This window comes from Girardinichthys multiradiatus, chromosome 18, assembly GCF_021462225.1.
Source record: "Girardinichthys multiradiatus isolate DD_20200921_A chromosome 18, DD_fGirMul_XY1, whole genome shotgun sequence".
NCBI lineage: Eukaryota > Metazoa > Chordata > Actinopteri > Cyprinodontiformes > Goodeidae > Girardinichthys > Girardinichthys multiradiatus.
In genome coordinates this window covers 19,798,883-19,870,971 of record NC_061810.1, presented here as the reverse complement: position 1 = coordinate 19,870,971, position 72,089 = coordinate 19,798,883, and the positions used below count along the sequence as shown (strand labels likewise).

The following is a 72,089-nucleotide window of genomic DNA, read 5'->3' as shown; positions in this document are numbered from 1 at the left end:
GAGGCTCCAAAGACAAGACAGAGCTGCAGGGCAGATATGGGAGGGGGTGGGAGACAGAGAAAAAGCGTCCTCCTCCACCGAGAGCAGAAAGAAAGAAGGCAGCTAATTAAACACCATTGAGAATTGGTCATACAGAAGGTTTGTTCTATTCAGCAAATCATTCTTTAAAATATTATTCTACTAAAATAACATTTTATCTAATCTTGAATTGTGAATGGTTGTCTAAAGGTATAGCAATTATTGCCTAAGTTAGTTCCAAGACTAACTTGACTTCATTTCCAGATTCTTCAAGATAATCCTTGTTTCTCAAACATAAACATTGCATGGTAATGTTGCATCACTCTTTCGGTCATGGTTTTCAACTATCTTTGATCAACTTGTTTATATTGTACATAGCCCATTAGTCTTCATTATTCTTTCATTCTGCTTGGTAGTTTAGTTGGATTGTTTTAGCATGGTAAAGAGTTTGTTGATTGAAATATGTTTGACTTTCAGTTGACTTATTTTTGTAAATAAATTCTTGTATTTTAAGAAATTGTGTGAATTCATTGCATGTATGTGCAGAGTTTTGCTGTTCAATAATGTCAGAGCTAGGCTAATCCGTTTCTATTTTGTCTTAATACCACCACCTTATTGGGCTGGTATTCACAGGACAACCCTTAACAGACCAAAATATTATTTAATAAAATATTAAAGTATTAAATGTTAAATAATATATTTGTCACCTTCTGAGTTTGGGTCGGACCAAAGCACAGACAAGAGCTTGGCAGCAGCATGTTGAATAAGTCTTCAGCTTCATAAAAAAATGTTTTCAAAAACGAAGCAAAGCATTGCAGGTACAAAACATAGACGAAATCCAAAACTTACACAAGTTGACTCTGCAGGCACATGGTAAGCATAGGACTAAGACGAAGGTAGTGAACGAAAGGAACCAGCAAAGCACAATGAAACAAAACTAACTAATATACAGAGGGAGACAAAGGCAGGTAATCAAAGGAACTAAGAACAGGTGTGACAAGGAGGGAGGGAGACACAAGGAACAGGTGAAACAAATACAAAAACTGAGCATGGGCGAAGTGACTAATAAACAATAAAGAGAAACACAGACCAAGCAAACCCACTCGGACTCTATGTCTCCAACATCCCCCGGGATCTGGTCGAAGCTCTCCCGGAGGTGGGAGTTGAATACATCCCTGGCCGAGGGCTCTGCCAGGCATTCCCAGCAGACCCTCACTATGCGCTTGGGCCTGCCAAGTCTGTCCGACTTTCTCCTCCTCCAGCGGATCCAACTCACCACCAGGTGATGATCAGTGGACAGCTCAGCCCCTCTCTTCACCCGAGTGTCCAAAACATGCGGCCGAAGGTCTGATGATACGACAACAAAGTCGATCATCGACCTCCTGCCTAGGGTGTCCTGGTGCCAAGTCCACTGATGGACACCCTTATGTTTGAACATGGTGTTCATTATGGACAATCCGTGACTAGCACAGAAGTCCAATAACAAAACACCACTTGGATTCAGATCGGGGAGGCCATTCCAGGTGTCACTGTCATTCCCCACGTGGGCGTTGAAGTCCCCCAGCAGAATAATGGAGTCCCCGGGAGGGGCACTATCCAGCACCCCCGACAGGGACGCCAAGAAGGCCGGGTACACTGCACTGCCACTCGGTCCGTAGGCTGAAATGATAGTCAGAGACCTCTCCCCAACCCGAAGGTGCAGGGATACGACCCTCTCATCCACTGGGGTAAACCCCAACACGAGACGGCTGAGCTGGGGGGAAACAAGCAAACCCACACCAGCCCGCCGCCTCTCCCCGTGGGCCACTCCAGAGTAGAACAGAGTCCAACCCCTCTCAAGGAGATGGGTTCCAGAGCCCACGCTGTGCGTGGAGGCGAGCCCGACTATTTCTAGTTGATATCTCTCGACCTCCCGCACAAGCTCAGGCTCCTTCCCCCCCAGCGAGGTGACATTCCACGTCCCTAGAGCCAGCCTAAGCATCCGGGGATCAGGCCGCTGAGGTCTCCACCTTCGTCCGCCACCCAATCCTCTTTGCACCGGTCCCTCACGGTTCCCCCTGCAGGTGGTGGGCCCACTGGGGGATGGCCTCGCGTCTCTCATTCGGGCTTGGCCCGGCCGGGTCCCGCGAGGAGCAACCCGGCCACCAGGCGCTCTCCGACGAGTCCCGACCCCAGGCCTGGCTCCAGGTTGGGACCCCGACTCCGCCGTACCGGGCGACGTCACGTGCCTCGATATTTTATTCTTCATGAGGGATTCTTGAACCACTCTTTGTCTGACCCATCACCTAGAGCCTGTTTGCCATGGGAAACCCTACCAGGGGCATTTAGGCCCCAGACAACATAGCCTCTAGGATCATTTGAGCACTCAAACCCCTCCACCACGTTAAGGTGGTGGTTCAAGGTGGTTTTATTTAGTACTTTAGTTAAATGCTACTAGCCTAGTTAAAGAGTTTTTTGACTGAAGTATTTTAACTAGAATGTTAAGTATTTTGTTAGCAAATTCTTGTGTTTTGGAGAAAAGTTGTTGTGTTTTGCCTGTGTATGTAGGGCTTGCCGTGAATGCCAGTGCACAAATTCACACCTCACCAGGCAGGTATTAATGAAAAAAATAACTGTTCTAGCTGTTTGGCTATTATTTCCTGATAACTTTGTAAATTGCCTTGAGATGACATGTGTTGTGAATTGGTGATATATAAATTAAACTGAATTGAAAACTGAATTGAATAATCAGGTGGTGACCCGACTTAGTAACTTCATTAAAATGTTTAACTTTGTTAACAACTGTCGGTGCGGTGCTGGTGGTTTAGAGGTTAACCATGTTAAACCATGTGCAGAGGCTTTAGTCCTCAGTGCGGCTGTCCTCGGTTTGAGTCCTGGACCCGGCGAGCATTGCCGAATATCTCCCGCTGTTTCCTGTCTACCTACTATTGAAAAAAGAAAAATAAAGGCCTCTAGTGCTGTTAAAAAAAAAACTTTGTTAACAACTGTCTTTGACACTAGTTGTTCATAGCCAAACCAAACCTATTGTTGCACAACAGTGGGGAAAAAAAGCCATTAGAATTCCTATTTGCCATAATCCATCCAGAGGAAAGAAAAAAATAAATAAAAAGCTGTTTGTGGACATAAACTAACATTGCATTTTACTAACATCACCCTGGACACACTTTACACATGGAGAAACATGGTGGTAGAATATCATGCTGTAGAGATACATTTTTTCCAGCTAAGACAGAGCAAAGATGGTCAGAGATAATTGGATGATGGATGTAGCTAAATAAAGAAACATCCTGAAACAATATTTGTTAGAGGCTACAAAACAAGGGGTTGGAGGTTCATATTCTAGCAGGAAAGGAAAATAACAGATCAAAGTATATCCCTTTTATCCAATTTTATCAAATTAACCCCAAGATCAAAATCCGTCTGAGCAAGACTGAGCAAGAAAACTGCTGTCCAGAGACACTCTCTGTCTAATCTGACTGAGCTGGAGCAGTTTTGCAAAGAAGAATGTGGAAAAAAATTTGTAAGGATCTCTAACTCCTTGCTCTAGCACACCTGAAGAAAATGACTGAATTTCCTACTCAGCATGTTAATAAGTTCTGCAAAGACCTAATGAGCCATTCATTTAATTAAGGTGTGGTGAAGCAGGGATGCATCTAAACATGACAGGATGGTGGTTCCCAAAGACTGGAGTTGGAGAACCTTGAGTCACAGGCTTGCAGCTACTGTATAATCCAGGAAAAGGTGGTTCTAGATACTGAAAAAAATGTCTCCCTTTTCTTCCACTTCACAATTATAAACTACTAACAAAATCCAAATAAAGTATACTGACGTATGCAACAAAATGTAAAAAATATCTGGGAGTCTGTATAGCTTTGCAAGGCACTGTAATTAAAGGTCACGTTTCTGGATGAACAAACAACCCACAGGGATTTTGGAACAAGAATGATCTCATATTTAATGACATGTTTGCTGGGATTGAACAAAAAGTTTGTTTTAGAGAAAAAAAATCAATTGTTCTCATTGCTCAGATGGCTAGAATTTTATTTTACGCAAAGGGATTATGTTTATACTCTATTCACAGAATCCGGCATGATTGCTATGCTAGATCAGCATGTGTCAAATAAAAGTCAAACCCACAGCACAAATGCTCTAATACAGCATTACAATTTATGATCACCTTTGCACCCCTGTCATCTAAATGAAAAGATTTTGTTAAAGTATTTATAACTCTTTTAAGAGCCACTATAATTTGCTGCCTACTCATGATGCTACTTGCATTTGTCTTTTTTTTTGCAAACACATTTTGTCTAGTATATATCATTAAATCATTTCCACAACACACCATCAAATATCAACTTCTCCCAGCCTACTCTGTTTTTTAAACTGACGTGTTAGGATTAGCCAGTATTCTATTAGGGCAAAGAAAAGAGGAAACAGATTTGAGATCCATACTGGCTCCAATTTAACTGAAAATTGCTCGAAAAAATCTTTTCATTTATTTATTTAAAGGGAGAAAACCTAAAACAAGTTGGCTTGCGTTTGCTATGATGTTTTCATTTTCTGAATCCTGTGCCCTTCGTCACCCACAGTGCTTTAACTTGAAATGTCAACTTGTATTTAAGATGAGGTAGTAATTTAACAAGACTTTTAAAAGAGCTTTAGGTCAATAATGTGGTCAGACACAACAGAAAGCTTGCCAGGTTTTTGCTAGACCTACAGGTAGGGTTATTAATCATCATGTTATTGGGAAAATTGAGTTTTGAACTTCTATTCAAATTGCTTATTGTGTGTAACAGAAATGTCACACTTACTGAGAAGGCTCTTAGTCCAGTTTTACCACTGGCATCAAAAGTTTGCTATTTCAGTTCTGCTTTTTGGTGATAAATCCTATTTTTTATGTGGTGAGAATTTTCTTTTTAGTTATCCTTTCTTATTGCCACTCTACAATTGTTAAAGTGCTGGGAAAACAGAAACAGGGAATATACAGTAAAGACACTTGTTGATTATTTCCCAGTAAAAATAGCCAGTCACATATATGGAGGACCGATCCTGACAAAATTAAAAATAAAAGCAGAAATATATATATTTTGTTTTTCCTTTTCCTTACACATGCCTTTGTTCTTTTTACATTTCCTCGTCTCTCTTTTTCCTTTACCGTATGCATTTCTGCTTCATTATGCAAATGAGGAGGGCTGCCTTCTTCTCTCCAGCTCCTCTCCTATTGGTCAATATACAGGAAGGAGGAGGATCCATGTGCAGGCCGAGGGTGTGTCCCAAAAACAAAAACAAAGTTCCGGCGGGCAACCAGGAGGTCGTCCCCAGCAGGCACAGAGTTCCAGCGGGCGACCAGGAGGTCATCCCCAGCAGGCACAGAGTTCCGGCGGGCGACCAGGAGGTCGTCCCTAGCAGGCACAGAGTTCCAGCGGGCGACCAGGAGGTCGTCCCCAGCAGGCACAGAGTTCCGGCGGGTGACCAGGAGGTCGTCCCCAGCAGGCACAGAGTTCAGGCGGGCGACCAAGCAGAGTAGAGTACCCCCCAGAAACTCTATGGAACTCCGGAGGCGTGGAGCCTGGCAAACCCTCAGAGGCTGAAGCAGAGCCAGGCGAACACTCAGAGGCTGAAGCAGCCAGGCGAACCCTCGGAGGCTGAAGCAGAGCCAGGCGAACCCTCGGAGGCTGAAGCAGAGCCTGGTGAATTCTCGTCTCTGGGTTCAAAGGCCAGAACGAGGACAAACTGTTCCTTGAACCCTTCAGGAACAGGGTCCGGCGGTGCTTCCTCCTCGAACCCCTCATCGCAGGGTTCAAAAGCCAGAACGAGGACCAGTTCCTCACTGAACCCCTGCAGACTAGGAACGGGAGCTAGGCGTCGGCGGGACCCTCAGTGACGTGAGCAGGAGCTGAGGCGTCGCCGAGACACTCAGTGGCGTGCGCAGAGGCGTCAGCCGGACCCTCAATGGCGTGCGCATAGGCGTCAGCCGGACCCTCAGTGGCGTGCGAAGAGGCGTCAGCCGGACCCTCAGTGGCGTGCGCAGAGGCATCAGCCGAGACCCTCAGTGGCGTGAGGAGAGGCTGAGGTGTCGCCTAGACCCTCATTGGCGTGCACAGGAGCTGAGGCATCAACGAAACCCTCAGTGGCATGGGCAGGGGCTGAGGCGTTGCCGAGACCCTCAGTGGCGTGAGCCGAGGCTGAGGCGTCACCCGGACCCTGAGTGGCGTGGGCAGAGGAGTTGCCAGGGCCCCCGATGACTTGAGCCGGGGCGTTCTTCTTACGACGTCCTCTGCGCCGTGTGGAGGGTCTTGAGGCTGATTTAGGGTCAGGCGTCATCCCAGGCTGTGGTGTGTCAGGGTGTGGTGTGTCAGGCTGTGGTGTGTCAGGCTGTGGTGTGTCTGGCCTGGAGTCAGGCTGTAGACCTGGCTGTGGACCTGACGTGGGCTGCTCTGCAGCAGCAGCAGCTCCCTGGAGTCCTGGCGTGGGCTGCTCTGCAGCAGCAGCACCACCGTTCTGGAGACATGACGTGGACTGAGCTACAGCATTGTCCTGCAGACATGGCGTGGGCAAAGGTCGGCGGCAGTAAAACTGCCTTACTGCAGTCTCATAATCCCTCTCCATCTGCCTGATTCTGTCCATCAGCTCAGGAGAGGAATACATGAGGCTGGTCTTCCTGAAGCTCTTTATCTGGCGTGCGTAGAACCTTAGCTCCTCCAATTCATCAGGCGAAGACAGTGCTATGGGCTGGAGCGATCGAAGACGGCATGGCATGGGCGGAGCTGCAGCGAGCCTGGAAGACTGTGCTGTAGCAGACAAAGATGCGGGCTTAATTGCCACAGCCCTCACGTCGGCTGGTAGGGAAACCACCTCCTCGCCAGCCAAACCACAGGAAGGTGCTCCGCGCCGACGTTTCTTGCGGCGGGAGGAGGGCGAGGGCTTCACTACCGGACCAGAGTGCGCAGACAGGAGAGCAGGCAGAGAACGGCGCTGAACCCCCTCACGCTCCAACTGCTCCAGCAGTAGTGGACAGGGCAGAACCTCCAGGTCAGTTGGCAGATTCCTCATTGCCTCCTCCTTCTGACGCTGAACCCAGCGATCCAAGGCGTCTGCCTTCTGCTTGTCCACAGGGTTTGTGGTTGGCAGAAACATTCTGTTACGGCTTGCGAGATATAGGACCCCAGAATGCAGACGAGGTAAGTGGTAAGTGAAAAAGGTTTAATAACAAAAACTCACTCTCAGCAGGAGGCAGGAACAAAACAACAAACGGGCAGGCGAGACAGGCATGGTATGATCAAAAAACAAGACATGATCTGAGAAATGTTTCTGTGATAATTGACAGAACAGGTGTGTATTTATGGAGTGTGAACAGGTAAAACAAGAAGACAGATTAATAGGTGCAGTTGATCCGAATTAACAGGACAAAACGTGGCTGGAGCAAAATAGAGACTCTTGAACACAAACTAACAGAAACTAGAAAAAACATGAAGCAAAAGCATAACCAGATCCGAAAACCAAACTTGACAAAACATGAATAAGAGGACAAAACTAAAGCATGACCAGGAAAATAAACAGAAACATGATTCAAAACTTGAACTGTGAAAAACATATAAGGAAAAAACCCGAAACCAAAAAGCAAACAACCCCAAATCATAACACTATTATGGAATGCACGACTATTAGCTGTCCGATCAAGATTCTCCCTCCTGAATTGTGGATCTCTCTAGATCTGTCAAAGTTACCACAGCTACTTTGATGATTAATATCTAGCCTAAAAGCTTAGTTGGATAGCAATGGCTTAATATGTTTGCAGTTCAGTGACAGCCAGCTCAATGACTCAACTGGCAAATAGAACACTGAGAATAAGTCTACCGGCATGCCCAAAAAAGTCAAGGTAGACGACTCACTGGAAGATCTCAGCAATTAAATAAATTAGAATGGCCAGAATTACAGAGAAATGCCCCCGTTTGCCCTGGGAAAAGGAGACTTCAACAGCGAGCTGCTGTCACAACAACTTATAGGAGTGAGCCAGCTGGAAATAATTGAAATTCCTCTCCAAAACAGATTTGCCACACTACAGAATGAAAACCAGGAAAATGATCCATCTTCAGAGAACAATAAAATGATTTGAGAACAATCTTCATTCTAAACAGTCTTCTCCTAAATTGCCAGAGAAAGAGCGCCCCACCAGACCAAGAACCCTAATAGTGGGCAACACAGCTTTAAATGGGATCAAAAACTTCTGCAACAAGAAAAACACAGAAGGTATTATTGGTACCAGTAATGTGGTGTCCAATAGAGAATATTCTGGCAATCACAGAAAAGCGCCCGACTCTAGAAAACCTTATCATACACTGTGGAGCCATGGATGACGTGGCTAAGAAAAAATCAGGATTGAAGGAGTATTTCACTCGTCTGCTGAATAAAGTTGATGGTCTCAATATCAAGGTGTTTCTCAGTGGACCCTTTACGCCGATTTTCTGTGGAGATAAGATTTTTTAGAGACTTCTGATGATTAATAAATGGTTGAAAAAAGCATGTGCTACTACATCTGTGAACTTCATCGACAACTTCAATATTTTCTGGGGAAAAAGACATCTCTTCAAGCAAGATGGTTTCTGTTTGAACAAGCCAGGACCCAGACGTCTCACATCTATTCTCTTCTATTTAGTAGATAATCCGCTAGCAGCTTCGACCTTCAGCAAAGAACATGGAGTGTCAACAACAATGATAACGCTGCCAGCTCCAGCAGAGACCACTGGGCAGTTGGCTGAGAGAGAGAGGTCATCACAAAAGGTCTCCCCGCTGTATTCCACAGGAGACGTGGACACCCTCGTTATACCATCCTCCCCACAGACCCCAACCCAGACCGCACAGAACTCTCCCATCTCCCCACTGATCCCCGTTTTTGCTTTACTGGATTCTGATAACATGAAAGGAGCTCTTAAGATCGGGACCCAAATGGCTCTGATATCTTCTGCATTCAACACCCCCCAAATGCCGAGGCCCTGCTACTAAAACATCTTCCAGAAGCCGCAGAGCCTCACCACCTCCTAATCTATCTCCTAATCAGGACTTTCAAATCACTTGTCTGTGATACAGTGTGGGCCCTAGTGGTAACTCAGAAATGAACATGTCCACGAAAAACTCGGGCCCCTGTTGGACCATGTTTTGCTTAATATTGGAACATTTGTAAGTTGCTGGACACCAGTATGCCTTCCGGCATCATCGGCCATTTTGTATCGCAGGACAGTCCGCTACTACAAATCCCAGCGGCCACCGCGGCTGATAGGATGGGGGCGTCACAGCTCTGATGCCACAGTCAACTATATAACATGAGACGGCCCACCATTGCTTTTCAGCTTGGAACTGAGACCCGGTTACTGGCATCTGAAGCGCATCATTCTGGAGAAGGAGATGCCACATGGACTTTCATTCATTCTCCCTGTTGGCCAACGAGAAAACTAAGTGATTTAAGCTTACAGGAATAAGAAGGCTTGTAAGTTTTCAACTTTACCAATCGAAGACGTGGGTTTAACACGTAAACAAAAAACCACAGAGGTTTCAAGGAGACACAATTTTTCCTCCTTGTTTTTTTTTGTTCCAGTCGACTAGTGACGGTCCGTCATATTTTTCACATTTCTGCCAAGGAGGCCACAAAGGACGAAAACGGACTGCTTCTCTGAGTTATCCACGGACACGTGTGAAACTCTTCAACCCCTTTCTCTCTCTCCCTCTACTCAGAGGAGACAACATCAAGTAAAATCCATCTTTTTATTTTTTATTTCTTTATTAGAAATAGCGTGGGCACGATAGAGTAGGATTTTAGTGCGATTTAGAGTCGCCATTTATAGTCTAATGTGTTCTGAATTGTATGTGCATGCCATTGTTTATTGAAACTTTTACTGCTGTTGGATATCTGAAAGCCGCTGTGCTTCCCAGCTGTGTGTGTTTTGCTGTGTTGTTTTAACGCCTGAGAGCAAGCTCAGGTGCGCTGTGGAACTGAACTGCTATAATAACCTTATGGTGAAAATCAACTATTTTCTTTGTCTTCAACTTCGTGCTTTACTAGCTTGCTGCCAAAAGTTTATTATTTTTTGTCCTCTGGGTTTACAACTTTGCTTGGGGGAAGTTTATGACTGCCTGTGTCCCACTGAGCTACACTTTGGGGAGTGGCCTCCCCAAGCTTCATTCAACCATAGTCCTTTTGTATTTTGCCATAACTGCTAGTTTGACTTCATACACACGCAATGCTGTTTTATTTTGTTTAGTTAGATATTTTACCCTATTGTGTAGAACTTTGCATGTCTGATTAGGTGAAAGTTATTGAATCGGAAAAGCGAGTTGCATCAGGACTGTTGATTTAATAAATATTCACATAGATAAACAGAAGGCATTTGTGTTTATTTTGTGCCAGAGTGATTTGTCAGTCAAAATAAGGTTGAAATTCCTCACGTTTCAGCAGAAACGGTTGATTAAACAGTGACATCTAATAATAGTTATCAACTATTACTGAGAATTTAATAATTGTAATTATCAAGGGCTTTGAGCCACAATTACAACACCAGAGGACATTTCTGGTTTCAATTCATAAATGAGGATTTTTGGTTAGGAAATTAATTTTCTCAAATTATAATTCCTGATAAATATTAATCAATAATCATAATCCCAACACCCCTAATAGGAGATAGTTGTAAAATCTCGGTGGTTATACATGACAGAAAGAACAAAGCTAAAAGGATAAGAGACAGTAATAAACAATCAAACTTAAAAGCCATAAACTGTCAGGTACAACCAGACACAGAGTTAATTTCAGCCACTAAGGTGTATAAATTGGCTTTATTGAACATTAGATCTCTGTCAGGATAATCATTTTTAATCAACGACTTAATTACTGTCCACAATCTTGATGTTATGTTTTTAACAGAAACATGGTTACATGAATTTAATGAAGCACCCATTCTGATAGAGCCAATGCCTCCAAACTACAATTTTCTTTGTGAGAGCAGACAACAAAGAAAAGGTGGAGGGGTAGCCACTTTGTTTAAAGATTCACTAAGGCGTAAAAAGGTATTTCTGTTATGATTCTGGCACGTCTGCTCTACCCTGTCTCCCTGGCTGCAATCAGCAGATTAGATGCACCTGGTGGCTGCTGCAGTGCAGTGCAATCTGTGGAATGCCAAGCACCTGTGTCTTCCCTGATATATACTGACTCTGACAAGCAGATGGTGCCAGATTTTTGAAAGCCATTGTGTGAGTAGATATCCAGCGTTCCTTCCTGTTTGATCATTGTTCTTGACCTTGTCATGCCTTTTGGATTTATGCCTCTGCCTGCTCCCTGTCGGACTATTTGGATTCTGGTTGTCGACCTTGTTTCCTGCATCTGGTTTACGCCTCTGCTTGCCCCTTGCCTGACGCCTCTTGTTCCGATCGTTGACCCTGTTTCTGTCCTTAGATTATTGAGCCAGCCTAGCCCTTGGATTATTCAGCCTGGAGTCACTTCTTACCTGTGCTGTGGAGATCACCGCCTGCTGCCCACTGAGGTTTCCCCTCTGGGTTTCAAGTTCCACTCAAGACAAAAGCAGTGATTCCTGGAAGCTGTGAGGAGTGTTACCTGTGTGACGTTTTCCTGTGGCTGAATAAACCTTTTAAACTTTCAGTACTGTGTCTGGCTGAATCTTGGGTCCGCCTTTTTCTGATTCATAGCAATTTCTGGGCAAATTTGACTCTTTTGAATATATGGCTTTCCAGGTAAAGAGACTGGTCTGAACCATGTTATTGAATATTTACAGGCCTCTTAAGTCCAAAACAAACATTTTCTGTGATTTTAATGAGCTTTTATCTGTAATATGTGTTGATTATGATTTTTTAATTATTGTGGGAGACATCAACATTCACATGGAGAATCCTGAAGACTGAAGTGCAATAGAACTATGTGACACTCAAAGTTTTGGTTTGACTCAACATGACTCAACAACAAATGCACAAACAGGGACATATTTTGGACACGATCATCACTAAGGGTCTAAACATTTCCAAGGTGTCTGTAACTCATGTTGCCCTATCGACCACTTTTCTGTCAGTTTTGAAAGCAACATCTCCAATGACTCAGTTAGCCAAAGAGACATTATAAGAAAACGCATCTTTAAGGATGGTGCTGCTGAAACCTTTAAACAGATTTACTCTTCTACCTCCATTTTGCCCTGTAACACTGTAGATGAGCTGGTAGATAACTTTCATTTTAAAATCTCGGACATCATTGATTCAATTGGTCCAATTAAAGTGAAAGTCATTTCTGGGAAGAAAATGTCTCTGTGGAGAGAAGTGCTCCACCAGTCAGAAGTGAAAAAAGGGAGTGTCGAAAGCTGAAACCAGGTGGTGAAAGACTGGACTCCAGGTTCACTATATTATCTATAAAGAGAGACTATACAGATATAACCTAGAACTGAAAAATGCAGGGGAATCTTTCTTTTTTGAGATCATATGCAAAAACATAAACAATGCTCGTGCATTATTTGTACACGGTTGAAAAGCTAACAAACCCTCTGTCGGAGTCTGGGAGTTTTTCATGTGTTGTTTTTTACTTGCTGCTAACATTTACACACCACTAGATGCCGCCAAGATCCCCTTGTGTGGAGGGTAACAGGTGTGCCGCATTTCCATCAACCTGGAGGAGTATAAGAAGGTGGAGCTGTCAGCACTCCAGTGCCTGACTGTTAACCTCTGTGGTAACTCCTATGGCCAAGCCTTGTATTCTCAGTCCAGAGTTTAAGTTCAAAGTCTCTTACCTTTTTTGTGCTCCTTCCTCAAGAATCCTCAAGTCCTGGTTTCACGTTCTTGTGACCATCAGCTCTGGCTCAAAGTCCTCAGTTTTGGATCCTACCTCAGCCTCAAGTACTCTAAGTACCCTAAATACTTAACCTGGGTCGAATATGCTCACAATTCCCACATCTCTACTTCCACTGGATTTTCACCTTTTGAAATCTCTCTAGGTTACAAGCCCCCCTTATTTCCTGCCGACGAAAAGGACATTGCAGTCACCTCAGTTAATTATCACATCCGCCGTTGTAAACAGGTCTGGCAATCAACCATCAGAGCTCTCCACCGCACCGTCCATCAAAACAAGGTATATGCAGATAGAAAACGTTCACCCTCCCCTCAGTATTTACCTGGACAGATGGTTTGGCTTTCCTCCAAGGACATACCCTTGAAATCCATGTCCTCAAAATTATCACCCAGATACATAGGCCCTTATCAGATTAAGTGCATAGTCAGTCCCATTTAAGTCCACCTCCGTATTCCTGCCAGCCTCCGCATTCATCCTACTTTTCATGTCTCCCAATTAACACCTGTCTTCTCCAGCAGTTTGTTTTTTTCTGAGATCATCAGCAAAAACATTAATAATGCTCATGCCTTATTTGCCACGGTCAACAGGTTAATAAACCCTCTATCGGAGTCTGGGAGTTTTTCATGTGTTGTTTTTTACCTGCTGCTAACACTTACTCACCACTAGATGCCGCCAAGATCCCCTTGAGTGGAGGATAACAGGTGTGCTGCATTTCCATCAACCTGGAGGAGTATAAGAAGGCGGAGCTGTCAGCACTCCAGTGCCTGAGTGGTAACCTCTGTGGTAACTCCTATGGCCAAGCCTTGCATTCTCAGTCCAGAGCTTAAGTTCAAAGTCTCTTATGTTTTTTGTGCTCCTTTCACGTTCTTGCGATCATCAGCTCTGGCTCAAAGTCCTCAGTTTTGGATCCTGCCTCAGCCTAAGTACTCAAACCTCAGAAAAAACCTAGTTTTGTTCAATCTTCAGCTGACAGCTCAATACCAACTCCGCCAGACAAGCGAACCCTGCGAACCCTCCACCAATTGTTCACCATAGACTCACCAGGTAAATTCATCTCAAGTTTTATTGATATGGATATCCAACTGTCTATACTCATCAAAGCCTCCGCAGAAGTACTCACCATCATTCTGGACAATTCACCTGTTCCGCAGCAGCATCTGCTTAGTCCTCCCTGGCTCCGCATCATTCCTCCACGCCAACCTCTGTTCAACAAAACAGTAAGATCTTGCTCCATTTTCCAGTACCCCATTTGTCTCCAGAGAACGTACCTGTCCTCCTTTCCAGTACAGTGCTGTGCCTCCAGTCCTGGTTGCAGTTCAACTTCCATTACCTGTGAAATAAACTTTTCTCCTGCCTCCTGATTGTCATTCTGCATGTGGGTCTAATCTGTGAAGAAAACTATGACACCCTCCTGTAACTGTAGCATCTGAACTCCACTCTACCAGGGCCTGCAATGAATTTTCTAACTACTTCACTGAAAAAATCTAAAAGACCAGAGGGGCAGTCAGCACATCCACATCAACTGCAGTACCACAGTTGTCTCCAACTAGAACTGCTTTTGACAAAATTTCCCAATTTCACCATTTTACACCAAATTATACACCAACTAAGCTCTTCTTCCTGCTGTCTCGATGTTTTACCCACAGTTTTCCTTTACCTCTTAAGCCCCATCCCCCCGGAAACGGGGGAAGCTCCAGGTTGTTTTTGTTTTTGTTTATTGCTCAAACTTCCCTTACTTAAACATAGACATGTGTGGTATCCTCTGAAACATCAGACACTTGGCTAAAAGCTGATATAAACAATTTCTATGAACACCAAACAATTAAAACTACAAGCAGTTGAATCAGAAAAATGCAGGAAGTAAACGCATTCTACAAAAAGGATTCCTTCCTTCCTGATTGGTAGGATTGATGTAAAAGAGGTGCAGATAACTTTATTCTACTGGCTCTAAGGATGAAAAGGAGGGGTCATTTGTGCAATTCTGCTAATCCAAACTCGAGTTATTGGCATGCGTAATGTAGGCGTCATCCCAGGCTGTGGTTTGTCTGGCCTGGAGTCAGGCTGTGGTGTGTCAGGCCGAAGACCTGGCTGTGGACCTGGCGTGGGCTGCTCTGCAGCAGCAGCAGCTCCCTGGAGTCCTGGCGCGGGCTGCTCTGCAGCAGCAGCTCCCTGGAGTCCAGGCGTGGAAGGAGGTGGACGGCAGTAAAACTGCCTTACTGCAGCCTCATAATCCCTCTCCATCTGCCTGATTCTGTCCATCAGCTCAGGAGAGGAATACATGAGGCTGGTCTTTCTGAAGCTCTTTATTTGACATGCGTAGAACCTCGCTGCTCCAGCTCATCAGGTGTTGCATCAGAACACCGGGCTGGAGCGAGCGCAGACGGCATGAGCGGAGGTGCAGCGAGCCTGGCAGACAGTGCTGTGGCAGACGAAGATGCGGGACTACTAGCTGCAGCCCTCACGTCAGTTGGCAGAGAAACCACCTCCTCGGCAGCCGAACCACAGGAAGGCACTCCGCGCCGACGTCTCTTGTGGCGGGAGGAGGGCGAGGACTTCACTGCCGGACCAGAGTGCGCAGCCAGGGGAGCAGGCGGAAAACGGCGCTGAACCGCCTCACGCTCCATCTGCTCCAGCAGCAGTGGAGAGGGTAGAACCTCTAGGTTGGTAGGCAGATTCCTCATCGCCTCCTCCTTCTGCCGTTCCACCCAGCGATCCAAAGCGTCTGCCTTCTGTTTCTCCGCGGTGTCCATGGTTGGCGGAAACTTTCTGTTATGGTTTGTGAGATATAGGACCCCAGAATGCAGACCAGAGGCAGCATGACGGTAAGTGCAAAAGATTTAATAACAGAAAACTCACTCACTCACTAGGAGGCAGAAACCAAAACAATAAACGCACAGGCAAAACTGACATGGGCAGGCTGGCAAGACAGGCTTGACATGAACAGGAGGACATGAGCTTGAATTGAAAACAAGACTTGAGCATGAAAAAAGTTTCCGCGAAGAACTGAACAGGAGTGTATTTATGGAAAGTAAACCAGGTGTAGCTAGGGGACAGATTAGTTTGAAACAGGTGAACCAGATAAAGATAATTAACAGAGAGAATAGATTTTCTGTTTACACTAGTGCTTTGTGATGTCCTGTAATAAATGGATTTATAAGCCACACAGTGGAAGATAGTACTGAAAGGTTTGGTCCTGTAATTAGCCCTGACACACCCACCCCAACCTGCCCAGTACACAAAGGTGTTGTGAATACAAACATTCATTACTAGTTGTCAATAAATTGATGTTATTTTATTTTTAGCGATGCTGTTACGTATTTTATTGTGAAGATGGACTTGTTATCAGTGTATCAACCACCCAGACCTCTCAGGTCTTCTGGCTCAAATCTACTCTGCTGTTGGGGCCATCCATTTGGTCGCAAATTTTGACGCACGCAGCTCAACAGACGTCGCAGCTCTGACGTCACTGGAAGTATAAACGGGCTGAGATGCATAGTCTCGGGGCCATTTCCGCCTGTCGCAGGACAGCATATAGGAGGCGCATTTCTGGAGAGACAAGAGCTCGCAGGCGAACTTTTGCTCCACAAGGCCATTCCCGGAAGAGCTTGAAAGCTGGAAATCTGTCTGATATGAGAAGATCAGAGGATTTATTTGCCGATCGAAGACCGTGCCACAACCGGCGCAGGTAAAAAACCTACAGAGGTTCTATTTCCAAGGAGATGAGTTTCCTCCTTGTGTATGCAGTCGACTAAATGTTCTTCATCTTTTCCCCTCCTGGACGGATGAGAAGTTACCGTTTTTCTTTAATTCGATCACGGACGCGTGATCCCCCCCTTTCTCTCTTTTTCTTCAGACCTGATCCCATCCTCAACTGGTGGAGAAAAGAAATCAACTTCAAAGTAATTTCGTTCTTTTCATAGTAAACCGGATAGGTGCATTTAGAGGTCTGGGCAGGATGAGGCAGTTAAGGTGATGTAGGATCACCAGTAGTTAATCTAAGGTATTAACTTGTTGCATGCAATACTGATTGAATTATGTTATGCTGAGCTGTGTTTTGATTTGCTACGGAATCGTGGTTAATGTTTGTCCGGCTGATCCCAAATCAGCCAGGAGTTAGAAGTTGGACTTTTAAAAGTTTTTCATTCAAGGCAGCTGGGCCTTGAACTCTTTTTTCCAGTTTTATTGCTGGAAATGTTCCACTGGGTTCCCGCCTCAAGAGTTTATGACCCTTTGTCAAGATTTGAGGCGTTCAGCTGATAGTGGCTAAAGCGGCGTGGCCCCACCGTTTCATCAGCTGATCGCTGCGATCGAGACATCAACACGACAGGAGGACTTCTTCCCATTTAACCCAAATTACACATTTTGTCCATAAACTGCTGGTTTGATCTTCATAGACACTAAATGCATATATATATATATATTTATTTTATTATTATTGTTAGGTAGTCATTGTTATTCCCTTTGTGTAGAACGGTGCTTGTTAGTTAGGTGAAGGTTTTTGGACAAGAATAATGGTATATCAGGATTATTTGGTTTCAATAAATCTTCATATATATAATTAAGCGAAGCGTTTGTGTTTATTTCGTGCAAGAGAGATTTATCTGTTAAAACAAGGTCGAAGTTCCCCCACCTTCGGTGAAGCAGTTGAATAAAAAATGACAGTTATGTCGTTTTGGTTAATAATTTGTAATTATTAAAGAGCTTTGAGCCCATAATCACCACACCAGAGGATATCTCTGATTTCTATTCATAAGTGATGACCTTTGGTTAAGAAATTAATGTTTTTCAAATTATTATTTAAATAATGATTCTTGATGAATATTAATTAATCAATAATCATATATTCCTTACACTGCATACCCAGAACCAGAACCAAAGATGCAGAAGCAGCTTATAGTTCTTATGTTCCACGAACCTGGAATAAACTACCAGAAAACTGTTAAAGAGCTGAAACCCTAAGTTGCTTCAAATCAATATTAAAAACCTATTTGTTTAGAATGGCCTTTGACTGTGCCATCTAAACATTATTAGTTAAATTTTCAGTCCAACTTTCCTTTCATTTTCTTATCCATCTTTCTATTCTCTTAATTGTTTTATTACCTTTTCGTCAATGTAATGTACTTTGCCTATTATGTTTTTTATTTTTCACTTTGAATTGTCTTGCTACTGAAATGTGGTATATAAATAAACTTGCCTTGGCTTGCCTTGCCTTTTTTTCCATGCAGGATTAAACTGTTTAAAAGGTGAGGTATGAGATATGTGCAAGGTATGTGGAAAATTACTTGGTATCAGTAAAAGGTTATGTTACCCTTATGGAGCCATGCTAGTTGAAATCTATTTTCTTTTCTTTTTCTGCCAAATTTCCAAAATCTTTTGTCCTTAATGAATCACTAGAAAATCTCTCCTAACCAAAGACAACTTAAGATAAATACCAGGCATTGACAGATATTTTATGGGAAAATCATGGGACTGTTTTTGCAGCTGACATCTGATTCTTGCATTTTGCTCAGCCATGAGAGTTTGTGGACTGTCTTCTTTTATCCATCCTCATCCTCTCTCTTTTCAGTACCCAACTTTAATAATAAGCATTGAAACACAAGAGAATTTAAGTACACCCTTTCATCAAACTTTTTGACAGGTGGGTGGGACTTCCGGTGAGGGCGGGATTTCCGGTGGGGGGCATATGGGCGCCATGTGGTTGCCACGTGGGCAGGAGGTCACGTGGTCAAGCAGGTGGTGTGTCCAAGGGGGGCGTAACAGTGGATGCTGATTGGTTGTCGTCATTAGGGGCAATACCTTAAATGAGTCAATTAAAACACAGGGGTGTGTTTGTTATAAATAGAACAAGACAAATATGGTATTATCGGAAACTGTTTGGCATCAGCACCAATTAAAAATAGAGGGGGTGTGTTTGTAAGCATCGTTAAACCTTGAATAACCCAATGAAAACAATAGGGCGTGCCTTAGTGTTTACTTTAAATACAGAGATAAAACTCTGCACTTTACATGCAGCATTCGTTGGAAAAAAAAGGACACCCGTTCAACAATGGCTAGAGTTAAGAGAGTTTATCGTCAAGCGGAGGAGAAACGCAACGCGTGCCAAGATGATGATGATGAACAAGCAACTGCATCATATACTTCCTCAACGGAGATACCTATCGGAATTCCCGTCGTGACATACTCTACCGATGATGAGGATCCAAAATCAACTTCAACAACCATGGTTGAAAATCAGACCTCGGTTCGGCCAAGAGGTATGTCAGTTCTGTGCGAAACCCCAGTGACCGTCTACCAGTATTCATCCCGTGAATTGAATGCTCCTAAGAAATCAACATACTACATCTGCAGGGTACAAAGACCCCCGTTCAAGACTCTGCAGGAAGAATGGTCTTTGGAGCCATATGGCCTGGTTGGCAGCTGGGGTTATATTTTCATGTATGAAATAGGAGAGCTTTGCCTGTATCAATTGGATCAAGACGAGGTATTTAATGGATCACTGGCTCTGTGTACACTCACCCACAGCGACTGGGCTGTGTTAAAGCTTGCAATCCCGCACCTTAATGATAGCCCTGAAACAGTCTCAAGGCAGGAGAGGGAGAAAGAAGAAGAAGAAGAAGAAGAAAATGAACTGTCTCCTCGACCTGTAAAACGGGCGAGAATGTTTCATATACCATCCGATGTTGAAATAGCTGAGAGAGAACCTCTCTTTAGCGCAGTGTGGGGGTCAAAAACCACAGCAAATGGCCGCTGGTCTTTTCGGGCAAGCAGACGCAGGAACAACCGGACGAGTCCCTCAGATCTGTTTGTGTTGGAGGCTTTCAATCAGGACTGCGGCGTATTCAAGACAATGCTGGCTCTGCCGTTTGAAGCTTGGGCAGAGAAGATGAGTGAAATTGGACATCGTCTTTCCGACCTTTTCCAAAAGTCACGAAGTTGGATCGATGTCATGTCAGTGAAAAAAACGCTGACGTTTCCTGTTTTACGTTTAGAACGAACCCTCTTCTGAGGACACGCCCCTTCCTATGATATATATACGGGGGGATAACTGCAAGCTCACAGACACTGAGAATCGTATCATGAGAATGAGTGGACCGACACCATACAGGGATCTCTACAACCACCGAGCAGAGATCCACTTCTCTCCTGAGCACGATGAAAGCTTCAACATTGGACCATATCATCCGCCTTCCCCTGACCTCTTCTCACCATCCACCTCAACATCCTCATTCTCAGAAAACCACTACAGTCCTGCATCACCTACAGGATACAACATGAAATATCTACCGCTTTCTCCAGACCTCTGCTCACCATCACCGCTATTCATGGCTGAGTCTGTAGACGCGAATGTCCTGCCTGAAGACATGAAGGTGGTCGTGGAGGAGGAGGTAGCCACCTGCTACTCACCCTCTACCGAAGCCCCTACACAAACCCTGGAACCGATGGAGGACCCTCAGCCTTCAGCAGAGGATGAGAGTAACCAGGAGGACGAAATTGACGGTTGGTTCTCAACCACCCTCATCAATACGGTGAAAACAGCGATACTTCATTTATTCAACATAACCTCTTTGAACTATCTCAGAGAAACCTGCTATGGATGTATAACGAACCACCCAAGCCAGCGTCAACACCATTGCCTGGAGGTACTGGGGGAGGATTATTACCAAGTCAACTTTCAACGCATCGTACGACGACTCGTAACCCCCAAACTCATTCCTGCTATTCAGAATCTTCTGGTACTTCGAAGCATACAAGCGGATGACTTCAGAGTTAAGACGATTGCCAAGACGGTTTTACATGAACTGAAATCGGTACAAGGCATCCACAGTGCAATAGCGCACGTTTATGATCGCATGGTCGATGAGAAACATCTCAAACAACTTAACTCTGTTTCAGAGTGCTATGGACTGACAAACTGATCTCACATGTTTGATGACTTGTTGTTGTATCATTTTTTTTTTTTTTAGTATTCCAGTACTTTAGTTAATCTGCATTATATGATTTTTCTTCTTTTTTCTTTTTTACTATTAAATACAATTAAAGTAGGAACATAGTAACCTTTCCCAAAAAGTGTTGTTTAAAAAAGCTAGTAGTGTTTGAATTCATCTGCATTTTATCTGATTTTGTTTTCTGGTTGTTTTTTGTTTATATTAAATAAAAAAAAAAAAAAAAAAAAAAATAAGGATAAATCTACCCTCCTGTGTGTTTTTTCTCATTATTTAACAAGTAATCGGCAGAGATGGCAGGAAGACGGCTGATGAAGAAAGTATATTATAGCCCTTCAAATCCGGGAAGTTTTGGGGGTGTAGATAGGCTGAGGAGGGTTATGCAAGATGAAACGGGAAAGAAGGTTGCGGTTGAAAAAGTTAAAGATTTTTTATCAGGAGAAGATACCTATACTCTACATAAACCTGCAAGAATAAAGTTCCCGAGAAACAGAGTTTTTGTCACCAGACCATTGAGGCAGTTCCAGGCTGATCTCTGTGACATGCAAGCTCTGGCCATGGAAAATGATGGTTATAATTATTTATTAACAGTCATTGACATCTTTTCAAAAAGGGCGTATGTACGAGTTTTGAAGAGGAAAACAGCCGCTGAGGTGGTAAAGGCATTTGAATCAGTTTTTACAGAAAGCCAGATTCCCAAAAAACTTCAGACTGATGCCGGTAAAGAATTTTTTAACAAGAAATTTAAAGTTTTAATGGAGAAACACGGTATTGAACATTTTGCCACAGCGAGTGAAGCAAAAGCTTCAGTGGTCGAGAGATTTAACCGCACATTAAAAACAAGGATGTGGAGATATTTTACAGCTAACAATACCCGGCGGTACGTCGATGTACTGCAAAACCTAGCTAGAAGCTACAACCATTCCTACCACTCCAGCATTAAAATGAGCCCTATGGAAGTGACCCCAGAAAATGCCTTTCAAGTGTTTCAGAATCTGTATGATGTCAAGTCCAACAGATATTGCAAGGACTCAGTGACAACGTTTAAACAAGGGGATCTTGTCAGAATATCCAAGGTCCGTGGAGTGTTTGACAAAAAATACGAACAGAGTTTTACGGATGAAGTGTTTACAGTCTATGACCGGATACCCCGTTCTCCTCCTGTATACAAACTCAAAGATTTGGATGGAGAACCTATCGAGGGTTCCTTTTACGCTGAGGAACTTCAAAAAGTAAAAATATTTAACGACAAGATGTATCAAGTGGAAAAAATATTAAAACGACGTACGGTCAAGGGAGTCAAACAGGTTTTTGTAAGCTGGAAAAACTGGCCTGAGAAATTCAACAGTTGGATCAAGTTTGATGAACTTCGAAACGTATAAAAAAGGTTTGCACTAAACCTCACAGTTGACACAGCATCATGAACCGTCAGGTAGAGGATGATGGCTTTTACGTTACTCTTCCATCTAATGCTAGCATGGAAGTGTTTAAAAATAATACCAGTTCAAGTTTCCGTGTAAATTTAGCTCAACATATTGATTTAGAAGGCCAATGGATGGTTGCATTAGCCGAGATTTCATACCCTCATACATGGCATAATTTACCGGATTATGATGCCTACTTTGAATGGAGGAAGGTTGGTGATGTGGAGATCAATACGCAAAGGATCAGAAGTGGCTACTATAACAGCGTTGTTCAACTCGAGACAGAGATGGAAATGTTTTTCAAAAAATTGAAATCGGGTTTACGCATTAAATTCAGCAAAGTTCAAAAGAGATTTGCATTTCAAGCAAATAGTCCGTATGAAATACGCTTCTTCAGCACTCTAGCTTATATGATTGGCGTGAAACCAGGGGAATGGATTCATGTTTCTGAACCAAAACTGGCTCCTTTTCCGGCGGATATAAAGGCTGGTTTCTATCACCTATACTGTTACAGCGACGTGGTCAGCCCTCAAATAGTAGGCGACACTTTTGCACCTTTACTGCGGACCGTCAAAGTACAAGGCACATTCAGTGATATGATTACTCAGACGTTTAACCCCGCCCACTACCTTCCAGTCTCCAGAAGACATATTGAAAATATCAATATAGAAATTAAATCGGACCAAAACGTTCCTGTAAATTTCGTCTATGGAAAGACCGTCATAAGACTACACTTCAGACCGGTGATATCACAACGTAGCCTGAGATAAATTTTATTTGTATAAACTATTCCAGAGATATGTATATAACCTCTAAGATTGATTGGTTATCATTCATATTACGCTGGTCATTCAACACTGCATCAAGCAGGCAAGAGAGAACATGGCACATCTAAGTCTGAGACGTGATCCAAATCGCTTTGTAAATTACTATGTAAGTCAATCAGGCGGTAATCTGCCAGGTTTTTATGGGGCTCCGGTCATGTACGGACGCGGAATTGGATCATTATTTTCAAAATTATTCCGCTTCGTATCCCCTCTGGTTAAAAAAGGATTTGCAATTGCAAAACCCCATCTTAAAACGGCTGCATCAAATATCGCTTCGGATGTCATCGGTAGAGCCGTGAGTAAAATGAGTGGTTCTGCACACATCGACGGTCAAGAAGGTTCAGGAATTATGGTTTTATCCAAAAGACCCAGAACAAGACCCCCTGGTGATCGTTTAAGGACGGTTAAAAAACAACGACAAACGCGAAAAAGGAGATCAGTCGCAGCTGACAAACGAAGAGGAAGGAAGTCATCCGCAAGTTTTGATATATTTAAATAATGGCTCTTTTACATAACAAATCATCAGAGTGCACGCTGGCAGAGTTGGACTTATTTTCTGCCCCGATGACGCAGCTATCGATCGAAGATAAAATTTACACCGAGATCCAGCCTTTATCAGCAATCACTGATGGAGGCCCGATCGAGTTTTTCATTCCGGGAGACGGAGAAAAGTATCTGGATCTCAACGATACGCTGTTGCATCTCAGAGTGAAAATTACTAACGAGAATGGAACAAACCTGCCAGATGATGCACCTGTAGGGCTCATCAACTACCCGTTAAACACCATCTTCAGTCAGTGTGACGTCACTCTCGGAGATCGAATGATTTCACAATCCAGCGCTACACATCCATATAGAGCCATGATTGAGACATTGTTAAACTTTTCTGAGGATTCTTTAAAAACCCAGTTTAGCTCTGGTCTTTTTTATAAAGACACTGCAGGTGCTCTGAACTCTATTGTTACAACTAACGGCCCTAACCAAGGTCTTAACAGTAGAGCAGGCTTTACGGCAAATTCCAGGGAGGTACATCTCCTAGGCCCCCTGCATGCCGACATATTTTTCTGCGAGAGACTTCTTTTAAACTCTGTTGACCTTAAAATTAAACTTACAAGAGCCAACGATGCCTTTTGTCTCATGGCCGCAAGAGACTCCACTTACAAACTCAGGATATTAGGAGCATCTCTTTTTATCAAAAAAGTTACTGTCTCTCCAGCTGTACGACTGGGGCACGCTTCAGCTTTAATGAAAGCAAATGCTCTGTATCCACTTTCACGTGTGAATGTAAAAACATATTCCATCCCTGAAAATTCAAGGGTATGCAACCAAGAGAATCTTTTCTTAGGCATCTTTCCCATGTATGTGGTGATTGCGTTACTGGATCATGACGCTTTTACAGGAACACGCAATCTCAATCCGTTTGACTTTAATCATTTTGATATGGAATATTTAGCTTTGTGTAAGGATGGCAGACAAATTCCTGCTAAAGCCTTCCAGCCAAATTTTAACCAAGGTCATTCAGTGAGAGAGTATTACAACTTGTTTACGGCTACAGGACGACATCTAAAAGATCTTCCACTGAGTATATCACGTCAGGAATTTAATCAAGGATACTCTCTATTCACATTTAATCTTAACCCGGGTGAGGACACAGATGCTCTATCTCCAGTTTCCAGTGGGAATTTAAGATTGGAAATGCGCTTCAGAAACCCGTTGCCATATACCACCACGCTGATCATCTACGCTTGTTATGATTCTATTTTAGAGATTGATTCAAAGAGGCGTGTGCTGGTGGATTATTATTAATCTAATCAGGCATGAATAATCATGAAATTGAGAGCCTGATGCGTCATCTGCTGGGAGATTTGTTTTGCGGTGTGTGGCCGTGCGACCAGCTGCCGCTGCTAGCTGACAAATTCCCAGGGCCGGCCTACTTTATCGTGAATACACATCCTTCACACATGCCGGGGGAACACTGGCTAGCTCTGACATTGGATGAGAATGGTCAATCCAGCTTTTTTGACTCTTATGGATTCTCTCCGGATTTCGAGTTCTACCCGTCAAGCATCGTAACATTTTTAGAAGACAGATCCTCAAAAATATTGTATCATAATAATCAGCTTCAAAACACTCTGTCCACTGTGTGCGGTCACCATTGCATTTTTTATCTATGTCATAGAGCGTGCGGATTATCAATGCAGCAAGTGTTGTCGAAATACACCGGAGATGTGATTAAGAATGATTTAATGGTATCTAACTTTGTGAAAAAATATCAGAAATGTGTCATTAATCAAAGTTGTACATTTTATACTCACGGAACATGCTCTTTGGAGATGTTTCTGGATTGTTATGGAATTTAAAATGTCTTATTTTTTTTTTTTCATTGTTTGTTTTTTTTTTTTCTTCTTATGATTTAATATTTGTGTAATGATATCATATGTTAGTGTGTGAAGTAGAGAACGAAGTTAGACTTGAAAAATATAATCAATAAATATTTTATTGAATAAAAAGAAATAGGCTACATGTTTCATTTTCTTATAACGGTTTATGGTGAAAATGTAATCCATCGGGGTGGTAGTGTCGTCTTACGAAGAGACTTTTTTGATCTCCCATCAGCATTTTTTGGATCTTCCAGCTCAGATCTCGACCAGTAGGGAGAATGAGTTATCTGCCTTCTTCTTCTTCTTTTTCTACTCTGCTTAACGCTGGTGGGTGTACCCCCATTTTCAATCGATGTACCCTCTGTTTTGAAACGTCTATATTCTTCACGAGCATAAGGGTTAATGACTGAAGATATAGGGATGTTTACTTCTGACATGGAGTGTAGAAAATCAGACCATCCTCGGGTTTGTGATGCTCCAGATTTTTTAAACGGAAGCATGAGATTTTTCAACAAATCAATCATGTGGGACCCTTTTATAATATTTCCGTTAAATACAAATTCACCTCGCGAAGTCCAACTCTCACTTCTTTCGGATAATTTCTTCAAAATGTACTCGGCATTTTTACGATTGTGTTTAGGAAGGCTTTTCAGTACTTCCGTAAGAACCTGATCCTTAGGGGCCTCGTCCTGCCCTGGGCCTTGTTTTTCTTGGGACCGCTCATGTTCAGGAACCTCTGTGTCACGCTGCAGCGTTACACTGACCCGCTGTTTTTCTTCTTTGACACCTTGCTTAAGTAAAGTCAGATACCTCTGGAGAAGAGCATCGTATCTCTTGATTTTTTCATAAGAAGTCAAACCCGGCTCGTTTAATATCGCTCTCATTTCAGCATCCAAATTCTCCTCCGCCGTCTGTCTGATGGACGTGTCTGACTGGGTCAGACGCTTGAATTGATGAGGGGAAATGAGAAACATCTTCTGCGATGTTCTGAGAGACATTATCTCCTGATGATTCCACCCACTAGATCACCGATCAAGGGTGCAAGAGCCGTTAAGATGGGCAGAATAAAACCACCTCGTTGCTTTTTGAGAGCCAACTGTTTAGTTTTTATCCCGGTTCTTTTATCACCCAACAATCTGATGATATGTCTTTGTTTCTTTAATTGTCGGTGTTGAGAGGGTGATAGTTTAATGTTACCTTTTAGGATATTCAGTGCAATCTCGCACAGAGCCTGAATAAAGTCGGGAGAGCAGTGTGCGAGAATATCTTTACGTTTCTGTGGACAGGCCTGGTACAAAGCTCTGAATAATGGTAAATTCCTTTTTATACGCGCTGACATGATGACTTACTTTGTTCTGGGTACGTACACAGCAGGCCACTGCTGAGGAAGTATCCCCGTTCTCAGTCTGAAATGTTCTGGGCAGGTAGGCGTAAAATCGATGATTAAATATCCATGAGCTTCTCTCGTTGCGTCTTCAAAACTCTCCAAGAAGAGACCCTTTTGAGATGGAAACATTTGGCGGGCCAGTATATTCAGCTGGAGTTTATCTCTCGGGTTCTTAAACAACACCATATAATTACAGTTCAAACTAATAGTGCGACTGAACTTTCCCTGATGAAATACATTCTGAGTCAACATCATAACACTCATATTACGATGGTGACGAAACTGGGTAAAGACCTTCATCACGTTTTCATCATCTGAGGCTTGAGCAATAACATCGTCTAGAATAATCAGATGATTCTGATCAGGAGGAAACAGGTTTTCATCTTCAAAAGAATGAGGCAATCCTTCCACAAAGGTAATATTTTTATTCATCTTCTGCAATTCAGCATACATGGGTTGAAAAGATGTGTAAATCCATACAATATTTTCTGGAACAATATCCATGACATGATTACAGTTTTGTAAAATACTTTTTACAAAGAAAGTTTTCCCGCAGCCGCTGGGTCCAACTATCATACATGAGAAAGGGACTCTAAATCTAGGATCAAAATCAATCTCCTGTAAATCCATGTGACTTTTTATTTTATTTCTTCTTCAACTCTAATAACCGAAAGGCAGAGTTGTCCCGTCAGAAAAAAGACGTCTCTTATCATACACCAGTCGAAACTTTTTAAGAAATGTCGCGTTTGTCAAACGGAATCTCTTTTTATCCCTCCTGATCGTGTGCTGAGGGATTTCAATGACACCCTCACTTGACCCCTGTAAGTAGCCCTCGACCAGCCCTTTGATGCTGTCAAAATTGACCCTCTCGCTGCATTCATGCGTCTGAGTGATGCCTTTAGCACGTATCACTACATTTTTACGGTTTTTGGTCTGGTATGCATAACTCTTGGGTCCTGTCGATGCAAACTCCGAAATGCTGTCACCATCTAACTCGTCAGTAAGATCACCCAGATAATTCCCCAATTCCAGAGGAGTTTCACCACTTTTTGTCACATAAATCAAACTGTCCGTGTCAATATAAATCAATCTGTCCTGTAACTTCTCCATGCTGCTGAGAAGTTTTAAACGTGCATAAGCGGTGGTGAATGCTGCTATAAACACATTATTTGTCTTACTTGGTGGATATATGACATGTTTATTGAAATTCCACTGCACTACACACATTTCAGGGTTGAAAAAATGAAAATAGTTAACCCTGTATTTACTCGAGAACATGAAGCTGAAAAAGTCTTCAGGGTTAGTGATGACTGTGGTCTGAGACAGATCACTTCTTTGCGCAAATTTCCCCCAAAAACTGTTTAAACACAATTTTGCAACCTGCCTTTTGGCAGGATTCATCTCGATTTTCTCAGGGTCTAATTGGATGCCCTGATGCAGTTTGTAGTCGCTTATATACTTTGACTTACTCTCCTGATCCACTGCATCAGATGGATAGCCTGAAGCCTCCTGCTTACCCTTTAAAAAGCAATGAATGTAACATTTAAAGATTGTATCACTTCTCTTTTCAAAATGCCACACCTCTGTGATTTTAGCAAGACGATAACTACACTCCAACGCTTTACAGAGTTCTACAGTGACCCAAACTCCGGTAAGAGCTCTTTCTTGATCATTATGCATGCAGGGACCTGACTGGTAATTTAATTCAGCGCATGAGCGGCAGAGAGTGAACACAAGTTTACCTTGGGATGTTCTGTAAGGTAAAACAGGGAACAACAGGTTACGTGGTGGGTAGACCACAGCTTTGATTATACCGAAGTAGCTGCTGGGGTCATCAAAATCTTTGTAAATGATGGTGGGGTGTCCGAGGGGAAAAACGCAGTTGGCGTTTACATAAGGGTACAGAGATGTGTAATCCACATAGTGTACAGTTTCATCCGGTTCCGCTGTGTACCTCAACTTCATAGGACAGGTGCGTCCACCATACAGCGCATCCCGGGGTGATAACGGTTCGGGTGCTTTAACTTTCTCAAGAAAGCTGATCACCCCTGGGTCTGATTTTTTCATTTCAATCCACTCATGCTCCCATATGACTTCGAGACGAAGGCCGTACACAGTTTGTAACACCTTGCTTCTCTCAACAGTGGCTGCGTAAAACTGTTCAAATGCGACCCCTCTCAACGGACACTTGTCATGAGGCATGTAACACTTTTTACAGCCGTGGAAAAAACAGCCATAAAATTCAAACGCAACTTTGACACCGTTAATCTCTGCATACCCATCCACTGAATATGGCCCGATTTTCTTTTCACCCCTATTTAATGCATGCTCGATAAATATGGCTCTGCTGTCTGCAATCCAGCCGAGCCATTGAATGGACGCGCTGGAGAACGTTTTACTGCTACGTCTGTAGTCCAGAGGTGATGGAATGGCTAAGGTTTGAGGAGGAAGGAAATTGGTTACAAAAACCTTCATGCAGGCTGATGCTATTGTGATACTTTTAAACGGATCCACACTTGTCTCCTTAAAGAACTCGTCTCTGAATTTTAAGCATCCTTGAAAAAGAATTTCAACGTCATTTTTACAATAACGAATAGCTTCTTTCTTAAAGTCAAAGACCTCTTTGCTCGCTTCTCTGTACCAGCTGCTAAACACCTGTTGTTCTTGAAGACTCATGCGTTCTACAGCGTAGCAGGATGGAGGAGGAAAAGCCCCTACATACTGGAGATGTTGTTCAGAGGAAAATAGGTGGGGGAAAAAACCCTTGCTTTGATCGGTAAAGCCTAACGCTTTCGGCATGGCACTAAGCTTCATGCACATGAAGGACAGGCTATCAATGTATTTTAACCTGTAATCAGGGTCGGTTAAACAGAGAACTTTACTCCCTACCATGACGATATGTGGTTTAATGCCTAACTGCAGCATTGCTGTGAGAATCAGGTAACCATCGTACCCCCGCGCATTGTGCGCTATTAAGGTGTAACCTTTGTACATTGGCCTCCTGAAATGCAGGAGAAATTTTTGGGTGCAATTCAGTCCATAAGCGTACCATTCATCACCTTTCAACGTTTTAGCACAGACCAGAAAGGGGGTATGCACGCCGCTCTCATTGACGAGGCATTCGAAATCATAAAAAATCAGTTTATCATCAAGCTGATTAATTGCACTGCAAGGCAGAATGTAACACTTATGATCATCGCATGTAACGTCTAGGCTGGGGGGTACATTTTCACCGCAAATACTGCATTTTACATTACACACGTGTGGTTTATTCGGTTTACTGATTGGAATAACGTATATCCGTTTGCATACTTTACACAGTTTTACCAATTCACAGTCACTGATAGGCCTTTCAGCACTATTTCTGATGCGCGGTTCCCTGTGTCTGCTGAAACATGAAGAATTACGACAGATTCTTTGACAGCCTGCACAGCTTACAGGATTGCTAATCTCTTGCATACATTTATATGTTCGACACACTGGACAATAACCTTCACAATGGTGTGTATTGGCATTCTGATAGCTGGCGTAACAGTAATTACAAATATATCTGCACCCCATAAAACCTTTGAGATTTTTTATCCCATAGTAATGACCTTGAAATAACAGCAAAAACAGAGGGTTTGAACGATCGGGGAAACTGGTCTCAAATTTACACAGAGCAGTAGAGCCCGTGGTTCTGTGAAACACTACAATTTTTCTCTTCAGAATGGTTTCAAATTTACCAATATCACTAAAAGTAACTGCTGTTTGCTCGTCAAGGCCTGCCTGATGGTGCCATCTCCTCCCCAGTTCTACAGCACGGTGATCCGTGAGCTCAGGGTCAGAGACGTGTGCGAGGCTGATTGCAAAACATAACTGATTACCGGTATTGTTTATAATATACAAATGACGCATTTTCTTATTAAACAGTTCACAGTCTAACGTTCCTGCAGCTTTACGCTTAGAACCTCCTGCTGGGTCATTAACAACCTGAAGAACAAATTCCATGTTATTATCTACAGGTATATTTGCATTCGATTGTACTAAATCGTCGAGGAAGTTTTCGAAAGCAGGCAGGATCATATTTCCATCATCTGTAACAGTAAATGTGATGTGACGATTGAGATTTTCACCCACTAATTCCAGCTGCACAACGTCGTTACGTCTGGTTAACGATCTCGCAGCGTCGGCTAATTCAATTATAATACGCATGATGTCTGTATAGAATGCTGCTAAATCTGGAACGTCACTTGGACAGGGCGGCGGTATGGTAAAAGGTCTCCTTATTTCATGGTTATTAAAATGTTCACGTTCAACCACAGCTGGAGGATCTCGCTCTATTTGATCAGAACTAACCGCTACTCCCGTATTAAAATTACCCCCGTGATGATCTGCGGAGTGTGACGTAGAGGGGTTATGATGAGTGTCAGGTGGATCATTTTCCTCAATGCTGCTGCTGTGTGGAGACGGTTCGCTGTTCAAATCGGAAAGAGCCTGATTGATTACGTTTAAAACGTCACAGTGCCGATCTGCGGCGTGTGCAGGTGAATCATTTTCCTCAATGCTGCTGTGTGGAGACGGTTCGCTGTTCAAATCGGAAAGAGCCTGATTGATTACGTTTAAAACGTCACCGTGCTGATGTTCATTTATTAAATTTTCACTGTTAGCAGGAGATGCATTAACGGGAATTTCGTTAAGTTCATTAACTAAATTTCTTATTTCATCCAGGGCAAGTCTGATTACTTGATCAGAACTAACCGCTACTCCCGTATTGAAATGACCCCCGTGATGATCTGCGGAGTGTGTCGTAGAGGGGTTATGATGAGTGTCAGGTGGATCATTTTGCTCAATGCTGTGTGGAGACGGTGTGCTATTTTCTTCTGCATTAACGGGAATTTCGTTAAGTTCATTAACTAAATTTCTTATTTCATCCAGGGCAAGTCTGATTCGGTTATCCATTTTCTATGAACATAAGAAACGAAAAAAAAAAAAAAACTAACCTACAGAAAAAAAAAAAAACAAAAAAAAAAAAAACACAGTGATCAGTTCAGTTTAAAATCACCTTGATGTCACCAAAATGCTTCTTTAACAGAATCTGACATGCAGCCAGAAGCGTTAACGATGAGGCCTTATTACGAAGATCCCGTGAGACTGTAGAGACTGTCTTCCTGCGCTGTCCAGGTCTCGATGAAATCTGCTCTACCATCAACGTCGCCTCTGGAAAAGATAAAGAAAAAAAATAAATAAAAAGATAATAAATATATATATATATATATATATATATATATATATATATATATATATATATATTGAAATAATCACATTAAAGCTGAAAAAAAAAAAAAAAAAAAAAAAAAAAAAAAAAAAAAAAAAAAAAAGGGGAATTAAAATTAATTCAGTATGTATGTATGAATTAAAACGTACCGTTCATTAAACCACTCACTAGCGTTGCTCGGGATTGTAGCGCAAAGAGTCGCTGTCTTTTGGCCGGGGTTAAATATTCTGTAAAAACAGAAGACAATAAAAAGTTATCTTACGCTGCGCAGCACAGCGTTCATAAATAAAACGAAAATAGTTTTTAAAATACACAAGTTTTTTTTTTAATCTTACTCCGATTCTTTGCGGTAAAACCTCCAGATTTCACTTCTTGTTGGACTGAAACTGTGCCGTTCTGCTGAAAGCTGTCTTGATCTTTGAAAAGCGACCTTCTGGTGGGCGGATTTAATGTGGCATCTTTGGATGTATCTGTAAACAGGTTTATATGACATTTTTATTGAACTATGCTTAAAATACATATATATATATATATATATATTGTTTTTATTTAATTTTTATTTCCTTACCTTGCTCCTGCTCGACAACTATGTCTTCCACAGAGCTCTCAGTCGAATCTGTAAACAGTTTTATCTGAGGTTTAAAACAAAAGTCTCTAATAACACATAAATAAAATACATTCACTCTCAAAGAAAAACAGTTAGTTCTTAGGACTTACTTTCTGGAGGTGCCGGTAACTTATCCGGTGTGTCTTCAGGGGAAATGATGATAATTGGCGGAGGAGTATTCAAAGAATCTGTCGTAATTTCTGTGTTAGAAGAAAGTTCAGATGTAGTTGCGAGTTTTTCTTGTTTGGAGATAATTCGCCTTCTCAATTTAGAGTGTCGATTCCAGCTGCTGAATCCTCCAACTTGATCATTCGGGTTTACCTCTCTCATCAAATCTATAAATTGAAACATTGTCAAGGGTTAACTATAATATATATATATATATATATATATATATATATTATTGCATTTAACATTTACTTACCATAATCTGATTGTGTCAAGATGAAATCATCAAGGTCATCAGCGGTGGGTTCTATGACAAAGAAACAAAAATATATATATATATATATATATATATATATATATATATAAACAATATATATAAACAAAAATTGAGAACATTCACATGCATTTAATGATACTTACTTACTTACTTACGTTTTAAGATGTCATTGTGCTTTTGTGAATTATCAGAAGAAGAAGCCACAATTTCCGGGTTTCCTGAAATATTTACCGACATTTTTTCTTGTCAGTACTGGTATTTTTCAATGTAACAAGTGTTATGGTTCAAAGACATTCAGCATTTGAAGACCCTGACACTGAGGTTAGCCAGTGAAACAGAGCCCCCAACATTTACACACAGTATTTATACCAGAACATGACAGTGTTATCTCAACTGCAAAGACTATGTTTTTAAGACCAAAACCCTTCTTGAGTTCAAAGGTGATATGTTATCTAAGAAACAGACGTAACTGCCCCTTCCTGACATCGCCCCTAACAGTTGGGATATAGAATAACTGTAACCCTGTAACTCTAAGATGAAAAAGTAAAATGTTTTTAGAAAAGCTACAGGTAACTAAAATTATCATTCCTTTTTCCTAAAATGGAGTCTCTCATGATTCAAAAAACAAACACATCATTGCTAGTCAATTTGTAACTTGGAAACAGTATACTGATGTTCTTTTTTTTTCTGTTAATCTGATATTCGTCTTACCTATTTCAGCTGCCTATGTTTTTAAGACCAAAACCCTTCTTGAGTTCAAAGGTGATATGTTATCTAAGAAACAGACGTAACTGCCCCTTTCCTGACATCGCCCCTAACAGTTGTAACCCCCTGTAACTCTAAGATGAAAAAGTAAAAATGTTTTTTAGAAAAGCTACAGGTAACTTAAATTATCATTCCTTTTTCCTAAAATGGAGTCTCTCATGATTCAAAAACAAACACATCATTGCTAGTCAATTTGTAACTTGGAAACAGTATACTGATGTTCTTTTTTTTTCTGTTAATCTGATATTCGTCTTACCTATTTTCAGCTGCTTTTCCAGTATGTTGACGCAGAAGCTGAAGGTTTTTCTCGTTCCATCGATGTAGTGAAGCACAATTTTTTTTTATTTACTTTTTTAGGTCTTTTCTATTTTGAACGGATTTAGACTGGCTCATATATTCAACAAATAGGTCCTGCTGTAAAGCAAAAATTAACTTACAATTCTGTCAGGTTACACAGTTCCTTTATTAGGATTTCATGTGATAGGTCAACATTAAGTTGATTATACCTTTAAAAATATAAAAGGATGCATGTCTTTTTTTTTGTTGTTTTGTTTTTTAGATGTATTAACGCCTGAAAAAAACATACAGATTATTAATAACACCCTTAAACACACCCCTGTGTGTTTTAATTGGCTCATTTAAGGCCTTCCCCGTAACACCCTTAAACACACCCCTGTGTTTTAATTGACTCATTTAAGGTATCGCCCCTAATGACGACAACCAATCAACATCCACTGTTACGCCCCTTGGACACACCCCCCCCCTGCCCACATGGCAACCACATGGCGCCCATATGCCCCCCACCGGAAGTCCCGCCCTCACCGGAAGTCCCGCCCACCTGTCAAAATGTTTGATGGAAGGGTGCACTTAAATTCTCTAACACACGTAATTGCTGTCCATCTGTTTTTGGGCAGATATATTGGTTGGATCTGCCTCAAGTATTTTTGCTGTTGCAACAAACCATGCAGACTGGCAACTTCCATTGTACAGTGTAAAAAGGGTTACAATTAAGATTTTTATGACGTTGACCAGACTGACATGTTCAAGTCTTGTGTAATTTTGGAATCTCAGAGTGTGTACATGGCATAATATTCAGTCACAACTTTAGCCACTTTTGAGATTTGCGCAGAAAAAAAAAAAAAAAAATGCAGGTAATGGATCAAGTGGCAGTTTCAGTACCGATTCAGAAAAAAAATACTTTATTGTTAACAGCATGCTTCTACTTTTGGTCATTGTCTGGCTCATCATAAAACGTCAGTCATTTGAACAGAACAAATATAAAACATACATATTTTGTAAACTGTTAGCCCGTTTAAATAAACATTGATGTTTGTTGAAAATGCACTTCACCAATAATAACAAAAGCATAAAAGAAATGAGCACTGTTAACAAAACTTAAACAATGAAACTACAATGAGAACACACTTATGTCTTCAGAAAACAATGTGGACTCAGTCAGAACAGATATTGTAATCCAAAAACTAAGAAATATGTCAAATCACAATCAAACTTTGCTCATGGCCAGCTAAACATTTCTACAATATTGTTATGCATCGATTGGTTATCTAGGTTTGCATTCCCTATAACTGCTTGTTTCAGATAACCAGCCTCTTAATTTTTCCTAGGTTTTGTCAAATACATGTTAGCTGCTCTTTGGAGGTAATTTCTTTTCACTCCAGTGGACAACAGGGGATTAGTTAAATATAACCATGGAGGGCTCGGTTTGCAGCTGACCAGAAGGAAATACCCCCTGCAATACAAAAAGAAAATCTTTGGGCCATTTATTGACTGAATTATTTACGTACCAATAGGAATATTTAGCTGCGATTGCGATCAGTTGTTGGCAATGAGACGAATTCTGAATTATATGCTTAATCATATTGATCATTTTCATTGGCATTATATGATTCATTAAGCCATATTAATAAAACCTATTCCCATAAAATCCCTGCCTATCAGCAATGGTTCTACATGATATACAGTTCTTATTTCTTTAACCTTCTTTAACCTTAATAATAATACATTATATTTATGGTCATATTCAGTTAATTAGATTAGTAAAACACATTATATAGACTATATACACACAGACTGATGTTTTAAAGTCTGTATTTCCGTTAATTACGCTTACAGCTAATAAAACGACACATTTAAGATTGGAATATTACATCAGACCAATTAAAAAAAAAAACTTTTTTAAGCAGATATGTTAGCTTAATATAATATGTTTCATACCTGGTTAAAGGTTTTTATTTTAGGGCACTTTCAACCCGACAAACGAGTGCATCAGAATCAATAGAATGCATATTCTAATTTACTGAATAATGCTGAATAATGTACTTTACATAATTTTACCAATCTGAAAGTGCGACCATTTAAAGAATGTGAAAAAAACAAACAAATGAAAATTAAATAAAAATAATAAAATCAGAACTGATTCAAATAAAGTTATTTTAGAAATCTTTTAAACAGCACAGTCTTTCGTCCTTTTTTGAATGACTCTACAATCTGTGGTGTCCTGGGGTGTTCTGGAAGTGCATTCCAGTTAAGATGCAGCTGTGCAGAAGAGCTGGTGTTGTGATGAAGTTATTAAATGGAGAGAACGTACTGTGTTGTATGGTGTAAGCAGTTTTTTTAGGTAACTAAGGGCATTTCCATGAACACATTAATAGGTGGGGAGACAGATCTTGTATTGGATCCGTGCAATGGAGGAAACTGAGGACTGGGATAATGTGGTCATGTATTTCAGTCTTTGTTAGAATTCTGGCGTGTGTGTGGTGTCCTGACCAGAGAAATTGGTGGTGGTTATAAGGGATAAGTGGACCTGATAGGGAGTGCCGATTAGAATTACTTTAGTTTTGGAGCTGTTCACGTGGAGGAAGTTGTGGTTCATCCATGCTTTAATCTCTTCCAGGCAGGGCATGAGTGTGGATATTGATAGCAGGGGTGAAACAGATGATGGAACGGGAAATGGACAGGAGTCCATTTTTATGTAAAGTTGAGTGTCATCTGCATAATGATGATATGATACTCCATAGTGACTGATGGCTTGGTCTGGGGGATGCAAATGTTGAAGAGGGTGGGACCAAGGATCCTTAAGGAACTCAGCATGTAACAGTCTGAGGCCTGGATTTGGATTTTCCAATTGTTGGAAAAATGTGTACAAGTTATCATTGTTTAGTTTAAATCATGTTTATGTTTGAAGTTCTACTACAGTTAAGATGATTTCTGTGATTGTTTTTTAGTGTGAAAAAGTGTTTGTTGAAAGTTAAGGAATGCGGTCTGCAGTGGATCACTCTCTGGACATGACAAGCTTATACCATATATGGGAATGACTACTCTGTTAGGTTGAAATCTCTTTAAGAATTGGCTGAACCGATTCCCGCTTTTTCCTTGTAAGAATGTGAGTTGTAAATAAAGGGCGGGTGCAAGAATTTTCCCTTTGTGAGCAGGAAGTCGCTGTTCTGGCAGAGGACTGTCTCACCCTTGCAAGTTAAACTTACTTGGTTCATTTGTGCCTTATTTTACATTGTCTGTATTTATCAGCTTTCTAACTATCATTTCTGGGTCCTTCGTGCTAGATCGCTAGAAATCCATCGCCCGGTACGCAGCGGTCCATGTGGGGTTTCAGTCTGCGCAGCCTCCAGAACGTCTGGAGAACGGAAATCCTGCACAGTGAATTCTGTGTTGGTAACCGCCGAATCGACCGAGGGGCACCGGGAAGGTGGATCAACGCGTTCCGACAGACAGTGTGAATGAACGCACAGGTAAGACAGAACCAACTAAGTATATAGAAAGAAATACGCAAGCCGATATGCTTGGCGTTTAACATAACTGCAGTTTTTAAAGAATAAAAATAAATAGGATTCTTGAGTTTAGACGGTATTCGTAATTTTCCTTAAGGAGATTCAAAAGCTGCCGACTCCATGGAAAAATCCTGAGTTTAAAAAGAAATAGTGCATAAAATACAGAAAACCTAGTCTAGGTGATTTAGGCCTATAAGTGATTGTGTGTTGGTGCATGTGTGTGTGTGTCTGCAGAATCATACGGCACTCTCAGTGAGACAACCCGAAACCTTTCTAGTGTTAACATAAAGTTGTTGACAGCTGAGAGGTGTCGTAAGGAATTCTGATTTGGATATTAGGTGCCATTAAATCTCAGTATAAAAGCCCTGCACTCTCCGAGAGTAGAACTCAATGCGGAAAACTGGATCAAAACTAGGTGTTTGATCTAGAAGTCTGTTTTCCGGGAGATGTTGGGGGCCCGTTTGAGGAATTCTGTTTTGATTTGATGGTACAAGATATGTATAATAAATACACCTCTGTTTTAGATATAAAAAAAGAGCACAGTCTGAATAATAATAATAATAGAGTAAATAGGATAAAAGTATATATAATAAAGGTCAAAGAATCAAATAAATAGTGCTAATATGAATTAATAGAAGTAGAACTCAGTTCTAAACAATAGTTTTTACTAAAGAAAAAAAAAAAAAAACTCTTAAAATGGGTAACCGCGTCCGGAAGCAGCCCCTGTTAGAAGGAGATGCAAAGTTTATGCACTCAAAAGATCCAGATACAGTAAAAAACCTCGGTAAATGGTAGAAAGATTATAATTTTAAAGGACATCTTTCGGTTCCTGCTTGTACCCATTTGGTGCAGAGATTACAACACAAAGACAAACTTAGGAAAAGGAAAAAACCCAGTCAAACTTAAAAAAAAATGGCTTGGTGAAGCTTATAAAAGAAAAGCAGGAAACGATAAAAAGAGCAAGGAGGTTTATATAGCAATTGCCAGAGAGGAAGATATTGACACTTGTGTACTAAGGGGGAGGGGCAGGCAGCCACAGCCCGCTGCTGGAGCTGCGATAGTGCCTGAACCCTCATCACCAGTGGGACAAATAACTGAAGAGGCACCACCATATTCACCACCAGTTTTTTCGAGTTCACAAACTATGAGAGAAAGATCCCGAAATTTAATAACCAGCTCCCAGTAGCAAACATACTAGGCAGGGAAAACAGGGAATTAAACTGGATGGCCTCAATGACACTGCTGATGACAGTCCCTATCAACAGCAGTTAAAAAATGCCCTCCAGGCAAATGCTTTACCTGAGATTCTTAACTGGGTCGCAAAACATAATATTGATCTACCTACCTGCTCAGCTAGCAGTGGGTAGAACTGGGTTGAACAGGTTGACAGCTAGACCTGAACCAGCGCCTAGAGATGAGTGTTTCTGGTGTCAGTACCAGTTTCCGCTTGGTAATAGATAATGTAACATTTTACAACTGTGATGTTACAAAGTTTAAACAGTTTAATGTTACAACACCTGTGTCCAACTATGTGGAGCTTCTTGCAGGTTCCCATTTTTCTCATTGCGTCGTAGGCACCGGTTCCATCCCAGTGGGGACTATTCCAATGTGCATGTGTAACACAACTTACTATTATCGTTCCCACCAAGCTGAACCAGGGGAAAGGTCCATGATCTAAAGGGCACTTATGCAATAAATGGATTTCATTGGATGTGTGGAACTGCCATTTATTTGCAGTTGGCTCCAAGTTGGAGTGGTGTTTGTGCACCTGATTATGTCATTGATCACACTTATGTCATTTCAGTTCAACCTTCTCTCAACTCATCCATGTGAAGCCACACAGTGTGTGGGGATCAGAGTATGTGGGGATCAGATGTACCTGAGGAATTCAAGCATAGATCAACAGGAAATAAGATTTTGCTAAATTTATTCCCATGGTTGGAAGTGGGAAATAATATGCTTAGATTAGAAACTATAGATTATCGACTGGGACTGTTTGTTAATCCAACCACAAAAGCTCTTACAGGACTGTCCACAGAAGTCACAGCTCTTCGAACCGTGATGTTGCAGAACAGGATGGTGTTGGACCTGCTGACGGCTTCGGTTGGGGGAGTTTGCGCTCTCCTGAATGAGACCTGCTGCACCTACATATCTGATGAGACCAATGGTGAAGATGGACACGGAGTGAGCGACGCTATACGCCAATTAAATGAAATTAAAAGGGGCCATCCTGGCCGAGGAAGTTTTTTCATGGCTTCTTCTGTACCGTGGTGGCAACTGCTTTTGAAAATCATGACCCTAGTCTTTGCTGTGTTATTGTTGTTCGGTCTTTTTACTCTGTGTGTTATTCCCTGTATCAGAGCAATTATATTAAAGATGGTTGGAGGAATTTTTGATACAATCTTGTCCCAGGATTACCAGTTTCTGGACAAGAACCAAGACTATGATGACATTATGGAGGAGAAGTCACTAAACTTAACAATAGTTTAATGTTTAATGAGGTTCATAAAGCCTTTTGGAAGTGTATACATGGATGTGATATTAAACTAATCAATGATAAACAGGAGGGAATTGTTGGAAAAATTTATATAAGTTATCGTTGTTTAGTTTAAATCATGTTTATGTTTGAAGTTCTACTATAGTTAAGATGATTCCTGTGATTGTTTTTTAGTGTGAAAAAGGGTTTGTGGAAAGTTAAGGAATGCGGTCTGGAGTAGATCACTCTCTGGACATGACAAGTTTATACCATATATGGGAATGACTACTCTGTTAAGTTGAAATCTCTTTAAGAATTGGCTGAACTGATTCCCGCTTTTTGCTTGTAGGAATGTGAGTTGTAAATAAAAGGCTGGTGCAAGGATTTTGCTGTTCTGGCAGAGGACTGTCAACCTTGCAAGTCAAACTTACTTGGTTCATTTGTGCCTTATTTTACACTTGTCTGTATTTATCAGCTTTCTAACTCTATCACCAATGGAGATGTATTCTGATCAGTTGGTGAGGTAGGATATGAACCAGTTCAGAACTATGTGACTAAGTCCAATAATGTGACAGAGCTGGTTTATGAGGATCCCTTGATCAGTGGTATTGAAAGCTGCAGACAGTTCATTGAAGATGAGGAAGGAGGGTGAACCAGTATCTGCTGCCATCATAGGGGTTATTCAAGACTTTGACCAGTGCTGTTTTGGTGCTGCGTGCAGTCTGGAACCCAAATTGGTACTTTTCAAATAGCTGATTGGTTTTGAGTTGGTCATGTAGTTGTGCAGAGATGACTTTTTCCAAATCCTTCCAAAGAAAAGCTAGGTTCACAATAGGCAGTTGGTGAAAATCTCTGGATCAATAGTGGCTTTTTTCAGCAGTGGCTTTATTATACCAGTTTTCAATGTGGAGGGAACAGAGCCAGCACAGAGGGTCTGATTAATGATTATGGTGATAAGAGGAGCTATGGCTCAGTGATAGACTATGCGTTCAATAATTTATTTTTGATAGATTTTGAGCCAGTTTCTGCAGTGGCAAAGTCAAATCCACTCCACTTTTTCCAGCCTGTTGACTGTGTAGCTTAGCCTGAGCGTTGTCATGGCTATGAATTCCAACAGAACTACTGCTTCGATAACACGAGAAACGCTCGACGGAGGGTACAACTGACCAGAAAGAGAAAGTCACCAGACTGGGAGACTGGGAGTAAACACGTTTCCTATGAGAGCCTCTGTGGATGTATGGTGGTTGACGTTGGAGTCCAGGGTGTTTGATGGTTGAGATGCATCATGGGATGATCCAGTTGTTACTCTTCTACAGGTCAGCGACAATTATTACAGTATTGATGTGTGGAGCACTGTTAGAACATAGGTTGATGCTCTTGTTAAACCTGAAGAGTCCAGCCACTTTGTAGCAGCATGGTTTGGGACCAGAGGAAGTTGACCAAGATAACAGCTGATGGAATGGTGAGTAGGACAACCAGCCAAGCGGGTGAACTGAGGCCAAGTTTTAGCTGGAAGGTTTCCGGCTAGCATTCGATGACAGCTGCATCTTGGGCTAAGAGGCGGCTGGTGAGCAATAAAGCCAGGCGGCTCAGGATTGTTGGTCATCAATTTCTCTGTCGGAGACGATGATTTCCAGATGTGAATAGGAAACAAAAGCTGATGGGTGATGGAAGACAACCCTTTTTGTAGAAACACACTATAGTATAGAAGAAACGACAGAAAACAAAAAAAAACATATTGAGACGGATACAGAGTAGCAGCAGCTAAACGCACCTGCCTCCACTACTTATATATGCATATACAAGGAGTATTTTTTACCTTCCTGCCAAACTGTTGCTTGAGCTCAAAATGTAGCATGACAAGTTTTTAGCACTTAAAAATACATCCCATCTTCACCAGGGTTAAGAGTCATAATATACCGGAGAAATATAAATAGTTACAAGATTGATAAGTTTCCTGCACAAAAGCATTTAATCAAATGAGGAAAAACACACCAAACAGTTGCAAGAGACAACAGCAATTAATCGGGGGTTAGCAAAGCCAAGCTCTTTCAGTACATAACTGATCTTAGTACTGTTGAATAACTTTAACCAAAACATCCTTTTATACTGTTATTAACAAATAATTGCTGTTTTTAGACTTCTTTTGTTAAACTTCTTTTTTAATGGTGTCCTTCATTAAATTATTTTTTTAATCTGTTTACTCTTATTTATTTTGTGAATTTACTCACATCGTGTAACATTTTAGTTAATCCTTTTTGTTGTGATTATGAATCTGAGAATATTATTTAATATTAATATTTTATCAAATAATATTTTGGTCTGTTAAGGGTTGTCCTGTGAATACCAGCCCAGTAAGGCGGTGGTATTAGGACAAAATAGAAAGGTGTGAGCTGAGCTCTGACATTATTGAACAGCCAAACTCTGCACACACATGGAATGAAATCACACAATTTCTTAAAATACAAGAATTTATTAACAAAAATAAGTCAACTCAAAGTCAAACATATTTCAATCAGCAAACTCTTTACTATGCTAAAACAATCCAACTAACTACCAAGCAGAATTAAAGAATAACGAAGACTAATGGGCTATGTACAATATAAACAAATTATGATTAAAGATGATTGAAAATCATGACCGAAGGAGTGATACAACATTACTATGCAATGTTTATGTTTGAGAACCAAGGATTATCTTGAAGAATCTGGAAATTAAGTTAAGTTTTGGAACTAACTTAGGCAATAATCAGCATACCTTTAGACAACCATTCACAATGCAAGATCAGATAAAATATTTTAATAAAATAATGTTTCAAGAATGATCTGCTGAATAAAACCAACCTTCTGGATGACTAATTCTCAATGGTGTCTAATTAGCTGAATTTATTTATTAAAATAATATTTAAAGATATATTATTAAGGGAATATTTTGGAAAAGAGCCAAATCTTTCTGGAGAAATGGGCCTTAATGGTGTTTACTTAGTTATCAGATTTAGTAAAATAATGTTTAGGGACTATTATTTACTAGCTTGAAAACTAACAACCTTTCTGTTAAATATTCTTTAGCAGGCAAGCACGTGTTCTAAGCTGTTAGCAGTTAAAGCTAACAAAGCAGCTGATAGCTTGGCACCAGAATAAAACACACACCTTTAAAAATACCATCAATAAAAGGGTTAAAATGCGTGAGCGCGGGCGGCGCGTTATGGTCGATCTTCTGTGTTTAAAATCACCCTTTAAATAAAGTTTGTCTTAACTTTAAAAACACACAAACACACAACACAATCTGAGCACGTGTGCTGCAGATAGCCTGCTAGCACTAAAATAGTTGAGTTTCACACAAGCAAAACCAAACTTCATAAAATGAAAAACGTTTAGATCATTTCAATCTAAATCTTTCTCTATTACTGTGCCCAAACACCAAACCTCGTGTGAACATGTTGAGGAGTTGTCCGGGCGACGACGAAGTTTGAAGAAAGCTCTGTGAACAAAGGGTTAGCTTCCAGCTAACCTCTGGAGCAGTGGCTGGGCGGCCCGTTCTGTCCGCTGACCACACTGCACGTTACCACAGGATGAGGCTCCTGTTGTCCTTCCTTCAAACTCGGCTTCGTAGAGACCGCGTCTGTGCAGGAAACTCTGGAACACAGTTTGCTTCTGCAGGCCTAAGAGAGAAAGTAAAGCAATGCTTATACCTTAATCTCCCTTTTATGAATGAATACCCGATTCTTTCAACAGTAATTCATCAGTACTTAACTTGTACATATGATCGCGTGATCTTATGACGCCCTTGGATCCAGTTTGAAGAGTTTATGTCTTTTTGCCAGCAGAGACATTAGCACGCTGTCCCCCCTATCCGGTCCCTCTGGAGGCCGTGTGGAAGAGACATGATGTAGCAAGAGCGTTTTTTTTATTTGGACAGTGACGTCACAGGAAGTCCGCAGTTACCCCGTTTCCTGGCTGTGCCGGAAGTAGGTTAATGCAATTTATTTTGAAAGTTCCAGGAAAGTCTATACTGTCCTTTCACGTTGTAACCATGGCTGTTGGTCCCAACATTTTCAACTTGTCACACAAAGTCCTGTACCTTTGTATCAGTATATTCATTATAGATCTATTAATTGCTGTTCTGAGATCAGTATGCCTTTAGAATTTAGGAACACTTGAGCAGTGCAGGAAGGTAGATATGGAGAGAACACGTTTCAGTTGGTGCGAGCACAAACGTCTAACAATTTTGATTTCCTTCATACTAGTTAGAACCAAAAAAAATTAAAAACAGTGGAAAATTCTAGTCACCATCATTATTTTTAATAATGATTGTAACTAAAAACTACTTGATCATCTGTAGCAATTTCATCAAAAGCATGGCAATTGTTTGTGACTTCTCAGTGGCATGATGAGAGACAATTGTTTCCCCAGCTGGTTGTTGATGGTGATCTCAACTTGGATGAGCAAATGCAGATTATTCCTGACCTAGTCGTGTAACAAACCCATGCCACAATAGATAAATAATAGTTATTGGCCCTGTTTATACAAGGCCAGATGGAATTGTGTTTGAACAAAGGGATTACCAGCTGCACTCTGCTACAGCCAATTACATATGAGGTTTGATTGGTTTCCAGGCTAGCTTGTTGGTGTTTTTCATAACTTTGAAGACTTGCCAGTTGCGGCAACAAATAGATATGAAACAAAATGATTTAATAGCTCGAGTAGAATAAAGAAACATGATTGTGAATAAACCAGATACACTTTCAGGTGGCTGAAAATTGTACTTAGGAATGAACTAGACTTGTGAAGGTCCACAATTATCTTCCTATTTTCATGGTTGACTTTTGATTTTTTTCATGACATTACACAATTAAGCAGTTTGTTTGAAGTGGTGCTTAAAATACATCCAGGTATGCCTCAATTTACCTCAATTGTTTGGATTGACCAATAATCCAAATTATTCATCAACAATTAAAAACTGACAAAGACACAAGATTATCATCTGAGCCTGCCTAATTTGTTTAAAGGGATAGTAATCTAAGTGTATCTCTAAAAATCTCTCTTTTATTACTCTAGCACTTAGAAAAAAAAGAAACAGTTATGTTCTGTAGTTCAGATATGCTAACTAACTTGACTACAGGACAGGTTTAGTCTGACTTAGTCTCACAAAAGGAAAAGGAAATCAACGGGCGCGGCGGTGATGGCGTAGGGGTTAAGCGCGCAACCATGTGCAGAGGCGACAGTCCTCGAAGCGGCTGTCCCAGGTTCGAGTCCCGGACCTGGCGACATTTGCCGAATGTCTCCCCCTCTCTCTACCCCTTTTTCCTGTCTGCCTACTGTGAAAAATAAATAAATAATGGTGAAAATAGTGCTGAAAAAATATCTAAAAAAGTAAATCAACTGTTTAATGTTTGTTTACAGTGGCTATAATTGACTTTGCCACTGCACGTATGTTGAACTTTGAGGCTGGGGTTGGTGACACTTCTCTGACATTACCAGTCAGAATTTTAACTTCTGAGGAGCATAGCTTGTTTTGAAAGGGTTGCCAGATAAGGGTTGCCTTATTATCTTTTGTCTTTTTCTCATTATACCTTTTTTATTTTATTATTTCACATGCTAATTATTGACAAGATAGTTTGTGATACAGCTCTTAGTATTATTTGCAAATAGTCTGAGTATTGTACTATCTAAATTTAATGGGATGCACCCTTCCTTGAACAATGCAGTTGTCTTTGGTAATTTCTACTTAGAAGTCCATTTCCAAACAATTTGAAGTTGATCATTCTAGGGTAAGATAGATTTTTTTTACTTCCAGTTGATGTAAAGCAACAATTGCTCTCCTTAGATCGTTGCTGTTGTATGTCTATGTTGGCATTAGGTTGACAAAAGGCACCAAACCAGCAAGTTGGCAAGAATTCATTTTTTTTGAGAATAGGTCGCACTAGAATTGTAAGAGAGTGTACAGTCTCTTTTCTGAGACTGTAATCCCTGTGGCCAACCTCTTTATGTGAGACTTGTGCTACTTTAACGAGCATACATTTTAGACAAATAACTTTTATATGTCTTGGTCTAAAGCTTTCTGCTCATTAGAATTATCCACCTTTTGAGATCAATGTTACCAGCCTTCTTTATGTTCTGATAAACAGATGGTAAGTTGTGTGTAAGAAAAATCTTGTCTGGCATCTTTGATTAGCTTTGTTTGCACCAACCATATTGATTTCAGCCAATAATGTGATTAAAATAGAAAAGCAATGATAATAAAGAAGAAAGCTTTTACCACAAACAAGATGCTAAAGAGCAACTGTCTCATTTTCTCTTTATCCCATTCATGTTTTTTTAACTTTTCTGGCACTCATACAGCAACACAGCTCCAACAGATTCCATTAATTCAGAACCTTCGACCAGATGACATAATTTGCCAATCTTTTAGCATAGTGTATCTTACATGAACCCCTATCATCAAGCAGACAAATCTTCTTAGTAACACTCAGGCACTCTGAATCCGGTGAAACCGCTGATGTATTACATCTAGCATAGTGTAAGTTTGTGATGTGAGCATTTTAATTTATACCTCAGTGTAGTCATATTAACACTCATCCTCTTACCCTGTCCCCTCTTCTCCCACCATATAAGCATCTTGACATAGATTGGGATGAAGCATGGGGGAGAAAGAGAGGAGAACTCAGCAGTGCTGTTGAAGGATAGGAATAACAGGAATTGTAGAACAAACTAAAACATAATAGATGTTAACATCCATTCACAATTAGCAACAAGTGTGCAAATGTAACTTGACAAAATACAACTCAAGTAAGACATTTATAAAGGCACAGAACCACTTTTTTCTCACTGTATGGCACAAAATCAGATTGAGCATTTCCTGTTTTAGGTCAGTTAAGATTACCTGTATTATTATTTTGCTAAATGGAAAAATAAACAAATTCAGATTTTTTAGATACTTTAAATTACTCTTTTTTAAATTCAGAAGTTAACTTTTGCAACTATATTATAGCTAATGATTTAATACTGGGTCGGTTCTAGGTTCGTCAGGCATGGTAGTGTAAAGAAAAACAAAACTGGGTGCCTTTGAATATGAAGGGAGCATTTATGTGAAAAAAAAAAAAGAAATAAAATACCAAAACAATACATCAGTAGCAATCCGCTTTAGGTAATTCAACTTTTTTTTCCCAGTATGACATATTCTAATTGTTTTAAATAAACCTCAAAAATCAAAAGGTTCCCTATTCAAGACTGGTTTCTTCAATAAATAAAACCTTTACCCTTTTATCACTCAACTTTTTTTTATTGGAAGAAAACATTTGAAGTTCATAATTATTTCAAAATCAAATAAAATTCTATTCACAACTCAGGGCTTCAATCCAGTCTATCCAGCTAGAAACTGAAAGTTTATCCCGATTCTACTGTGGAAGTTGAATGTTTCCTGTAAATGTTTTTAGGAAGGGGTAAAGACAGGCGAATAGATGTTAATCTGGTATGTTGTAGGACATCAGTGCTCTCGAAGAAGGACTCCATGGGTATGAGTCGCTATTGATTTGTCATAGTGTTACGTATGGCTCTGACCCACATGCAGAATCACGCTCAAGGGAAATGGGTACAAGTTTGAAAAAGGTTTATATAAGGAGAATGGATCGGTATGGTGTGCAGGAACAACTGTAAGGAAAAACGACAAGTAAGTGACACAGTAAACGAAACTGGAAGTTAAATGTGCAATGTCTCTTACTAGGAGGGAGTAGGCAATCCGCCAGGAGGAGAGGGATTCGGACTGGAGAAGAAGTGAATATGGAGACAATGGTAAGTCCGATGATTTCTTAGTTACTTGGGTTAGAGCTTGGAGTGCAGGCGAAGCGTCAGTGGAGAGGTAGAGGGTGGACAGGTTAGGTTGAATAGTCTCTGGAGAATCCGGGTCTGGAAGCAGCCAGCCGGGGAAGTTCCAGAGTTTGGCGTCGGGTAGGTGTGTGTGGAAGATCCTTCCTGGGGAGATCCTAGGAGCGAGGCTAGTGCGAAACGAAGCCACTGGGGCCAGCCTGGGTAACCTCCAGGTAGTCACCGGTATAATCCTTGGAAGGTCCTTGAAAACGTAGTTAGTGTTTGAACGAAGCCACCAGGGCCAACCTGGGTAACCTCCAGGTAGTCGCCAGTTCAGTTCACTAAGAAGAACAAAGAACAAGTTAAATGTTGTCGAAGGCAAAGTACACATAAACTTAATTAATACGAGGCTGGCTGAGTAGCTACCAAAGAGGCTAATACTCGAGCGACGAGATGCTGGCTGCTTCCTGCTGAAGTACTCCAGGACTCAATCACCAAGATGGAAAACACCTGTCTCCACCACTGCTGAGCACCAGCGCCTACTAGGAGTCAAACAACACAGACAAAAACATACAACAGAAACTCCAGCCCCGACCTGATTATCCTGCGTCACCAACAGGGTAAGCACACTTGTGCAGGTGCACAAGTGTGCTTGTACAGGTGTGCAGGTGCAGAGAGAGAGAGCCAATCTGTCACCCATGTGATGTATTAGGTCTTGCTAGCCATCGGTCAGCAGCACCTAATGCTGACTCTGTGCCACTGGAAAGAAAAGCACACTCATGTTGAAGATACATGTTGAAGTTTGTTTTAAACATAAAATAAGGTATCACATGCTTACCAAAACCTGCTCAGCTCAAGTTTTGTCGATCTTGAAAGGTTAAAAACCGCATTGGCTTAGTACTCAATTCTGGTTTCTCTAAAAGCTTTACTCTTACGCTCCTCCTTGCTCATTATCCTTCAGTGCTCACCTTCACTCCTGCTGGAAGTGATAGGTGCTGATAAAACCTTTACCACCTGTTCTTTTCCTGTTGCTCGTTCTCTCCTTAGTTGGGCATAGCCATTCTGCTGTGGTGTCTGGACATCTGATACTCATTTTCTTATCAGGCTGGCTGTATAAAAAGATCTGGCAGACATCCCTTCTTTGCTTGCTGGTTCTCGTAAATGAAGTATCCTCTTGTGTTGTTTGCTTTCTAGTTACCAGTAGCTTAGTCTTTATTTCCTTTTGCTTCATAAGTGTGATCCTTAGCTCTACATGGAGGGTCCTTCATAAAAGCTGTGAGCTCCAATAAACTATTAGACAACCTCACAATACTTATCTGGAAATTTTGGTTTTCCTCCATGGACATCTGATGCCAATCCTCACCTCAGCTCAGCCTGCCTGTCATCACAACTCACGGATATCTGGATACAGAGCTATAGAAAAACTACCTCACGCTTCCATCAGCCTTCACCAAAGCCATCAAGGATTTTTCACTACCTCTCGCTCCTGCCAGGAAACAAGAAGCTTTGGATTTTTGACTTCTGGAGATGAGATCTCCAGCTTCATGGAAGAGACCCAAGTTTCCTGTTTCTTCATCTGACACTACCAGCTGGCAGCTTCCTGATTCCATCATTCCTCGGACCTCCTCAAGTGAATCCTGTCCACCCTCCACCTACTGCAGCACCACCACCAGAGCCTCAGTACCAAACAGCTTGTATTAAGGACTCACCTTCTCAGGTCTCACCGGTGCACAACTTCTTGGTCTTCTTGGACTTCCTTGTAGGACTGCTACAAATCTCTGACTCGATGCAATCTGCTGGGTTTCCTTAGACAGAAAAACTTTTTATCCAATTTGAATAAATAACTAAATCTGACTGCACTATTCAATGGTTAGGATTAATTGGAATGTATGTACCTGACTTTTGTGAAGTGCCTTGAGACGACATGTGTTGTGAAATGGCGCTATATAAATAAACTGAACTATAGGCCTGGCTCGAAAAATATTAAGCCTGATAACACTGAGAAAAGAGGCAGTGCCTATCGTTCCCCCTCATTGGACCTTTGGGGCTTTGGTTTGGGAGATTGAGGACCTTGTTAATCAGGCCAAGCAGCATGAGCCAGATCCAGGCACTGGTTCCCCCAATAGGATTTTTGTTCTTATGTTTGTTAGATTTAGGCTAATCCATTGGTTTCACACCGCTAGGTTTTCAGGTCAGCCAGACAATCTCTTTTATTTCTAGAAGATTTTGGTGGCCATCTCTTCATAAGGATGTCAGGGAGTACGTACAACTATGCTCGGTTTGTGCTAGGCAAAAATCAGGCAACCAGCCACCTTATGGCTTACTCCAACCCCTCAGCACTCCCAAGCGCCCCTGGTCACATATAGCCCTTGATTTTGTAACTGGTTTGCCCATCTCTAAAGGGATGACGGCCATCCTTACTATTGTTGACCGCTTTTCTAAGGCCTGTCACCTTGTTCCCTTAAAGAAGCTCACATTAGCATTTTAGACAGCTCAGCTGTTAGTTCAGCATGTTTTTCGGCTTCATAGCATCCCTCAGGATATGTTGTCAGATCTTGGGCCTCAATTTGTATGTCGTGTTTGGAAACAGTTTTGTTTGTCTCTTGGGGCCAAGACATCCCTGACCTATGGTTACCACCCCCAATCTAATGGACAGACTGAACACATGAACCAGCAGATGGAGTACATACTCAGGTGCTTGAGCACTACAAACCCTCTGGACTGAAACGTTTACCTCCCTTGGGTAGAATATGCCATAAATTCACAGGTTTCATCAGCTACAGGCTTCTCATCATTTGAGGCCTCTATCGGCTACCAACCACCTTTGTTCTCTGCAGACGAGAAATACATAGCAGTTACCTCCATTCGCCACCACATTCGCCGCTGTAAATGGGTCTGGTGCACTGCTTCCAAAGCCCTCCTTCGCACCGCAGATCAAAACAAGAAGTATGCCGACCGCAGGTGGCGGCCGGCTCCTGTGTACCATCCAGGACAGAAGGCTTGGTTGTCCTCTCGGGACATACTTTTAAAGGCTGTGACTAAGAAACTGTCTCCCCGCTTCATTGGCCCCTATGTCATTGACTCTGTTGGGGCCATCCATTTGGTTGCACATTTTGACGCACAGCTCTACAGACGTCGCAGCTCTGACGTCACTGGAAGTATAAATCGGCTGAGATGCATAGTCTCGGGGCCATTTCCGCCTGTCGCAGGACAGCGTATAGGAGGCGCATTTCTGGAGAGACAAGAGCTCGCAGGCAAACTTTTGCTCCAGAAGGCCATTCCTGGAAGAGCTTGAAAGCTGGAAATCTGTCTGACACGAGAAGATCAGAGGATTTATTTGCCGATTGAAGACCGTGCCACAACCGGCGCAGGTAAAAAAAAAAAACCTACAGATGTTATATTTCCAAGGAGATGAGTTTCCTCCTTGTGTATGCAGTCGACTAAATGTTCTTCATCTTTTCCCCTCCTGGACGGATGAGAAGTTACCGTTTTTCTTTAATTCGATCACGGACGCGTGATCCCCCCCTTTCTCTCTTTTTCTTCAGACCTGATCCCATCCTCAACTGGTGGAGAAAAGAAATCAACTTCAAAGTAATTTCGTTCTTTTCATAGTAAACCGGATAGGTGCATTTAGAGGTCTGGGCAGGATGAGGCAGTTAAGGTGATGTAGGATCACCAGTAGTTAATCTAAGGTATTAATTTGTTGCATGCAATACTGATTGAATTATGTTATGCTGAGCTGTGTTTTGATTTGCTACGGAATCGTGGTTAATGTTTGTCCGGCTGATCCCAAATCAGCCAGGAGTTAGAAGTTGGACTTTTAAAAGTTTTTCATTCAAGGCAGCTGCGGTCTGGGCCTCACCCAACCACTCTTTGTTCCAGTTTTATTGCTGGAAATTTTCCACTGGGTTCCCGCCTCAAGAGTTTATGACCCTTTGTCAAGATTTGGGGCGTTCAGCTGATAGTGGCTAAAGGGGCGTGGCCCCACCGTTTCATCAGCTGATCGCTGCGATCGAGACATCAACACGACAGGAGGACTTCTTCCCATTTAACCCAAATTACACATTTTGTCCATAAACTGCTGGTTTGATCTTCATACACACTAAATGCATATATGTATATTTTTCTTTTATTATTATTGTTTGGTAGTCATTGTTATTCCCTTTGTGTAGAACGGTGCTTGTTAGTTAGGTGAAGGTTTTGGACCGGAATAATGGTATATCAGGATTATTTGGCTTCAATAAATCTTCATATATATAATTAAGAGAAGCGTCTGTGTTTATTTCGTGCAAGAGAGATTTATCTGTCAAAACAAGGTCGAAGTTCCCCCACCTTCGGTGAAGTGGTTGAATAAACAATGACAGTTTGTGTTTTTGGTTAATAATTTGTAATTATTAATGAGCTTTGAGCCCATAATCACAACTCCAGAGGATATCTCTGATTTCTATTCGTAAGTGATGATGTTTGGTTAAGAAATTAATATTTTTCAAATTATTATTTTAAATTATGATTATTGATTAATATTAATTAATCAATAATCATATATTCCTTACAAGTCCGTCATCAGTCCTTCTGCCCTTCGCCTTCGTTTGTCTTCTAATCCGCGTGTTCACCCTGTATTTCATGTTTCACAGATAAAGCCCTTCATTTCCAGTGCTTCTTGCCCTCCTGCCGAGCCCCCGCCACGCACCCTGGACCGGCTGGGGCACCCTGTCTGGATGGTCCGACGAATCGTGGATTCCTGTCTACGGGGTCGCGGATGGCAGTATTGCGTTGCCTGGGAGGGATATGGTCCGGAGGACCATTCCTGGGTGCCCTGGTCTTTTATTTGTGATCCTTCACTGATCACAGACTATGTCTCCTCCTGTCCGTCCACATCTTCGTGGCCGCCAAGCGGCGGCTGTTGAGGGTTAGGGTGATGTGAGGACCTGAGTGCTATGTCAAGAGAAGCAGGTAAACTTCTGAATTTGAATAAAGTAAAAATATTTTAAATACATCTCACTCATTCTTCTAGCATTTAGCAAATAGAAATCAGTTTGGTAAACTCACCAAAAAATGGAAATTTTTAGTCTGAATAAAGATCAGACTTAAAATACTGTTTGTTATAGGTTATGGGAGTGAAGATAGAACTTGTTATTTTTACGAGGGATAAAACAGAAAGTCATCCAAATCATCAAGTCATCCAGTCATCCAAACTAAACTGAACATAAAATAAATTTTAAACATATACAATTACAGTAAGAAAATCAGCCTTACCTTGAGCACAGCATGAGAAAATAGCAGAACATTACTGCAGTTCAGGAAACCCAATAACAAAATCCAAGCACCACCAAACCCACAGAGTATGACACATCTATCACTTCAGCTGAGCAACACCGGTAGGCAATTACTGCCAAGTGAGAATGTCACACTTTTCACATATCACTTAGCTGAGAGATTGCTTTTCTATGTCCAGCCTGATATTGCATCTGGAGAAAAACAGTTGCATGACCACTCATGCTCACAAAGAAAAAAAAAAACATGACTATAGCAGCACAGGCATCCAGAACAGGGTAGGCAGGGACAAAAAAAACAAAACAGCAAAATAAAGTTGTAGCTGATGAATTAGTCTATTTATATAGTGATTATTAGTCTGTGCAAAATAGTTGTGCCGATGTGAAACATACAAGAGCAAACATCAACCAAGCTCATATTCTGTTGATATGTAAGCTATGAAATACAATGTTTATGAAAGGAGAACATTTGACAAATTAATGAGAACATTTTAAATCACCATAATTTGGCTAATACTGCTTGGAGGATGAGGAAAAAGGGATTACACTTCATTACTAATACCACCCAGTCATGCTGGCATTTAGTAAAGTAAGATCCACAGAGGTCTCCCCGCACTGGTGTCCCTAATTAAATTCAGTTGATGCTAAAACCAATTAATTTGCAAGGATTCCTTCCTGAGGGCCAAAGAGATCTTGTTGGTAACAAAGCTAATTTTCTGCTGTCAGTATTATTTATCAATACACAGTTCCTTATCTGTGTCAGGAAAGCTAGGATCAAAAATGAAAAAAATATACAGTAAGTTTATATACTGCTTTTTCCTTTAACCATTATGCATTTCTATTATGCATTTTATTTTCCATTTTAGTACAAAAACATGTCCCAAAGACTGAAGAAAATCAAACTATATAATTGACAAACTGATTTAATCTGATTCCCCTTCTGACAATCTTAAAGATGCCCAGCTTATCATGATGGCTCTATAATTCCTGCTGTGTGTTAGGAGTGATCTAGTTTGCTTGAAAGGACGTTGGGACCGATCTGACCTCATATCGGGGATTTTCAACATGTTGTATTCGCTTGGCCCGATATCCTAGTTAGTGGGGTGTTATCTGAGGACAGACGAGCACACAGCCTGTTGAATGTAATGTGTATCCAATCAGAAAGCGAGGTGACAGAAACACGGAGGGGAAGCCATAAAAAAGACAAGAAAACAACTGCCATGGTGCACCAGAAATCTATGCATGTTTAATTCAACTGTTATTATCCAGGAAAGCTAAATGTCTGAACAGAAAACAATCTAAACACAGTGTGTAAGGATGTTTCCCGTGGGAAAAAACAAAAACAAAACACAATTTTTTCCATATCATAGTGTAACATAAGGAGCCCGTGCTTGCGCTGCCGACACTCCTTCAATCAGCATCTTTTCTTTTTGTAATGTTTTTCTTTGTTAAAATTAATCCACAAACTATTGCCATTGCTTATTCCTCCTCTGCCATGTTTATTTACTCTGAACAGTTTTACCATTAGGTATAAAAGGAACCATTATCAATTAAAGAAACATAAAGAAAACTTCCAGCAAAACTAGACTTACAAGTACAAACTACTGACTGAGGGTTGAGAGGACAAAATGGACACATACAACACAAAGGTACTGGCCCACAGTCCTTTGTATGTCAAGAAGAAAAAGCTAATAAATTGATCACTCAATAATCAACACGTATCCATCATAAGCCGACTGCGGCACTGACAGCCCCGCAGAACGGCGCAACAACTTCTCCGCCTCCTGAGACAGGAAAGTAAGGAGGTCAATGGAGCTAGCCTGATGCTCCTCCACGAGGTCTGTTGTTGGCCGAAACATTCTGTCATGGTTTACTTGATATTGGACCCCAGAATGCAGACGAGCAGGCAGCGTGATGGTAAGTGAAGAAAAGGTTTAATTACGAAAACTCGCACTCAGCAGGAGGCAGGAACAAAACAAACAGGCAGCCAAGACAGGCATGGCATGATCAAAAAGACAAGACTTGGTTAGAGAACCATACATGAGCATGAGAACTAGACATGAGCATGAGAGCAAGACATGAGCATGAGAGATGTTTCCGCGACGACTAATAGAACAGGTGTGAATATATGGCGTGAAAACCAGGCGGAGCAAGGAGACAGATTAACTTGAAGCAGGTGAACCGAATAAACTTAATTAACAGAACAAAACGTGACTGGAGCAAAACAGAGACTCTTGATCACTAGAAAACATGAAGCAAAAGGATAACCAGATCCGCAAACCAAACTTGACAAAACATGAACAAGACGACAAAACAAAAGCATGACCAGGAAAATAAACAGAAACATGATTCAAAACTTGAACAGTGAAAAACATAAGGAAAAAACCCGAAACCAAAAACCAAACAACCCCAAATCATGACACGTAGCTAATTTATTTTGGGTAAAGCAGACCATCCACAGCTGACGCATATTTGAATTCTGCACAAAGGCTGATGTTAAAGTTCTTTCAAATACACTGACACACATAAAAATATTATTTTGGGACTCATGTCTGTTAGTGATGGAACAGAACCAAGCACAGGACAAATAATGTCTAGACAAGGAAGAAGAAGAGTTGGCTGAAGGAGAGTAAGGTGCCCTAAGGAGAGGAGCTGGCCTCAGAAGAAGAACAGGTAGATTAGGGCTACGAGTGGGCCAGAGAAAGGACAAAGGAGAGAGGTAAGAAACTGTGATGGGGAAAAGTCTAAGATCACATGGCCACATTACCCATCTTAATGCAATGGATACCGGCTGCAAGGACACCACAGTCATAGGCACTGCCAACACTCAAAGCAGTTTTATCCATGATGTATTGCACACTTTCAAGAGTGTTAAGGGAAAAAAAACAGTAACTATGAGCCTGTATAGTTATGGTGACATTCCTCATTCCACTTCCTTTTCAATTACATTCTTGACCTTTTTTCTTTCACAGTCCTTTCATCTAGCCTTGTATTTTTTAAACACCCTGCTTCTTTCATTTTCAGCTTATATGTCTGTTTCTACTTCCCGAGACCATTGTTTGTAATCATTGTCCATTGTTCATAACATGTTTCCTTCTTAAGCCAGTTATATTAGGGGCATTCTATCATATAGCTTACAGAATTTTTATCAAGTTTTGTTCTCTATATGTACATATTAATCCAAATACCCTAGAGAGAAAACTGGACATGATCGTGGAATTGCATAACTGAGTATATTATATCATACTATATTTTATTATATTATGTTATAATTTATATGTAGAGTATATATGTTTTTTTTTTCTTGAAAGCCAGTTCTTTTGCTCTGTTTAATTACTGTACAGATAACCGAAGTTTTCACACATACTGTTTAAAATGTCACCTTTTATAAAATATATATATATTAAAAAATGTGTCTTCCCTTGCTTGAATTTTCATGACATGCCATCCATGTTTGTGCATCTTGTTTTTTTGACAACAGGAAAGTGAAATGTAATAATCTTACACTGCATGATATCTTGCATCCTGTTAGTAAACAGTTTTAGATGCTGTTTGAGTCTTATTTGAAGACGCCTTACACAGGACTGCTGAGAAAAGCATGTTGAAAAAATACTGAAAATAAAAATTTATCTGATTTAGTGGGCATTCTTTTCTTCATGAGTGTGCACAAGTGACTCAGCGAGAAATGAGTGTTATTTTGATGGAGCAACATTCTTTTCCCCCCCTCCTAACACCCCTCAGCTGCTCCAACCCATATTGACTTCCCAGACTCATCTATTCTCATTTATGAAATGATGTCAAAACTCCATGGCAACCACTCTACCAGTAGCCCTAGGCTTGCTACCCAAAAATAAACAAGAAACTGGAATACCATATGCACACACAGAACCATTAAACTGTAACACTGATAGTGTGCAACATGCTGTCAGAATTTGTTTACGTTTAGATGGAAACCATGTTCAAATTCTATTTCAACAGAATAATGAATTTCTTATTGTAATGGTTTTTAAAAAAGCATGATATTGCAAATATGCAACAACACCAACCATTTACTCACATGTCATAAGTCAAAAAAATGCTAATGTATTCTGAAAATTGTATCCTTGAGATTGCTGTCATGGGATTGATGTGAACAGGAACAGAACAGGATGCAGGCTTTAGTTTGGAGGCAGGCAAAGATAAAAATAAGCGTTATTTAAACTAAAAAAAAGGACATGCCCCAGTGGCACGATCTCCTTAAACACATAGCCTAAAAATGTGAAGCTGGCTGAGGTAACCAAAGAACAATGGAACAGAGGGAACACACCAAGGAAATAAAAAAAGACATGGATCTGAATAGAAACAACTAAAAACCAGTGACCACAGATACTAAGCAAGTAAATAACCAGACATGTTGTTCAAGTAGAAAGCAAGACTAGGAAACAATAACCCACTAAACAACAGATCAATGAGAAAAGAGAAATAAAAATATGTTAGACAACTAAGATGATCTGCCACCAAACAAAACAAACAAAAAAATCCTGAAAGGATTATGAATTATCTTCATTATCAGCTGTAGCCATTAACTCCAACTCATTTCCCTCTTACATTTGTGGGAAACCTGATGTCCATGATGATTCAGTGAAGTCAAGAGGTGATTTAAATACCTTTAAGCCCAAATAATGCATATCTCTTTGTATTAACGTTTTGATAGCATAAATGATTATTTTCTTTCTGTTCCACAAAACCTTGGTTCCCTCACAGATGTTCCCTGTTGTTTTTCTATGTAGAATGCTCTTAATATATTACATACACAACAATATAGTTTCATATAAAAAAAAGATTACATTTCCTTTTGTGTCTACAATTATTATTTTCCTTCTTTTTCCGCCATATCACTACCAATACTTTAAAAAAAATTTGTGTAGGTGTGTTTTCAGGTGTGTGATTTTTAGTTCTATGCAAAGAAACAATAAAAGCTTCATGTGGCAACCAAAAATCTCTTTATTACCGTGATAAGTGTTGTGCTCCAAGGTTTGTCTGATGCCTGTTCATATTCAAGTCTCTCCAATATGTATTAATTTATTTGGCTTATTTAGATATTCGGAAGGTTTTGAAAAAGTTAATGAAGATTCATAACTTTAATTGTTGACTGAATATGTTAATTCTTGAACCTATCTTTTATGCGGTGGAATGATAGCAAAATGTGAAAAGCTTTGAAAAGCTTTAACTTTAAAAGGTACATAGAGAGTCTAACTAATTTTATCTGGGAGCTGGTTCTACAAGAGAGAAGTGTAATCATTGAAAGATCTACCTTTCATTTTATTTTATTTTATTTTGTGTGGAAGTGTGATTTTCTGGGTTCCCAGCCACATAAACAATAAGAACGCCCCCTGAAGTTTGAATTCCTACTAGGAACGTCAGAGCTTGCCCAGCAGACTTGAGTTTACTTTCCAATATGGCTATGTGCATATAGCATATAAGTTGCCAGTATAAACTATGCCCTTTAGAGGATTTTTTGAATTATTAATCCAGGGCACACATAATGCAAAATATCAACTTGTAGCCATGTTACCAAAGAAGATGCTGTATCCAACCATATTGGAAAGTTGAGTCGAGGGAAAACTTTAGGCAGAAAAAGCTGCACAAGCCACAGGGACAATCAAGCTTGAGAAGACCAAACCAAAGCCCACTAAAGAATTTGAAGGGAGACTCACAAGGCACAAGCTGTGGCTGGAGGTAATACTTTACCACACTTTAGCGGTATTATGGAATCAGAGTTTGAAACATTCTTTCTGGGGTGCCAGCCAGGTGTCTCTCCTGACATATTTATTCTGCAATCCAAAACCCCGCACAAGGGAAAAAAAGCAGAGAAATGCTCATCACCCGAACCATGGTGATGACCTCATTCTCGTGACATCACCTCCCCTAACCCCAAAACGTTTTCTGGTGAGGTGGGTAATTGCAAAGGATTTTTGCTCCAGTGTAACTTAGTTTTCAACTGTTCTCCCCGTTCTTTTCCCCATGATGATGTGAAGATTTCTTACATTATTGGTTTATTGTCAGGCAAGGCTTTACAGTGGGCTGAAGTCCAGTTCTCTGATTGCAGAGACTTTGGTTGTTCTTTTGAGGATTTTGTTAAGGAATTTAAACAGACAGGGTCCACCAACTGTAAATGAGAGGGGAGGGGGGGTGTTGGTGGACCACTCACAGCTCACAGACTATTAAGGTCCCCCGATTCAGGATGCGAGCAGAATTTGATAAACTCTGAGTTGGTTATCAAGGCAGGAATTGATGTTCCATCTTAGCCTTAGACGGGAAGAAGCTGCAGAAAATAACTCAGCGTATCAAGCCATTAGAACTTTTGTTGTCAGGCAATCATAGGGAAACAATATCTTTTTTTGTGTTTCCAGTGTCCCAAGGCGCCATAGTACTAGGTTTTCCCTGGTCACAGAAACATAACCCTTATTTGGATTGGTCTAAGTGTCGTGTTGAGTCCTGGTCCATTAAGTGTCATTCATCTTGTCTCCAGTCAGCCTTCTCCCCGAGCTCTCCCCTGCAGGCTAATGAGGATGAAGTAATAGATCTATCTCATGTGCCATCAGAATATCATGACTTAAAGGGAGTTTTTAGTAAAACAGGGCCCTTTCTCTACCACCTCACAGACCCTATGACTGGGTGATCGATCTTCTGCCAGGTGCCCCTTTGCCTTCTAGCAGACTTTATAACATCTCTCGCCCAGAACAAAAGTCAATGGAGGATTATATTAATGAATCCCTGTCTTATCACCTTGTCAGGATCCACCAGGGGGATAAGTGGAAGACGGCATTCAAGACACCGTTGGGTCATTTTGAGTACTTGGTCATGCCATTTGGACTATGTAATGCTCCTGTTGTTTTTCAGGCCTTAGTCATTGACATTCTCAGAGAACATTTTTGTCTTCGTATATTTGGATGATATTTTGATTTATTCAAAGGACATTCAGGAGGATCAAAAACACATTTGCCAAGTACTTCAGCGTCTTCTGGAGAACCGCCTGTTTGTGAAGGCCGAAAAATGTGAATTTTATTAACCTTCCGTCACCTTTTTGAGATACATCCTTGAGGGTGGACAGGTACGTTCAGATCCAGAAAAGACCAAAGCAGCCCTGGATTGGCCTGTGCCAGACTCTCGCAAATCATTACAGCGTTTTCTCAGATTTACAAACTTTTGTAGACGATTTATCAAAGATTATAGTCTGACTGCTGCGCCTCTTACTGCATTAACCTCCTCCAAGATCACCTTTTCCTAATCATCTAAAGCTGAAGCAGCCTTTCAGGCTTTAAAGGAGAAGTTCTCTCAAGCCCCCATCTTAGTTCATCCGGATTTTTCAAAACTGTCATGGAGGTCGATGCTTCGGACATCGGTGTTGGAGCTGTATTGTCGCAGAACTCTGAGGATGGGAGACTCCATCAGTGTGCTTTTTTTCCCCGCAGGTTCAGCACTGCTGAAAGAAATTAGGTTGTGGGGGACAGATAACTACTAGGTATAAAACTAGCCCTTGAGGAGTGGTGCCACTGGCTAGAGGGGGCCGAGCATCCCATCCAAGTCTGGACTGATCATAAGAACCTGCCCTACCTTCAATTTGCAAAAAGACTCAACCCACATCAGTCTCGGTGGTCTTTATTCTTTTCTCGTTTTGATTTGTGCATTTCTTTCAGGCCCGGATCAGTGAACGCTAAGCCTGATGCCCTCTCCAGACAGTTTGCCACTGATGATTCGGTGAAGGAACCAGCTCCCATCCTGCCGCCCAGCTGGACGATAGGGGCATTCAGGTGGGAGATAGAGGACACTATTTTTAGGGCTCAACAACAGGTACCTGACCCTGGCACTGGACCATCCAACCGCATCTACGGTATGTTCCATCTCAAGTCCTTTTCAGACTCATTGACTGGCTTCATACAGCCAGATTTTTGGCTCATCCTGGGGTAAGCAGGACTATAGCATTGGTTCAGAGGAGGTTTTGATGGCCGTCCTTGCATAAGGATGTAAGGGAGTTTGTTCAGGCTTATACAACCTGTGCTAGAAACAAATCAAGTAACCAGCCACCTGCAGGTCTTCTCCAACCCCTCAGCATTCCTAATCGGCCCTGGTCTCACATTGCATTGGATTTCGTTACTGGACTACCACTCTCCTCAGGTATGACAACCATTCTCACGATTGTTGATCGATTCTCTAAGGCATGCCATCTCATTCCCTTCAGAAAACTTCCGTCAGCTCTGCAAACTGCTAAATTACTCACGAAACATGTTTTTTGTTTACATGGAATCCCTCAATACATTCTGTCCGACCGAGGTCCACAGTTCATCTCTCAGGTTTGGAAACAGTTTTGCTTAGCTCTTGGAGCTAAAGTTTCATTGACTTCTGGTTATCACCCTCAGTCCAACGGCCAAACTGATAGATTAAATCAGCCACTGGAATCCACATTACGTTGCCTCACATCTACAAATCCCACAGATTGGTGCTCCCATTTACCTTGGGTTGAGTATGCACTCAACTTGCACGTATCTTCGATCTCTGTTTGAGGTTTCCCTTGGTTACCAGCCACCCCTGTTTTCTGCCGACGAGAAGGATATTACGGTTTATTCAGTCCACCAGCATGTCCACCGCTGCAAATCTATCTGGTCTTCAACCATCCAAGCTCTTCACCGTACTGCTGATCAAAACAAGTGTTTCGCTGACCAGAGACGCCGTCCTGCACCTGAGTACCAGCCTGAACAAAAGGTATGGTTGTCAGCACGTGATGTACCCCTAAAGTCCATGTCCCGAAAGCTTTCGCCTCATTTCATTGGACCCTATGAGATAGAGACTGTAGTCAGTCCCTCTGCGGTTCGCCTTTGTCTACCTGCAAGTTTTCGCATACATCCTACGTTCCACGTGTCTCAAATAAAGCCGGTGATCCCTAATGCTTCCCTAGTGCTTTCTGTTAATATTCCCTTTTCTGCTGGAGGAAGAAACCTCCAGCAGAGCCACGCTCAGTGTGAGCAGCCATCTGCCACGACCGACTGGGGGTTTGAGAGAACAGAGCAGAGACACAAAGAGAACAAAGAAGCACTGATCCAGTAGTCCTTTCTATGGGAAGGAAAAGTAAATGTTAATGGATTTAGCTCCTTTAGTCGTTTCACCTAGAAAGAAAGAACAGATAAACTCTCAGCCATATTTCAAGGTTAGAATCTGATAGAGAGCACATAGAGATAGCCACAGTAAAAGCTCAGTCAATTGCCATGTCTAGGAGAGAGAAAGGGTTAAACACTGAAAGACAGGGCCATGTGGATCATTGGTAGAGGGTGAGCATTGAGTTGTTGCCAGCAGAAGCTTAGATGGTGCCCCTCTCCAGAAAGGTGTCACAGGTAGACACAGAGTCAGGCCAGGTGTAGCTTCTAGGAAGAGAAAAAAGACAGAACAAAGTTAAAAGCTGAAATAACAGCAAATAATGCAAAATTGGAGAGTAGTGTGAGAATGTAGCGAAGAGGGTGAAAGTGGCCATTATGTCCTCCAGCAGCCTAAGCCTATATCAGCATAACCACAGAGATAGCTCAGGAGAACCTAAGCCACTCTAACTATAAGCTTTATCAAAAAGGAAAGTTTTATGCCTAGCCTTAAAAGTAGACAGTTTGTCCATCTAGAGCCCACTGATGGCCATTGCTATACTAAAATCCACAACGATTGGGATACCTCTCTCTGTCAGATTGACCATAACCACTGGAAAAGAGAGGGGGTCATACAGGTAGCAGAAATGGAGGGTGTGTTTGCACCTCATCCATAACTGAGCCGGATTAGGCTAAACCTAACTCCCCCTTACTCCATCCAACAGGGAGGGAAGAAGACGGAGGTAAAAAATAAGGAAGATAGCTCAGGATAACCTAAGCCACTCTAACTATAATCTTTATCGAAAAGGAAAGTTTTAAGCCTAGCCCTAAACCTAGCCAGGGTGTCTGCCTCACGGTCTAAAACTGGGAGATGGTTCCACAGGAGAGGAGCCTGATAACTAAAGGATCTGCCTCCCATTCTACTTCTAGAGACTCTAGAAGCCACCAGTAAACCTGCAGTCTGAGAACGAAGTGCTCTGTTAGGAACGTATGGAACAATCAGATCTCTGATGTATGATGGAGCTAAATCATTAAGGGCTTTGTATGTGAGGAGGAGAATTTTAAATTCTATTTAACAGGGAGCCAATGAAGGGAAGCTAAAGTAGGAGAAATATGATCTCTCTTTTTAATTTTCATCAGAACTCTTGCTGCAGCATTTTGAATCAGCTGAAGGCTTTTAACTGCATTTTGTGGACATCCTGATAGTAATGAATTACAATAGTCCAGCCTTGAAGTAACAAATGCATGGACTAGTACTTCAGCGTCACTCCTGGACAGGATATTTCTAATTTTGGCAATGTTCCAGAGATGAAAGAAGGAAATCCTAGAAACCTGTTTAAAATGGGATTTAAATTACATGTCCTGGTCAAAAATAACACCAAGGTTTTTTACTTTATTACCGGAGGTCAATTTAATGCCATCCAGGTTAAGTGATTGATTAAGCAGTCTTTTTTTTTAAAAGACTCCGGTCCAAAGACGACAACTTCTGTCTTGTCTGAATTTAGAAGCAGAAAATTTAAAGTCATCCAAGTTTTTATGTCTTCAAGACATGCTTGTAGTCTATCTAACTGGTTGGGCTCATCAGGATTCATGGATAAGTAAAGCTGAGTGTCATCAGCATAACAGTGAAAATGTATTCTATGCTGCCTGATAATTTTACTCTTGGAAACATATATATAGTAAATAGAACTGGTCCAAGTACTGAACCCAATGGTACTCCACAATTAACCCTGGAGTTTAAAGATGATTTATTATTTACATGAACTAACTGGAATCTGTTGGGCAAATAAGATTTAAACCAGCCTAGCGCTGTTCCCCCGATCCCTACAGCATATTCCAGCCTTTCTAAGAGAATATTATGATCGACTGTATCAAATGCAGCACTGAGATCTAACAGAACCAGAACAGACACGAGTCCATTATCTGAGGCCATAAGAATATCATTAGTGACTTTCAGCAGAGCTGTTTCAGTGCTATGATGAGCTCTGAAACCTGACTGAAACTCTTCAAACAGGTCATTGCTGGGTAAATTCTCACACATTTGATTAGCAACTAGTTTCTCAAGAATTTTTAGATAAGAATGGAAGATTGGATATAGGTCTGTAATTTATTAAATCATCTCGATCAAGCGAAGGTTTCTTAAGCAAAGGTTTAATTACAGCTACCTTTAAAGCTTGTGGTACATAGCCATTTACTAAGGATACATTAATCTAAAATCATATCTAAAATGGGAGTGGTAATCAGAGGGAACACTTCCTTAAATAATTTGGTTGGGATTGGGTCTAACATACTGTTACGGCCCAAAAAGAAAAAGGTCACAACATATTTATTGAGGACATGAAGACAAAATACGGATTCAAACATTCTGTTTAATTACTTTGTTTCTTCTTAGACTTTCCTGAAATCACACAAAGACTGGAACTTTTAACTGCTGTTTCCTAAAAAAAAAGGAACAAACTTAGAACCTATGCCTCCCCATGTCCACAAACAAACCCAAAAGTACAAACAGAAAGATGGACCTGATGAGCCGGCCAAACAGAATCAACAGGTGCGGCAGCGGGCCAACCCTATACAGGGCCGTTGAAGCCACTACCAACACCAAACTAAGAAAAAAAGAAATCCCAAAAGAAAATAAAAACGAAAACAGGACAACCAGTCCCCTCAGGCCAAAATCAGAACAAAGGGCTAAAGCTACCATCAAAAGCTACCGCATGGCAAGATGCTGCTGCAGCCTGCAGTACTGACAACCAGCTGGGAGCGCGCACACGCGAGGCGGAAGAGAGAACGCAACGAGAGAGATAGAAATGGACAGACAGAGTGCTCAAAATCCAGCCTATGTATAGGCTGGCGAAGACAAACGCCGTCTTAGGAAGCAGGCAAAAAAATAATGTAACCAACACTAAACACAAACACTAAAGCTTAAGCCAAAAATACAATACAAAAGAACAAATCTAAACAATAACAATAATAATAATAATAATGTGCCCAGAGCACATAGCTTCATGTAAGCCTTCAACTTGTATGTGTTAATATTTCTGATAACTCAGGAAGCTCCACATAGGATCAAAGCAGTCCAAACACAGATCAGGTTCTACAGTTACTTCCAATGTTGTCTAACTTGCTGAGGATGAAGTAGTCATCTTCGGGAGTATGTCAACGATTTTCTTTTTAATAGAATCAATGTTATTTTGGAAGAATGACAGCATGAGACTAACCATGTCATCACTGGTCAGATCAGGGAGGGGACCAGAGAAAATGACGGAGTCCGACATTGTTTTGGCAAATTTACACACCGAAGCAACACTAACTTTGGTGACCTCCGATTGATGTAACCAGGTGTCATTACTGCCAGCGTGAATTACAATCTTAAGGTATTTATGCTTATCCTTAGCCAGCAGTTTCAGGTAGGATTTGATGTTGCCCGTTCGGGCCCCTGGCAGACATTTGACTATGGTCGCTGCTGTCTCTAGTGCCACGTTTCTGACTATGGAGCTGCCAATTTCCAGAGTTGGCTTCTCAGCGGGTGTGTCGCTGAGCGGGGAAAACCTGTTAGAAACGCAGACGGGTTGGTGGTGACCTGTGGGCTGGGATCTAGGACTATGCTTTCTACGTACGTTCCTTGTCTCTCCAGTTCTCTTCCCCTTCCTTCCATACAGTTGGAGATTCACTCATTCATGTTTCTGATTACTTGTTGCACAATAAAACATTATTTTACTGATTTTCGTTCTCCGGAGTGTACTTCTATATGTGGGTAAGATCTATTCCGAAAACAATGACAGAGAAGAAAAAAAAAAAAAAAACTATTTTCCACAGTGCTCCAAAGTCTTCTACTCAGATAAAAGTGAATTAGTAATTTCATTCAGGAAAATCAAGACTCCCGAATCTGGAGAAAAAATAAGCAATAAAATTATGTGAGAAACACAACTTTGCATTTTCATTAGCTGCACGCCAAAATCATTAAAATGAACATAAATAAATACTAGAAATCTACCTCTCTGCGTTACTTAAAAAAACGTTCCAATAACATTCGAATGTATTAAAATGCAACTCTTAATATGATGCAAAGAAAGCCAAAAGTCAAGTGATCTGAAATGTAACGGCATTGACCTATCCTTTAAAACTCCTTTGATATCCATATGATGTAGGATCTCAGGCAAGCAACTTTTTAAACAAAGCAAAGAACATTTTTAAACTACGCAATGATAATTCATGTTCAAATCTTCCAACAGCATCCTATCCCAGTTTTTTACCATGACTCAACGGGTTCATTAGCTCTTTGTGGGATGAGATTGACCTACATAATGTAAGGTTACTTGCTATTGTTGTGACTCAACTTTGTTTATGGGCTGCAAAAATGCTTGGTTTATCTATTTACTTTAGGTTATAGTGCTTTCAATCATGCATGCTCAAACTGTGTAGTTTTCATCGATCCATATTAAGTGACATGGACAACTAGCTGGCATTTGCTCTCTCAGTCCATGATGTTCCTGGGCATGTAAGTGAATGTCAGTGTAGATTTTCTAGCTTTAATTCTAGGAAGACACATGTACCTCAGGGATTGTATGTCCTAGTTTTATTTTGGCACCTGTGTAAATTGTGTTACTCCCTACTACCAGAGGCCAGCTGTCCCTCCATTGAATCTAGTGTTTGTACTGTCAACCCTATACCACAAGCCATTTGAGCCACCTGAGCTCCAGGTCTCTCACAAGTTGACATTATTATTAGCCATTAGGGAAACTCAGCTGGATAACTCTATACCACTTTATCATATGAAGAAAATGGTAAGGTTATGTCAGCATGATGGTATGTTGAGGCCCCTCACTCCATACATACACTTTAAATAGAGGCCCTGCCCATATCTAATGTACAACCTTTTCAGCTTCAGTTTGGACCAGACTTATTCTGGTCCCTTGGACCATAATAGGTTTGTCTGTGTTTCCACAGATGACATTTAGGTTTTGTTACAGTGCAGAAAACACTGTTTTACTAATGACTGTCTTCTCGTACTCTTGCACCTGCTGAATTTCTCAAAATGGTCACTTCTTTGACTCCAACCTTTAAATACCATTTAAATTTTGAGTTCTATTTATAAACCATCTTGGTAGACTCCCATGTTTACTTGTCCGATATCTCTCTCACAGATTTTTTTCATGACAAGAAAAATGTTCTTTTAGTTAAACTTGTATATTTAGAGAACTGTATTTACCAGAATTACTGAACCTCTCACTGTCTTTTCCTGCCTTTTTTGCCTTTCTGTCTTAGCTTTTATAACTTTCTCTCTGCCACAATAAGGAGAGTACGGAAGCCCTGAAAGGCAAGTGAGAAAAAATACAAAAACAAAAAAAACCTAGATTAAAATATTTCTGTTTTTTTTTTTTTTTTTTTTCTGTTCTACCTTGTTCTTGCCATTCAGGGCAGGACAGAAAACAAAACAAAACTTAGAAATATTTAAATCTTGATTATTTTTTTCTCATTTGCCTTTCAAAGGCAGAACCAAAAAAAAAAAAAAAACAAACAGCCTTCTTTTAGATTTACTACAGTGGTTTCGGAGACGCAAAGGCCTAATGTATGCCTTATATGGTGTTTTAAGGTAAAATTGTCAGCTAAAAAAACATTTTAAACAAAATATAATGTTCCACACTCACTTGCACCTGGCTGGCTGGCTGTGCCAGCCCTTTTTAGTAGACAGAAGGGGTATTACAAAAATACACACTTAGAAAAAATGGAGGACATTTTTTGGCCCACTTGCCTCTCTGGGCTTGAGAGGAAAAAAAAAAAAAGTTTTTGAAAATAAGACAACAGAAAGTTTTTTTCTCCACTTGCCTTTCCATGCTTGAGACAAGAAAAAGATAAACCAACATGTATTTCTCACTCTGTTGACAGATAAAATGAAATATTTTTCAAAATGAGTTTTTATTGAACTGTTTTCTCCAAAATATAAATATATAAACAAATAAAAACATGTGTAAATCAATAAATGGTTCATATTGTGCCTAGTAAATAATCGTACCCCTTTCTAATTTATTGTGAGAGGTTATGATAAACATATACTGACAGTAAGTTTTAAGGCCATTTGCAAGATATAATCTTAGTCCCAAGAAAGAGCATTCATGGTGGTTATGGCCATTTGTCCTAGAGATATCCTTGATTAATGCTGTAGTTAATTCTATATCTCACATGAATATCCAATATTGGTATTATAACAACATAGTATGCCCAACAAATACACAGCATATGTGCTTTTGCTGTAATTTATTTTACTTTACCACAATCTCATTTAGAAAAGGGGACATTGGTTCTTGGAAACCAGCCCTTTGACTATTCATTTGAACAATACAGCTGTTAGTGAGGGCTGCTGGTTTTATTCCATTGCCTCTAGTGGCAGTGCCGAGTATTAATTCAATTCAATTCAGTTTATTTATATAACGCCAATTCACAACACATGTTGTGTCAAGGCACTTCACAAAAGCCAGGTACATACATTCCAATTAATCCTAACCATTGAACAGTGCAGTCAGATTGAGTTATTTATTCAAATTGGATAAAAAGTTTTTCTATCTAAGGAAACCCAGCAGATTGCATCGAGTCAGAGACTTGTAGCATTCACTCTTTCTGGATGAGCATGTAGCGACAGTGGACAGTCACTGGCGTTGACTTTGCAGCAATCCCTCATACTGAGCATGCATGTAGCAACAGTGGAGAGGAAAATCTCCCTTTTAACAGGAAGAAACCTCCGGCAGAACCAGGCTCAGTGTGAGCAGCCATCTGCCACGACCAACTGGGGGTTTGAGAGAACAGAGCAGAGACACAAAAAGAACACAGAAGCACTGATCCAGGAGTACTTTCTATGGGAAGGAAAAGTAAATCTTAATGTAGCTCCTTAAGTTGTTTCATCTAGAAAGAAAGAACAGATAAACTTGACCTGTGGGCAGGGATCTAGGACTATGCTTTCTACGTACCGTCACCCAGCCAGCCTGAGGCCCCGGCTGCGCGAGCTCTGCTGAAGGACTACTCCGGGAAGCTACCCTCGGTGGCCTCGGCTATCTGCTGGTTTTTCAACAACGCGGAGCCGGGACTCCAATTCCGACACCCTCACCTCCAAAGCTACAAAAATGCTACATTTATTACACATACCAATATTACTAAAGGAGGCAGAGGAATAACTGAACATCTGACACAGCGAGTAGGAGAGAGGACGAGACTCAGAGAGAGAAACAGCAGAACGGGTAGCCATGGTGGAGTTAAAGCTACTGCTAAGCTAGGGACCCCTTACCACTACTTGAAAAATCGTGTAAGACACAGAGAGTCCCCAAACGTTAAATGCAGCAACAGAAAGTATGTGTTTTAACGTGCTAATGTATTAGAACAAGTAAGAGATATCACAGTAGAGAGAAATTAGATCAAGTGAGAGAGCTTTCACACACCAAACAATCCACCAAGTGCAACAGTGAAAACGAAAAAGATGTGACGAATATGCCTTACCACGCCTTCACAATAATCATGCAGCAAAAGACCATCGGTGTTTAACCCTGCAGGTATTGATCAAAGGGTTACAAGAACAACCACAACAACAACAAAAAAATCTCACTTGCCTTTCAGGGCAGAACAGGAAAAAAAAAAAGTAGAAATATTTGAGTCTAGATTTTTGTTCTCACTTGTCATTCAGGGCTTCCGTAGCAGAGAGACCATCAAAGCAAAATTGATAGACTAACATACAATGAAGAGAGTTTCTAGATGCATGTGTAACTTGCACTCCTACAGTCAACTCCAGATGGTTGTATGTAAATTGAATAACTCACGTCCTCAGTGCCATCATGTGTACATGATGAGGAATCCACTGCTGATGTCTCTGAAACTGAGGGACACGTGATTCGAACAATGTTTCTCAAGGAGTTACAGGGGATTACAGCTCCAGTGCACCAATGACCACTGGCACCACTGTCCACAACTTATCTTTTTCCACTTTGAGCCCTTGGTATTTTTCAGGCTTTCTGTGCTGTCTCTGTTGTAAAGCTACATTTTTTACAACAGACGATGTGGCAGATATCGAGAAGACATGAGACTGCACTGAAGGACAATAGAGTGGTACCAATCATGGCAGCAAAGCATCTAACACAAGAGCAATAGAGATCAGGGTCTATCACACTAGGCAGGAAATGCAGGGAATTTTTGTAGGTATTATGATCAAATGGTTTTTATAAGTCATAAAATTGGACTCTGATGCAGCAACAGAATGACATAATAATATAACCTGTCTTACTGACCATTGATTGTGGTCAAAATGTGGATTATTTACCTCCTTTTTTTCATGTGACCAATCCTACCAGTCAGCATTTTGTAAAATCTTGCCAGATTATTTGGTATTAAAATTACAGGTTTTTTTTAGGTATGTCACAATCAAATAAAAGTGCCATCTTTAAAATCCTGAGATGAGAAGAAACCCACTGATTTTAATGTTTTTTGAGCATTGAGAGTGCAGACCAAGGTGAGCTCAGAGAGGAGACCATACTGATTCTAGGGGGTACTGATCCGAAAGGTAAGGTGGTATGTACACTCAGAGTGAAAAGTGGTTTGCTAAGTAGGAGGGTGACCCAGAAGCATGAAATGGGAGCATAGACCTGAGAAGAGGAGCTAACAGGTAGTGGTCAATGGGTAGGTCGGTTTCCAAGTAAGTAGCTCTTGTTTTTAACTTGCTGTTTGTGAAGGCACCTTTCCACATAAGAAGACGGAAAAACCAGGAAGTGGTTATGGAGAAGGTGAGTTTCCGGGAAGGTAACTGTAAGTTCTGTTTTTTTTTTTGGCATGTTAAAATCTTTCCAAACAGGTGCTAAATGAAATTACAAGAAAGAGTCTCTAGAAAACACAGAACAGTACAAGCGCAAATTACAGTTAAATATAGAGTGCGCTAGCAAGAAGGAATAGGTGGATTACCATTATGGGCTGATACCCAGGCCTTCAAGGTCATTCTGGCTTCTTCTTAAATACAGACTGGCTGATGAGGAAGGTGGCATAAGTCTGACAATAAGCAAGGGCTAGGCCACACCCTCCAGGGCGGATGCATCAGAAGCACAGGAGAAAAGGCACAATGGCACATATGTTATAATCAATCGCTAGGAAAAAGGTAAAATATTGATATAAATAAATTATTTTTGCTGTCTTTTTTGACTGTGTGATTTTACCAACTCTTTGCTGCCTCCTGCTTCTTGCTGTCAGATCACTCAATAAGTGACTCAGTTAAATCAACCAAATGCGGGTATGAAACAAACCATTTTGCACCACGGTTGAATAGGTGCCTCAGAAAACATCCATCCATGTGATAAATGCAAAATTCGGCCTCTTAATCATTTTATTCAGCCAGAATGAATTTAAGTAAATTTCATTATGACATTAATTACAAATTTAAGAAATGCAACAGACAATTCTTCATTATATGGTATTTAAGGGCCCCTCACTCCAGTGGGCCCTGAGTAAACAGTACCTCAGTCCAACATACCACCCAACGCCGGATCCCCCTCAGATCATATTTGTGACGTACTGGCTGATAATGCAGATTTAACCCGAGCAATGACTTTAAGATGGATTGCTAGTTAGAAAAAGTTAATATGCTCTGTGCTTCTCAAGTTGATTTGCTTAATTTCAAACTCAATTTAGTCAGACAAACACAGACAGTATTTTTCCTGATGATTTCAGATTACACAATGAAACTGTCACCTCCAGGGCTTTGACAGCATTGTTC

The 72,089-nt window shown here is 41.0% G+C and overlaps 2 long non-coding RNA genes across 2 annotated transcripts; one reads left to right on the top strand and one right to left on the bottom strand.

Moving 5' to 3' along the window:
• The first annotated feature begins 16,473 nt into the window (after positions 1 to 16,473).
• Positions 16,474 to 47,933, top strand: LOC124884408. Its single transcript, XR_007042425.1, has 3 exons — positions 16,474 to 16,535; positions 37,468 to 37,653; positions 47,891 to 47,933. It is a non-coding gene; the product is annotated as an uncharacterized LOC124884408 (long non-coding RNA).
• On the bottom strand, positions 47,265 to 51,385 carry LOC124884409. The gene is made up of 3 exons (XR_007042426.1): positions 48,400 to 51,385; positions 47,888 to 48,314; positions 47,265 to 47,817 (listed from the first exon to the last, which is right to left on the bottom strand). It is a non-coding gene; the product is annotated as an uncharacterized LOC124884409 (long non-coding RNA).
• Between the last annotated feature and the right edge of the window lie 20,704 nt (positions 51,386 to 72,089).